This window comes from Callospermophilus lateralis, unplaced genomic scaffold (assembly GCF_048772815.1).
Source record: "Callospermophilus lateralis isolate mCalLat2 unplaced genomic scaffold, mCalLat2.hap1 Scaffold_51, whole genome shotgun sequence".
Classification (NCBI taxonomy): Eukaryota; Metazoa; Chordata; class Mammalia; order Rodentia; family Sciuridae; genus Callospermophilus; species Callospermophilus lateralis.
This window is the reverse complement of record NW_027514446.1, coordinates 1,737,493-1,809,581: the sequence shown is the minus strand read 5'-3', so window position 1 is coordinate 1,809,581 and position 72,089 is coordinate 1,737,493.

Here is a 72,089-nt window from a genome sequence, read left to right as displayed (position 1 = left end):
CTACTGGCTGCACCATGTCAGTCACAAGGCATTTGGAAGCCAATGGAAGATCCACATGGCCCACCACAGATGTTTTATCACACACTTTCATAACACTGCTCTAGTCCCACTACTCACCAGGCTCCAACTTACTGGCATCTCTGTTCTACACCATTTTCTTGAAACCCAGTCAATCAAGGCACTGTCTGGTATACTCATGATCATCAAGAGGACATCCCAAGGTTCTCCAGTTTTAGCTGGTCATGGGAATTTCAAAAATTTTATGATAATTTTCCAGCAATATTTCACGGATGAAGTTGGAGGCACTGTGGGTTTCAATTCATTCAGGAAAAATTAAATGCTGAGGAAGCTAATTTCAGTAAACTCTGGAGCACTCTCACAGGCAAGGCTTCCCAAAAAGTGCCCCAAAAGTAACATGAAACCAGGCCCATTGAGGTCTACAAAGCGAGGTCCATGTGTGTTTTCAATCTCAATTATGGCTGCCAAGTTTTTCAGAATTAAATCATGTGATATCTTGGCTGAGATTCCCAGTGTTCTTTGGAAAGCCAACCTGGGCCTAGACCTCGGGTTCCAAGGTTACCTCTCATGCCTGGCCTCCTAAAATCCCATCACAATTCATGGCAATACTTCTCTGAGTTCAGTTCCAGATCTCAGTCTGTAAGGGGAATCACACCAGAGTTCAAGCCCAGATGGACCCATTCAACTCTTCCGTGACACAAATGAATACAATTAAAACCAAAATACTCCCACACGTCCCTCATCTTCTTCCATATAAACACTCATCATAAACTCTGCCTGAAGGTTTCCATGAGGGGCACAGCCCAAGACAGTGTCCAAAATAAGCATCCTTGCACCTCATTTGCATACCTTCAGGGTGGCCTGGACACCATTACTGTGAACCAGGAGTAAACAAATAGGCTTGCCGTTAATAAAATTCCAATTCTCCAATTTGAGGCCTACTGACTTAGGGGTTAGATTCTTTATGTGAATTGGAGTCATGAGAAAACCCAAGCACCTATGGGCTAGCCTCCGCAGGTTGTGAAGAACTCATTTGACACAAAGGATCTCTATTCTCACTTGATGGAGGTCAGGAACCTTACAGAGAAAGGCGAGAGGCTTCATTCCAATGACTGCTCTTTTGGCCATTTTGGTTTTGGATTCACACATGGGATCTTTCTTTAGATACATCAGGTGCTGAAAATCTAAGCCACAGCCGCACACATGGCCAAGGGGCTGATTCAGACACATCCCTTTCCAAAGCAATTAAGAAAAGAGCCAAAGGTGATTCCCTTCATTTCCATTTGAAAACTGTTTTCTCCAGGCTTCACAAAGGTGTGGCCTGAGTCAAAGAGCTTCCTGACATTCAGTGCAACAGAACAATAAGTAAGCAAAAGGCAAAAAGCAGGGTTACTCCACTGAGACTTTCCTGGTCACCCTGATATCTGAGTTTTCTGAGATGCTCGCCATTCTCTTCAGCTCTCCAGTACATGGCCATGTCACAGAGCTTGGAGGTGGTACATATCTTGGACACAAAACCATGAGCCTATTCTGGAGAGTGGCCAGAATTCAGGAAGAAAACACCAACTTAGGAAGATAGCAGGTGTTGCCCATCGATAAGACAAGCTGCAGTCCATTCACAAATAGGGCAGGATAAATTTTGGGAAGATTTATACTAGACAGGACACATCCATTAATGCCTTCTCTTTTCTAATGTCAATAACAACAGACACAGACATAGAAAGACTTGGCTTGTCAAAAACTTAGTAGAAACAGTCCTATCCAACCAAACAAACCACCTTTCCTACCTATTCTCAGAACATGAGACAAAACCACAAACACACACCAACTCCCACAAAGGCACATCCTTTCCCCAAGTAGGTCTGTGACTATCCGGGGTGTCCTCTGAATGGTGGGCCATACTATGATTCCCGAAAATGGCCTGTCCTCTCTCAGATCTGGTTTTCTTGGCCAACTCTGTGAAGTTGTCAGGAAAAAGTGGTGAGGCACTACCTGCTTTCTCAAGAAAAGTTCCTCTCCAGAGCTCTCCTGGCATTTGCCTTCCTCACATCAGTAGGTACCAAGAAAGACTGACTCTGTCCTTGGAAAATCAAAACAATGAGCCCACTGGGACTGGGACTGGGACTACTTTTGGCTGCCTGGCTTCTTTGATACCAAGATCAGAGAGTTCCATCACCAAGGAAATGAGGTATGTCACTTTCTTGGAACTGAATGAGGTCACTGCCTTGGAAACCACTTTGTCCTAACCGTTGTTTCCAAGGCTACCATGAGATGGAGTATGCCCCTACTTTCTGTGACACTTTCACAAGTTAGAATGGTATATCAACTATAGGCACCCGGGAACAGCTCTCCACACAGGCCTGGTCAGGTCAGTCTTCTCTACAATAAGAAGAGAGAGGCTGATTCAGACACATCCCGTCATCCTGACCAGGTTGCTCGCCATGGAAGATGAATTTTGCTCTCTCAGGACCTTCATACCTGCCTACAACTTCTCCAGGTATCATTTCTGAATGGACCTTTGAGGTTCTCAGCAGGTGGAAGGTCCCCTGCTTTCCTGTATTGTAAGAACCACTCTGTCCCTGCTCTTCTGTAAAATGAGATTGAAGGAACAGTGTATGTTTAGGGTTAATAACTGGTTTGATTTTTGTTAGGAATAATTCTGTGTGATGAATAATGGTATTGGGAACCTACGATATTTACAAGAATATAGAGGTGAAATAGAAGTATGAAAACAGAAATCTAGGTATGATTTGAAGCCCAGAAGGTCATTGGGCCCTTGATTGGGATAGTTAGCTTTGAATTATGTTCTGCACAGTTGTCTAAGTTAAATCGATATACAATGGCATAGGACCTTGTACCTTGGATGACTGAATGTAGAAGAGAATATCTAGTCAAAAAGGGATAGTAGGTAGGATTAGGAAGATATTTGGTAGGTTTAGGAGAAGAGTGAGTATAGGATTTGGACCAAAAGTTCTTTAGTAATAGGGTATTAGTTAGAGAGTGAATGTAAATGTCAGCACATATGATGAGTCAGTCACTATGATGAGCTGTGGAAAATATGTAGAAAAGCAGATATCAATAGTGACATTACGAAATCAGGCAAAGTATATAGTGAGTGATAGGATTAGACATTTTCAACAGGGTTGAGTTTGAATACATAATCCTTGCAAGAAACAAATATGTAGTCACCAATAGGATTGACATTTGAGAGCATTAGGCAACCTGGACATGGATGTTTTTAGTAATTCATGTTCACATTACATTTAGGCTTTGGTACAATCATAGTGTGACCTTTACATTTTTGTCCAGATTATTACTATGATAAAATGTATATGTAGATCAGGTGACATGAGTATTTCTACCACCATTTCTGGGAGCAATATATTGAAGACATAAAATTCGTATTGGGGGTACAAAGAGGTGTACCCTGTGTCTATGAATATGGAGATAAAGCATGAATAGACCATACTTATATTGATATACAATCATTCATTACAACCAGTTATACATGTAATGATAATATTAGTTTTTTGGTTTATCATGAAGAGTTTGTGAGTTTTGCTACAAAAGTGATTATGGAAATTGAAAATAATGTGTTTGGAAAGAATTCTCATGAAAAGACCTGTCAAGAAACCCTGACAATACATGCGTTCTGAAGCAGGAAGTGATTAAATTTGAAACAAATGCCTATCAATTTGTGAATTGTGGATGAAATTCATATCCTATGATGTGCAAAAACTGAAGAAATAATATTGTACCAGTGTTGAATAAAAATGAACGTCCAATTACATATCATGTCCCATAGGAATCTACTTGCATTGATGTTAGACGGGGTCAGTTACTGTAGAATTATTAGGATTTGTATGCACCAGTCACTGAAGTTAGTTTTCCGTACTAGGAAACAAATATGTATTTCAGGTGGATGAATATTTCTGGGAATAATCTTGTATAAATTTCATTATAAATCCACATACATGAACATGAATGAATTTAGAGAGTGTATATAGGACACATATATTTTATATTTTGAAAAATCTGTGTGTCTATATATATGTATATAGACACACACGCACAAAGAGAGACATTAAAAAGTAGCAATATATATTCCAATCCAAATTCATCATTAAATATATATCATTCACAGATGCAAAAATATTTATTTTACTGAACATAAGTTTATGTATAATGTTGTTCAAAGAGGAAGCTACCCGATATGTTGAATTTTAGTTCCAACAGCGTTTAAGAGGAGTGATCTCTTCTCACAATTTTTAACTTCCAAGTCAGCCACCTCACAAAAATGTACGTGTGATACCTGTTAGGATTCTATATGTGCATATAAATATACATGTGTGAATTGGCTACAGAGAAAGGGAAAAATAAATCACATATTTCTTAACTTTAAAAACACATGGAAAATTATTTCAATTAAAAATTGAATAGATTTATAACTCCTACCTTATATAATGCAAAAGGCAAGTCCAACTATACAACATGCCTCCTCTGAACTGCTTGTATTTCTATTCTGTTTGGGTTTTTTTCTCCATTATATTAGGAAGAGTATTCTGAGTCTAGTAGGTGTGTGTTAGTGTCAGGGATTCAGTATTTCAAAAGGAAAATTGGAAAAGTAATCCAATGTGTATGCAAATATGTGCTGCAAAAATATCCTAGCACTCTAATCCAGAACAATGCCTTCACATTACCTTCTCCCCAAGTAAGCCACAATTAGAGGAGAAGAGTTAGAAAATCAGTGAATGCATATCTGGAATGGAAAATGCTCTGGAGTTCACAACCTTGGAAGTGGTAGAGGAGTTTCCAAAAGTAAGGGACAGGGTAAACACTCCACAAACATGGACCTATGCTGGCCTTCAAACTTTTTGAGAAACTGCCTCTGAGGTTGGGTACTTGAAATATATGTTGTTGTCAGGATATTTGGCTTCTTTTGTAGTGAGACCATCAAAGCTTGGTCTGCATCCCTGTGCCCTGGAGGACATGGTTTCTTATTTTCCAATGAACATGAGGCAGCTGTGCTGAATTCTCTCTTTATAGGTAAACTGTGTCCACTGGGGACTAAGTGTCTCCCCATGTGAACTGTGAAGCCATTTGGTCCTCCTCCACTTTTTGTGGTGTTTTTTGCAGCTGCACTGGGAGTTTGGTATTTGCCTTACAAAATACAAGGAGCTCAACTGGGACACAGTACTTGAGGGAGTTCTGTCACGTGTGGTGGGTCATGGTCTGCAGGAGAATGCACCAACCATGCTTCTATCCATCATAGCTTGCCCCATTGCCCCCTTGTCCATATCAACCTGATTCTGAACATTGGCCTGAATCCTCATCATATAACAAGATGTCTTCACATATAAGGGTCTGCTTGCTGCATCATGTAAGTCAAGAGCCATTTGGAATCCAATGGTAGATCCTCATGGCCCTACCACTGATGTTTTATCACACAACTGCCCACCACTGCTGTAGACCCACTAGTCAGCAGGCTCCAACTTACTGCCATCTCTGTTCTACACCGTTTTCTTGTAACTCAGTCAATAAAGGCACTGTTTGCTATACTCATGATCAGCAACAGGACATCCAAAGGTTCTCCAGTGCCACCTGGTCACGGGAATTTCAAAAATTTCATTGTATTTATCTAGCCATTTTTCAAGCATGAAGTTGGAGGCACTGTGGGTTTCAATTCATTCAGTAACCATTAAAAGTTGAGGAAGCTCATTTCAATGAAAGCTCTGGAGAAATCTCAGAGCCAAGGCTTCCCAAAGAGTGGCTAAAATGTCACAGGAAGCCAGGCCCATTGAGGTCTACAATGTGAGGACCATGTGTGTTTTGACTCTCAACTATGGCTGCCTTGTCTTTAAGAATAAAATCATGTGATATCCTGGCTGAGATTCCCAGTGCTCTGTGGAAATCCACCCTGGGCCTAGATCTCAGTTTTCAAGGGTGACTCTTATGCGTGGCCTCCTAAAATTCCAACATATTTCATGGCAATACTTCTCTGAGGTGAGTTCCACAACTCAGTCTCTAAAGGGAATCACACCAGAGTTCAAGCCCTGGTGGACCCAGTCATTTCTTCCAACCGCTACACAAATGACCAAAATTAAAACCAAAACACTCCCACATGGCCCTCATCTTCTTCCATATAGTCAATTATCTTCACCTCTGACTGGAGTTTTCCATTTGGGGCGCAGCCTAAGACAATGTCCAAATTAAGCTCGCTTGCCCCTTATTGGCCTGAAGTCAGGGTGGCCTGGACATCCTTCCTGTAAACCAGAAGTGATCAAATAAGCCTGCCATTAATACTGCTCTGTTTCTCCCATTTGAGGACTACTAATTTCAGGAATAGATTTTTTATGTGATTTGGAGTCATGCGAAAACCCAAGCACCTCTGCAGGGCTTTGAAGAACTCATTTGACCCAAAGAAAACCTATTCTCACTTGATGGAGGTCAGGAACCTCACAGAGGAAGGGGAGAGACTTCATCCACAATGACTGACTTTTTGCTATTATGGTTTTGGATGCACACATGAGATCATTCTATAGATCCATCAGGTGGTGAGAATCTATGCCACAGCCACACACAGGGCCAAGAGGCTAATTCAGACACATCCCTTTCCAAAGCAATTAAGCGAAGAGCCACAGTTGATGCCCATTCATTTCCATTTGAATATAGGATTTGGAAAGAAAACAGTTTTCTTCAGGCTTCACAAAGAGGTGGCCTGAGGCAAAGACCTTCCTGACATTCAGTGCAACACAACAATAAGTAAGCAAAAGGCCCCAAGCAGGGTTTCTCCACTGAGACTTTCCTGATCACCATGATATCCAAGTTTTCTGAGATGCTCGCCATTCTCTTCAGCTCTCCAGTACATGGCCATGTCACAGAGCTTGGAGGTGGTACATATCTTGGACACAAAACCATGAGCCTATTCTGGAGAGTGGCCAGAATTCAGGAAGAAAACTTCAACTTAGGAAGATAGCAGGTGTTGCCCATCGATAAGACAAGCTGCAGTCCATTCATAAATTGGCCAGAAATAATTAGGGGAAGATTTATACTAGACTGGACACATCCATTAATGCATTCTCTTTTCTAATGTCTATAACAACGGACATACTGGGATACACAGACAAAGAAACACTCACCTTGTCAAACAACATACTAGAAACTGTCCACTCCAAACCAAACAAACCGCCTTTCCAACCTATTCTCAGAACATGAGACAAAACCAAAAATCCACACCCACTCCCACAATGGCACCTCCTTCCCCCAAGTAGGTCTGTGACTATCTGGAGTGTCCTCTGAATGGTGGGCCATACTATGATCCCCTGAAATGGCCTGTCCTCTCTCACATCTGGTTTCCTTGGCCAACTCTGTGAAGTTGTCAGGAAAAAGTGGTGAGCCACTGCCTGCTTTCTCAGGAAAGGTCCCACTTCAGAGCTTTCCTGGCTTTTGGCCATCCTCAAATCAGTAGTTACCAAGAAAGACTCACACTGTCCTTGGTAAATCCTAACAAGTGAGCCCACTGGGACTGGGACTGGGACTGCCCCTCGGTGCCTGGCTTCTTGGATACCAAGTTCAGAGAGTTCCATCACCAAGAAAATGAGGTTTGCCACTTTCTTTGGAACTGAATGAGGTCACTGCCTTGGCAACAACTTTGTCCTAACAGTTGCTTCCAAGGGTCCAATGAGATGGAGTCTGCCCCTACTTCCCGTGACAATTTCACAAGTTAGAATGGTATATCAACCATTGGCACCCGGGAACAGCTCTCCACACAGGCCTGGTTCGGTCCATTTTCTCTAAAATAAGAATAGAGAGGCTGATTCAGACACATCCCTCATCCAGACCAGGTTGTTTGCCATGGAAGATGAATTTTGTTCTCTCAGGTCCTACATACATACCTACAACTTCTCCAGGTATCATTTCTGCATGGACATTTGAGGTTCTCAGCAGGTGGAAAGTCCACTACTTTCCTGTATTGTAAGAACCACTCTGTCCCTGCTCTTCTGTAAAATGAGATTGAGGGAACAGTGTATGTTTAGGGATAGTAACAGGTTCATTTTGGGTTAGTAATCATTTCCTGCGATATTTACAAGTATACAGAGGTGAAATATAAGTATGAAAACAGAAATCTCGGTATGATTTGAAGCCCAGAAGGGCATTGGGCCCTTGATTGGGATACTTAGATTTGAATTATGTTCTGCAAAGATGTCTCAGATAACACGATATACAATGGCATAGAACCTTTTACCTTGGATGATTGAATGTAGAAGAGAACATCCAATCAAAAAGGGATAGTCAGTAGGATTAGGAAGATATTCCATAGGTTTAAAAACAAGAGTGAATATAGGATTTGGAACAAAAGGTCTTTAGCAATAGGGTTTCGGTTAGAGAGTGAATGTAAATGTCAGGACATATGAAGAGTCACTCAGTATGATGAACTGGGGAAAATATGTAGCAACGCAGATATCAATAGAGGCATTACAAAATCAGGCAAAGTATAAAGTGAGTGACTGGATTAGACACTTTCAACAGGGTTGAGTTTGAATACGTAATCTTAGGAAGAAACAAATATGTAGTCACCAATTGAATTGACATTTGAGAGCAAAAGGCAACCTATACATGGATGTTTTTAGTAATCCATGTTCACTTTCCATTTAGGCTTTGATACAGTCATAAGTGTGACCTTTACATTTTTTTTCAGAATATTTCTGTGATAAAATGTATATGTAGATCAGGTGACATGAGTATTTCTTCCACCGTTTCTCGGAGCAATATATTAAAGATGTAAAATTAGTATTAGGGGTACAAAGAGGTGTACCCTGTGTCTATAAATATAGAGATAAAGCATGAATAGACCATACTGTGAATAAATAATAAAACTTGTTCCAACTTTAAGTAATGGATTGAGCTGATATCTGAATATGTACAGGAAATCGTATATTGATATACAATCATTCATTCCAACCAGTAATACATCTAATGGTAATATTAGCGTTATGATGTATCATGAAGAATGTGTGAGTTTTGCTTCAAAAGTGTTTTTGGAAATCGAAAATAATGTGTTTTGAAAGAAGTCTCATGAAAAAAACAGTCAAGAAACCTGGAGGAATACATGTGTTCTGACGCAGGAAGTGATTAAAATGAAGCAAATGCCTATAAATTTGTGAATTTGTGAATAAGATATATATCCTACGATGTGCAACATCTGTAGGCTAAAACACTGTACCTCAGATGATTGAATGTAAAAGAGAACATCCAGTCAAAAAGTGGTAGTCAGGAGGATTAGGAAGTTAGTAAGTTTAGGAAGAAGAGTGAGTCTAGGAGTTGGACCAAGACTTTTTTAGTAATAGGATTTTCGTTAGAGAGTGAATGTAAATGTCAGCAAATCTGAAGAATCAGTCACTATGATGAACTGGGCAAAATATGTAGAAAAATAGATATCAATAGTGACATTAGGAAATCAGGCAAAGTATAAAGTGAGTGATAGGTTTAGACATTTTCAACAGGGTTGAGATTGAATATATAATCTTAGGATGAAACAGATATGTACTCACCAATAGAATTGACATTTGAGAGCCTTAGGCATCCTGGACATGGATGTTTTTAGTAATTCATACTCACATTCAAATTAGGAGTTGGTACAGACATAAGTGTGATCTTTGCATTTTTTTCCAAAATATTACTGTGATAAAATATATATGTAGTTCTGGTGACATGAGTATTTCTTCTACCATTAAGGGGAGCTATATTTTGAAAACTCATTAAATAGTATTGGGGATAAAAATAGGTGTATGCTTTTTCTATGAATATAGAGATAATGCATGAATAGTCCATACTGGGAATAAATAATATAACTGGTATCAAATTTGGAAATTGGAATAAATTGATATCTGAAAATATACAGGAAATCTTACATTGATATACAATCATTCATTCCATCCAATTATACATCTAATGGTAATGTAAGTGTTATGGTTTATCATAAAGAGAGTGTGAGTTTTGCTTCAAAAAGATTATGGAAATCAAAAATAATGCGTTAGGAAGAACTATCATGAAAAAACCAGTCAAAAAAAAGGAGGAATCTTAAGTAGGAAGTGATAGAAAGTGTACCAAATGCATTTAAATTTGTGAAATGTGGAAGAAATCTATTTTCTAAGATGTCCATAAACTGAAGAAATAGTAATGTACCAGTGTTGAATAAAAATGAACATCAAAATGCACAACATTTCCCATAGGAATCTACTTGTATTGATGTTAACCTGGGTAAGTTACTGTAGAAATATAAGGATTTGTATACACCCTTCACTGAAGTGAGTTTTCAGTACTAGAAAACAAATATGTATTTGAGGTGGATGAATATATCTGAAAATAATCTTGTGAAAAGTTGATTATAAAACCACATACATGAACATGAATGAATTTAGGGAGTGTATAATAAGAGACATATATTTCATATTTTGAAAAATCTAGAGAGTGTAGATTTTTCACAAAACACATACAGAGATATAAAAAAGTAGCAATATATATGACAATCGAAATTCATCATGAAATACATATCATACACAGATCCAAAAATATTTATTTTACTGAATATGGATTTATGTATAATGTTGTTCAACTAGGAAGCTCACCCATAGGTTGAATTTTCAGTTCCAACAGCGTTTAGGAGGAGTGATCTCTTCTCACAATTTGTATCTGCCACGTCAGCCACCTCACAAGAATGTACGTGTGGTACCAGGTAGGATTCTATATGTGCATATAAAAATACATGTGCTGAATAGGCAACAGATAAGGGGAGACAGGAATTCACATAATTGATACCTTTCAAAACACATGAAGAACTATTTCAATTAATAATTGACCAGATTTATAACACCTACACTTTATCATGCAAAAGGCAAGTCCAACTATACACCATGCCTCCTCTGAACTGCTTGTATTTCTATTCTGTTTGGGTTATTTTTCTCCATCATATTAGGATTAGTAGTCAGAGTCTAGTAGGGTGTGGGTTAGTGTCAGGGTTTCAGTAATTCGAATGGAAAATAGGAAAATGAATCCATTGTGTATGAAATATGTGCTACAAAAAATCTTCCCACTCTCATTCAGAACAATGCCTTGACATTACCTTCACCCCAAGTAAGACACAATTAGAGGAGAAGAATTAGTAAATCTGTGAATACATATCTGGAATGGAAAATGCTCAGGAGACCACAACCTTGGGGGTTGTAAAGGAGTTTTCAAAAGTAAGCGACAGGATGAACACTCCACAATCATGCAACTCTGCTGGCCTAAATACTTCTTGAGAAACTGCCTCTGAGGTTGGGCACTTGAACTACATGTTGTTCTCAGGAGATTTACTGTCCTTTGTAGTGATACCATCAAAGATGGGTCTGCATTTATGTGACCTGGAGGACTTGGTTTCTTATTCTCCAAAGAACATGAGCCAGCAGTGCTGTATTCTCTCTTTGTAGGTAATCTGTGGCCACTGGGGGCTAAGTGTCTCTTCGTATTGACTGTGAAGCCAATTGGTCATCCTACAATTGTCGTGGTGTTTCTTGGTTCTGCACTGGGGTTTTTGTATTTGCTTCATGAAATACAAGGAGTTCAACTGGGACACAGAGCAGGAGGGAGTTCTGTCATGTGTGGAGGGTTAGGGTCTTCAGGAGAATTCACCAACCAGGCTTCTACCCCACATAGCTTGCCCCCTTGTCCATAACAAACTGATTCTGAATATTGCCCTGAAACCTCTCCATATAAAAAGATGCCTTTACATATAAGGGTCTGCTGGCTGCACCACGTCAGCCAAAAGCCACTCGGAAGTCAATGGCAGATCCACATGGCCCCACCTCAGATGTTTTATCATACACCTGCACACCACAACTCTGGGCCCACTTCTCCTCAGCAGGCTCCAACTTACTGGCATCTCTGTTCTACACAATTTTCATGAAACAGAGTCAGTCAAGGCACTGTCTGGTACATTCATGATCAGCAAGAAGACATCCAAAGTTTCTCCAGTGACACTTGGTCATGGGAATTTCAAAAATTTCATGGTATTTATTAAGCCATGTTTCAAGGATGAAGTTTGTGGCACTGTGGGTTTCAATTCATTCAGGAACCATTAAATGTTGAAGAAGCTCATTTCAATGAAAGCTCTACAGAACTCTCACAGGTAAGGCTTCCCAAAGAGTGGCCAAAGACACATATATTTCATATGTTTAAAAATCTGGACAGTATATATATTATATATATATATATATATATATATATATATATATATATATATATATATATAAATATATACATACACACACACACACACATACACAGAGACATTAAAAACTAGCAATATATATACCAATCAAAATTCATCGTGAAATATATATCATCCACGTATCCAAAAATATTCATTTTACTGAACATGGATTTATGTATAAAGTTGTTCAACTAGGAAGCCCACCCATAAGTTGAATTTTCAGTTTCAACAGCGTTTAGGAGGAGTGATCTCTTCTCACAATTTGTATCTGACATGTCAGCCACCTCACAAGAAAGTACGTATGATACAAGATACGATTTTATATGTGCATATAAAAATACATATACTGAATAGGATACAGAGAAATGGGGGAGAAAGGAATTCACATATTTGATAAATTTAAAAACACATGGAGAACTCTTTAAACAAAAAATTGACTAGATTTATAACTCCTACGCTATATAATGGAAAAGGCAAGTCCAAATGTACACCATGCCTCCTCTGATTTTCTTGTATTTCTATTCTGTTTGGGTTATTATTCTCCATCATGTCAGGAATAGTAGTCAGAGCCTAGTAGGGTATGGTATAGTGTCAGGGATTGAGTATTTTGAATGAAAAATTGGAAAATGAATCCAATGTGTATACAAATATGTGCTACACAAAAATCTTCCCACTCTCATCCAGAACAATGCCTTGACATTACCTTCGCACCAAATACGACATTTAGAGGAGATGAGTTAGAAAATCTGTGAATACATATCAGGAATTGAATATGCTCAGGAGTTCACAAACTTGGAGGTGGAAGAGGAGTTTCCAAAAGTAAGTGACATGGTAAACACTCCACAAACATGAAGCTCTGCTGGCCTAAAGACTTCTGGAGAAAATGCCTCTGAGATTGGGCACTTGAAATATAAGTGGTTGTCAGGAGCTTTAGCTTCCTTTGTAGTAAGACCATCAAAGATGTGTCTTCATCTATGTGACCTGGAGGACATGGTATCTTATTTTCCAATGAACACGAGGCTGCAGTGCTGAAATCTCTCTTTGTAGGTCAACTGTGGCCACTGGGTTCTAAGTGTCTCCTCGTGTGGACTGTGAACCCATTTGCTCATCCTCCAATTTTTGTGGTTTTTCTTGATGCTGCACTGGGAGTTCGGTATTTGCTTCACAAAATACAAGGAGTTCAACTGAGACACAGTGCTGGAGGGCGTTTTGTCACGTGTGGTGGGACAGGGCCTGTAGGATTATGCACCAACCAGGCTTCTGTCGAACATAGCTTGCCCCCTTGACCAAAGCAACCTGATTCTGAACATTGCCCTGAAACCTATCCATACAACATGATGCCTTTACATATAAGGGTCTGCTGACTGCACAATGTCAGTCAGAAGCCATTTGGATGCCAATGGTAGATCCACATGAAACCACCACATCTGTTTTATCTCACACCTGCCCACCTTTGCTCTAGGCCCACTATTCAGCAGGCTCCAACTAACTGGCATCTCTGATCTACACCATTTTTGTGAAACCCAGTAAATCAAGGCAGTATCTGGCACACTCATGATCAGCAACAGGATATCCAGTGGTTCTCCAGTGCCACCTGGTCATGGGAATTTCAAAAATTTTATGGTATATATGGAGCCATTTTTCAAGAATGAAGTTGGAGGCACTGAGTGTTTCAATTATTTCAATAACCATTAAATGGTGAGGAAGCTAATTTCAATGAAATCTCTGGAGGACTCTCACAGTCAAGGCTTCCAAAAGAGTGGCCAAAATGTCACATGAAGCCAGACCCATTGAGGTCTACAATGTGAAGTCCATGTGTGTTTTGACTCTCAACTATGGCTGCCAAATCTTTCACAATAAAATCATGTGATATCCTGGCTGAGATTCCCAGTGCTCTGTGGAAAGCCACCCAGGGCCTATATCTCAGTTTCCAAGGGGGAATCTTATGCGTGGCCTCCTAATATGCCAACACAATTCATGGCAATACTTCTTTGAGGTCAATTCCAGAACTCAGTCTTTATGGGGAATCACACCAGAGTTCAAGCCCAGGTGGACCCAGTCATCTTTTCCTACCACCACACAAATGACCACAATTAAAACCAAAAAACTCCCACATTGCCCTCATCTTCTTATATATAGACACTCATCATAAAACCTGGCTGGAGGTTTCCATGAGGGGTGCAGCCCAAGGCAGTGTACAAAATAAGCTCCCGTGCGCCTCATTTGCCTAATGTCATGGTGGCCTGGACATGCTTCCTGTGAACCAGGAGTGATCAAATAGGCCTGCCATTAATACTGCTCCGCTTCTCCAATTTGAGGCCTACTGACTGTGCATTTTAGATTATTTATGTGAATTAATGTCATGAGAAAACCCAAGCAACTATGAGCTAGCCTCTGTAGGATTTAAAGAATTCACTTGACCCAAAGGATCTCTATTCTCACTTAATTGAGATCAGGAACCTTACAGAGGAAGTCAAGAGACTCTATCCACAATGACTGTTCTTTTAGCCATTTTGGTTTTGGATGCACACATAGCAGGAGTTGGCCATCCATAAGGCAAGCGGCAGTCCATTCATAAATTTGGTAGGATGAATGCTGGGGAGCTTTCTCATAGACAGGACACATCCACTGATGCATTATCTTTTCTAATGTCTACAACCACGGACAGTGAGTTACAGACATAGAAACACTCACCTTGTCAAAAGACTTACTAGAAATAGTTCACTCCAAACCAAACAAACCACCTTTCCTACCTATTCTCAGAACATGAGACAAAACCAGAAACTCATACCCAAACCCACAAAGGCACCTCCTTCCCACAAGTAGGTCTGTGACTATCTGGAGTGTCTTCTGACTGGAGGGCCATACAATGTTCCTCCAAAATAGCCTGTCCTGTCTCAGATCTTGTGTCTTTGGCCAACTCTCTGAAGTTGTCAGGAGTCAGCAGTGAGGCACTACCTTCTTTCTCAGGAAAGGCACCTCTTCAGAGCTTTTCTGCCATTTCGACATCCTAACATCAGTAGTTAGCAAGAAAGAATGACCCTGTCCTCGGGAAATCCAAAAAGTGAGAACACTGGGACTGGGACTAAATCTGGCACTGTTTAACTGGCTTCCTGGATCCCAAGATCAGAGAGTTCCATCACAAAGGAAGTGAGGTGAGGTCACTTCCTTCAGGAACAGAATGAGTTCACTGCCTTGGCAACCATTTTGTCTTAACAGTTGCTTCCAAGGGTCCCATGAGATGGAAGCTGCCCCTGGTTCCTGTGACACATTCACAAGTTAGAATGATATATCAACCATAGGCACCTGGGAACAACTCTCCACACAGGTCTCATTTGGTCCATCTTCTCTACATTAAGAATAGAGAGGCTGATTCAGACACAACCCTTCATCATGACCAGGTTGTTCGCCATGGAAGATGACTTTTGCTCAATCAGGTCCTTCAAAGCTGCCTACATCTTCTTCAGGGATCATTTTTGCATGGATCTTTGAGGTTCTCAGCAGGTGGAAGATCCCCTACATTCCTGGATTGTAAGACCACCTCTGTCCGTGCTCTTCTGTAAATTTAGATTGAGGTAACAATGTATGGTTAGGGTTGATAACATGTTCGATTTGGGTTAGGAATCAGTCTGCTGCATGAATAATGGTATTGGGGGATGCCACCGAGGACTCGAGAAATCGAGGAACAATTGTCTCCTCGACTCAGTGATTTTTTGTTTCAGATTCTGTATTGCCAGCCCATAGGATTTTGCCTGCTACGCAGTCCTGGTCTCAGTTTTGGATGTCCATTGCCTGTCTTTATTGTCTTGTCTTGTCTGTGTTGTGTGTTGTTGCATTCACTGTTTGTGTATCTTTCAATATGGGACAGAGCACTTCAATGTCTCTGTCCCTGACCCTTGATCACTGGACCAAAGTTCGCTTAAGGGCTCAGAATCTTTCTTTTTCTGTAAAACTGCAGACATGCCAGACTGTCTGTGCCTCAGAATGTTTCACCTTTCAAGTCGGATTGCCCCTAGAAGCATCTTTATACTTCCCACTAATTTAAAAAGTCAGAGATATTGTCTTTCAGCTGCGCACACATAGCCATCCTGATCAACAGCCATGTATCTTAACTTTGCAGGACCTCTGCAAGTCTCTTCTTCCATCGGTGAAGCCTTTCCTTGTCCCTTTCCCTGCTGGTACTGCTTCCCCCATGATCTCTCAAACCCTCTGCTCCTCCTCCTCCACCACCCTCTGTTCTCCCTGAGTCACAAGATTTGACTCTACTGGACTCTCATCCCCCTCCTCATACCCTGCCCTCATCCCCCAACCACCAACCCCCTCTAAGTGATTCCCCTGCAGCTGACTCAGCCTCTCCGCCATTGGAGGAAGCTAAGCTGGCCCTGCGCCATCCAGATAACTCCCCCACAGCACACACAGCCCCACCTCCCCAGGAGGAAGCTGGCCCGGCTGAGGGAACTCGCTGGCTTCGAATGATTGAAAACCCTGGAACTCCCGTGATGCTCCCCCTATGTCCCTATGGACCATTGATTGACGAAGGCCATGGGGGGAAAATGCAAGCTGACAAATATTGGTCTTTCTCCTCTTCAGACCTATATAACTGGAAAAATCACAATCCCTTTTTTTCCGAGGACCCCACCCGGCTCACAGGTCTGGTTGAGTCATTGATGTTTTCACACCTGAATACTTGGGATGACTGTCAACAATTACTAGACACTCTCCTTATGACAGAGGAACAAAAGAGAATTCTCCTGGAAGCTAGAAAAAAAATCCTCGGGCCAGATTGGAGACCAACACATCTTCCCAACTTAATCAAAGCTGGTTTTCCCTTGAAACAACCCAAATGGGACACCAACACCTTTGAAGTTAGAATGCATCTGTCCACTTATGGCCAGGTTCTAATAGTGGGCATCTGAGTGTCCGCTAGGCAACCAACTAATTTGGCCAAGGTAAGAGAGATTATTCAAAGGCCTGATGAATCTCCCTCTATGTTTCTAGAGAGAATTAGGGAGGCATATAGGAGATATACTCCTTTCGATGCTCAGGCAGAGGATCAAAAGACATCTGTCAGGATGGCCTCTATTGGGCAAGCTGCCCTGGATATTAAAAGAAAGTTACAATGCTTAGATGGATTACAAGATATGACTTTGAGAGACTTAGTCACAGAAGACAAGAAAGTATACCTTAAGAGAGAAACTGAGGAAGACAAGGGAGCAAAGGGAGGATAAAAGAAACAAAAGACAGACTAAGGTGTTGACTAAGGTCCTGGTCACAACAACAGAAGGGCCAGAAATTAAGAAACAGGGAGACATGAAGGGATACCTGGTCCCATGCCAGAGGCCACCCCTGGCCTCAGAACAATGTGCCTACTGTAAAAAAAAAGGACACTGGGCCAAAGAGTGCCGTAGAAAGAGAAAGCCACGCCAGTCAGCCATTCTGACTCTGGAGGATGACTAAGAAAGTCGCGGCTCAGATCCCCTCCCTGAGTTCAGGGCAACTTTTGAATTGGAGGGGACCCCAGTAAACTTTGAAGTGGATACAGGGGCAATATACTCACCCCTACGACCACTTTGGGCCCTCTATCAAATAAAAGGTCTCTAGTTCAAGGGGCTAATGGCAGTAAATATCTGGCTTGGACAACTAAGAGGATCATGGACCTGGGGAAAGGAAAAATCCATCACTCCTTCCTAGTAATCCCAGAATGCCGGGCGCCATTGATGGGCAGAGATCTGCTCACCAAGCTCCGGGCCAAAATAACTTTTCACCCTGAAGGCCCCCAAGTGGAATTTCTAAATCTTTCAGTAAAAACTCCTATAATCACAGCTCTAACTATATCAGTAGAAAATGCACATCAACTCACTCACCTTGGTTAAAAGAAACTGCAGGTATTTCTGAAGTATCAAGAACAGAGTTTTCCACTAACTGACTCACAGCAAAAAGAAATAGCTGAATGGGTAAAAAAAGCCTGTCGAGTCCATCAAATGGTTAATGCTTACCCTTCCAAGCTTCCTGCAGGAAAGCACCTATGAGGATCCAGACCAGGACAATTCTGGGAAGTTGACTTTACTAAAATTAAGCCAGCAAGGTATGGACATAAATATCTCCTAGTCTTTGTAGATACATTTTTAGGATGGATTGAATCTTTCCCCCCTAAAAAAGAAAAGAAAAAATAAAAGAAACAGCACAAAAGGTGGTCCAGAAGATCCTGGAAGATATTTTTCAAAGACACGGCCTGCCTAAGGTAATACGGTCTGATAATGCACCGGCGTTCCTGGCTCAGGTAAGTCAGGGGTTAGCCAGGAACCTGGGGATTAATTGGAAGTTATATTGTGCTAACAGACCCCAGAGTTCAGGACAGGTAGAAAGAATGAATAGAAGCATTAAAGAGGCCTTAATGAAATTAAGCTTAGAGACCAGCATAAAAGATTGGACTATGCTCCTGCCATATACAATGTTTCATGCAAGAAATACTCCCTCTGTTTTTTTGAGTAACCTCATCCCCTGTGAAATTCTCTAGGGTGCCTCTCCTCCAGTAAGTGACCTAAGCCCAACTGTAAGACCTAACGATCCCTTCCACACCCCCTTGCTTGACAGACTTAAACTCTTGAAAGAACTCAGTGATACCTGTGGAAACAGCTGGCCACTGCCTACCAAACTGGGGACGAGGGGACTCCACATCGATATCAAGTAAGAGACTTCATCTACGTAAGACGATATCAGGTGTCATCCCTGGAACCCTGCTGGAAAGGACAATACCAGGTGCTACTTATAACATCTACAGTGGTAAAGGTAGACAGAATCACTTCCTGGATCCATGCCTCTCATCTCAAGCCTGCGCCCTGTCCACACTCTGGCTAGAAACTGGAAAAGACTGGTAACACTTTCAAATTGCATATTCACCATGTGGATAAGGCTATAGAATCTCCCCTTGGCAACAAGTAGTCCTAACCCTCATCAGCCCGTGCAGCAGCGATGGCTGATCACAAATTCTACTGCAAAAGATGTATAATCTATCTTGCATACAGCCCCCTTAGGTACCTGGTGACCATCACTTTACCCAGACATTTGTCAGCTGGCTATAGGTCTTTCCTATTGGGATATTCCTGATGAAGAGGATTCCACTAAAATTCCATTAAATCTCTTCCGTACCATAGATAATGGAAACAAACATTATGGATGTAGGGACACACGAGCCAGATGCAGGTTGGCTAGCCTAGATTACTATGTTTGCCCGACCGACCATCAAAGCCACAAACAGCCATGAGTGTGTGGGGGGAAAGCCGACTTCTTCTGTAAGTAATGGGGATGTGAGCATACAGGGGCTGCCTGATGGAACCCAAACTCCTCATCAAATTCAGTGCACAGCACTGGCCATATTACGAATTAGATAACAAAAACCAATGGCTCCCAGAGGGGTCTCTAGATCCTCAAATTCTGCATGACCTTTTTAACATCTGCAAGTGCTCAAAAGGGTGAAAGGAGATTCCCCTATGTGGAGGCCTTTTCCCTCCTTCACTCACATCCTGAACTCTGCTTATCCAATAGATCCTCACCTTCAGCCTTCTGCTCCAGAGTCTCTGCTGTCACTCCCACTTCAGAAACCTGATTTCTTCCCTCCAATTAATAGATCAAAAACCCAAACCTTCGCTGGTTCTCAGACCATTGCCCCCTTGCTGAGTTAGCAGTTACTGAAGTACCCCTCCACCCACTCACTCCTCTCTTCTCCTGTCAGTGCCCACACCGGGTGCCACCAGGTCCTCTTTTCAGCTAACCCAAAGCTCAAACCAGCTGAGGAGAGTCCTCAGACCCCTATTCAAGATGTAATAAAAATGGCCTTTAAAGTTGCTTTGTCATCACTGAAAACAGTTTACTAAGAATTTAAAGTCCCTCACATGCGTTTTGGGATACTCACTCCCGTCTTCCCCTCTGCTCTACCTGTTCTACTGCTCAAGTTTTTGTTGCTAGGAAAATCCCAAACCATTTCTCAAATTATTCTTTTACATCCCTCCTTCCTCATTCTCAGATCCTCGGAGCTGCTCTCAGCCCCACCTTCCCTGTCTTCCCCTTCTGTACCAGGCCCACTGAAAAGTCTTAACTGACCTTCTCCAGAAGTCTTCACCATGGCTGAGTTTTGGACTTTCATGAAAAGAGTCCCTGTAAAAGAGTTCAATGTAGTTAAACTTCCTCTTTTCATATTGCCCTGTTCTACTTGGCCACTGGCTAAAAAACTCAGCAATCCTTAGCTAGACACCCTCTTTCTAGTTTTTCACAAAAATATGTGAAAAAAGCCTTGGGCCTTGACCTGGAGCTTCAGAGAGATGGCTACATTTCTAAGTTAAAGAAGTAAGCAACTGGGCTCCGTGGTAACAGCTGGCAGGGGGAAAATAAGAAAGGGAAGAAAAAGCTCTTACCTTCCCAGGTGTACTTGAAAAGTTAACTTGCCCAGAACTGAGGAAAAAAACAGAAACAAAAACTGCTTTTTTCAACTTCTGCAGACTGTGAACTTCTGAGCCCCTTCCCTTAAATGTTGGGTACAAAATTCTGAAACTACCTCAACTTGGGTTTCAGAGGATTACTTGATTACAACAGAATCAATGCCCTCTGAATCCGGTTGCAACCAAATAGGACAGTTTCCCTGTCTTCACTGTTATCTTAGGTGCCTTGCCTTGTCTGTCCCTACTACAGCATAATTCTATATACTTAAACATTGCTTATGTTTTCATGAAATGGTCAACAGATGTGATTAATTGTGTAATGGTGCAGATGTTTCCCAGAGTGCTCTATCACGACACAGGTTCATTTGAAGATCAAATAGGGGGGCATACAACCCTGTTCCACTGAAAATATATATCCCTCCCTTTAGCCATCCTATTAGGAATAGGAATTGCTGCACTGGTGCGCACGGGAACTACTGCCTTTGTCCATGGGACTCAACAAATGACAAAAAATATGACAGCAATAGACCAAAACGAAGATATTAGAAACCTCCATCAGAGCTTTGCATGAATCTTTAACCTCTCTCTCTCTTTACATAGTTATCGAAGGCTCTGTGAATTTATATGGTGAAGATTGTGTAACTCCGTGGCCTTTTGAATGGAGCCATCAAAAATTGGAAAGATGAAACGAGTTGCTGCATCAGCTTGGGAATTACCTTGTATTAGAGGGCTCGGAAGATCAGAGTGTTCCCTGATGTGTCCTAAGAAAAATGGGTGTTGTCTGGCCTGAATTAGCTGCTGAAGCTGGTGAAACAGAAAGCCCACATTGGAAGAAGGCTTAATGGTGGGTGAAATCTCCAGCAGGGGCACAGAATGAGCAATGCAGGCACTGTACGTATAAATATTAACAGGATTATCAAAAAAATGTTTTAAAAACTTGTGTTATGGCAAACAATTCCACAAACTGTGCTGAATGATAGACAGCATCAAAGGTGGTAGGCTGGTTATTGACAACAAAGACTGCTCGGCCATTACTGGAACCGTCTGTAAAGACAGTAAGGAATTGAGGAATGGGAGCCTTTTGAGTAATTTTGGGAAAAATAAATGGATGTAACTGGACAAAATGTAAAAGGGGGTCTTTGGGGAGGTGATTATCAATTGTTCCCAAAAAGCCTGATAGGACAATACCCCATTCATCCTCTGTCTGTAGTAAATATTGGTTTTGGTCCTTAGTAAATGGAATTAAAATATTATCAGGGTCTTTGACAAAATGTTGTCGAGTTAGCAAACGACCTTTAAAAATAATAGAAGCTACCTGAGCAAGATAAACAGTAATAACCTTGGAGGATGTGGTGGGTAAATGGACACAAAGCAAGGAGTAGCCTTTATTTTTAAAATGTGTATTTCACTGCCAAAATATTCCTGTGGTTGTATGAGGAGTGTGTAAAATAACCAGAACCAGAGGAAGGTTATAAGAATTTTGTGTAACAAACTTTTGGGCAATGGCTTCTGTGACTTGATTTAATGCCTGCCATGCCTCAGGAGTAAGCTTTTGAGGGGAGGAGGGGTGGGAATCACCTCTCAAAATATCATTAAGGGGCAAATGTACACAAGTGGGTAATTTTAAATATATTCATAGCCATTGAATATCCCCCAGTAATTTTTGAAAATCATTAAGGATGTGAAGATGGTCCAACCGTAGTTGTATCTTAGGAATTTGGATCTGATTATCTTGAAGTTTAAGGCCCAAATAGCTATAACGGTTCTGTGTTTGTACCTTATCAGGAGCTATCTCTAGTCCCAAGCTAGTGAGGATTTTGTAAAGGTCCAAGTAACAATTATTATGGTCATGTGTATTAGGTGCAGCAATTAACAAATCATCCATATAATGTAAAATATAAATTTGTGGCCATCACTCTCTCACAAGGTGTACTGCTTGAGCAACGTATTTTTGGCAAAGACTAGGGCTGTTGGCCATACCTTGGGGAAGAACCTTCCACTGAAATCTCTGCATAGGGCCCTGAAAATTAATGCAAGGGAGACTAAAGGCAAAATAGGGTCTATCCTCAGGATGTAAAGGAATGGTAAAAAAACTATCTTTTAAGTCAATAACCATTTTACAATAGTTTTTGGAAATAGCCACTGGTGTGTGAATGCCTGGCTGTAGTGCTCCCATCGGGTGCATAACTTTATTAATGGCACACAAATATTGTAAAAGGCACCACTTGCCTAATTTTTACTTGATAAAAAAAATAGGAGTATTCGATGGTGAGGTTGAGGGCTCTACATGGCCGGCTGCCAGCTCTTTCTGCACTAACATGGAGGCAGCCTCCAAATTTTCTTGGGTAAGGGGCCACTGATCCACCCACACAAGAGTCTGAGTCTCCCAAATAAGTTTATCTCCATGGGGTACAGGAGAGTCAGGGACCGACACTAAAAATCCGAATACCCAAGTCCCTATGTATTTGTTTTTTGAATGGGTTGTATAGGCTCAACCAGTCCTTGTCTCAGTCTCCCAAGGCCTGTACCATGGACAAAATTGATATGAAGCATTTGATGAGTCACTATGGAATTGGGACTGGCCAGAATAACTTCCATTTGACTCAAAATATCTCGGCACCATAGGTTAACAGGGAGGTCAGGAACAACGAAAGTAGTCACCATTCCTTTATTACCCTCTTTATCAGTCCAGCGAAGAGCCCTAGAGCTGACCAGAGGATTTTTTGACTGTCCTATCCCTTTAAGGTCAGTCAAGGATGGGGTGAGGGGCCAAGGTGATGGCCAGTATTTTGGAGAAATAATTGTGGCAACAGCTCCAGTACCTAGAATTCCTTGGAATTCTTTTCCTTCAATAAGTAAGGATATGGTGGGTCTATTGTGAGAAATGGGTTGAACCCAATATACATCAGAGGAGCCCAAGGATTCAGTCCCCCTCAGTAGGTTTGGGCGGTGGAAGTGCCTGCTGGATAAAAGGGAAGGAGTATTAATTTGCAAGTCTTGTTCCTGCTGCGATGGCCACAACTCCATTAATAGCTGTGGCCAGTATTTTTATTTCTCCAGTGAAATCATAATCATTAATGCTAGGGAAGAAATGAACACCTTGTAAGTTAGTAGAGGCTCTTCCAAGAATAAAGGCACACATATGAGATGGAGGGGGACCCATAATTCCAGTGGGTATTATCTGGGGCCCTTGCATTGAGTCTAATATAGTATCGGTGGTGGCACAGAAGTCCAATCCTGCACTGCCAGGGGTGGCTAGTTTGAGGGAGGCAATTTTGGAGAAGGATTTTGAGGTAGGTTGGGAGTTTGGGAGGGAACAAATTTTATTGCCCCTGGGTTTGTCCTGGGAGATGTCATGGCCAGGGGCTGGCCCCGCAGGGAGTTTCCCAAGAAGAGGAAAGAAATAGGCTGTCTGAGGGCATTTGTCTTAGATCTACACTCACTGCCCCAGTGATGACCTTTACCACATCTAGGGCAAAGGGTAGCTTGGGGCGGTTTAGCCCCAGTTTGAGGAGACACTATTCCTAGGCTTTGTTTGCCTGTCAGACACTTGCGTGCAAAATGGCCAGGTTGTTTACAAGTAAAGCAAGTATTTGAGCCAGGATTGTGAAAGTTCTTGGTAAAAGCGGCACCTAGGACAAGATCCATGGCATGGGCTGCACCCACCCCTGCACAGAGTCTAATAAAGTCAGAAAGTTTCCCTTTATCCTTATGTGGTCAAAAAACATCCTGACATGCCGGGTTGAAGTTTTCAAAGGCAAGATGTTTTACAAAGGTGCTTTCGCTTTGGCTTGGTCCAAGCAAGCATTCTGCAGCTAGGTTAAGCCAGGGAACAAAGTAGCTATAAGGCTCTCCGGGCCCTTGTCAAATTTTTGCCAGGGAAGTGGTAGCCAAGGCCTTTTGAGGGAGGTGTCTCCAAGCATATAAGAAAGCCATCTGAATCTGCGTCAAAAGTCCAGCAGGGAAATGTGCCTGTTTAGTTTTAGTGTCAAAAGGCTCATTGCCCACTAGCTTAACATAAGTCCCGGATTTAGAGGAGGCCTTAGTTAATATTTTTTGAGCAGTTTCCCGACAGTGCTCTTTGAAATCTGCATTCCATAACAGGAAGTCTCTGGCACTGAGGGTAGCTTGGTCTAAAAATTTCCAATAATTGGGAGTAAGCCATTGTGTGCTGTGGATTTCTAATAAAGGCAACATGTAGCACGCAGTGGGGCCATAGTGAGCACAAGCCTTTTTAAGTTTTTCAAGAAAATGCAGGCTTAATTTTTTGTAGACTCTGGGTTCCTTCCTGCCTAGGGGTGAACTTCTCATCCTCTGAGTCTTGATCTCCTTGATTCACTTCCTCGCTTCCTCCTCTTGATACTCATCTAAGTCTTTGACCTCAGCCTGGGCAGGCTTATCTGACTGGTGGTGACTGGGAATGCGAGCACAGGCCGATGGAGTGGCTTCACCTTTGTATTAGACCGCTGTGGGACAGTTGCACTGACTCCGTACCTAAGGCTAATGAACATAGCTCAGATTGAAGCGATCTTAATTCTTTTAAAGGTTGGATCTGTTCCCTTCTATATTGTAAGGATGCTTTCAAGGGAGGCAGGTTAGGCAAGGGAAGTGGGAAAAAATATCTGGGGGGGGGGCATTTTTACCCTGAAGGGTCAGAGCACAAAAGGCAGTAGGGAAATAGGAGGGAGGTGGATGTGTAAGTCCTATAGGCTGTGGCAGGGTCCTGAGAGGTGGAGGGTCTTCTGAATTGTAGCGAGCTGCTTCCTTCTCCCAGGTAGCCTCCTCCACAGGGGTCAATGTGTCTCCGGGATTTAAAACTGGATAAAGGCAGTTGGTAATTATTGGAGCCTTATTCATTAGGGTGGTATTTTTAGGGGGATCAGGAAGGGTCCCACGGTCCTGGGGAGCCTGAGAAGGGTCTATGTCTATACTAACTGAGGGGCATGCTGAGGGGGAATGAGAGGTAGTTGCATAGTCTCTTCCCCAATCCTGACAAGTTTTAAGGTACCATTGTCAAAGGGTGAACTTTTAAGAATTTCATTAATTAAGTTCCAGTAAGAAAAGGTGGGAACAGGCACATTTTCTGGGCAAAGGATTCATAATAATCTTTTATACAGTCTCCTACTCTAAGCCATCTTTTATCATCAATGATCCTTTCAAGGGGAAACCATGGACACAGTTCTCCTTTGTGTGAAAAGAAAAAATTTAAGTCTTTTTTCTTAACACGCGCCCCCAGGTCTTGAAGGACTCCTTGAGGGCTGACAAAAACAAATCATGTGACGAAACTGCTTGTCCCATGGTGGGTCACTCACCGTGCGTCATCCCCACCCTCCTCCTGGATCTGTTTCTCGGTGGTGTCTTCTGCTGTGATCGCGAGCTCCGCATGACAAAGTCTTCCAGGAGGTCGGGGTCCCCCTCAGTCAAAGGCTCGAGACCCAGTCGTTAGGCGCCAGATGTCCCGGCCGGCAGGACACATCAACGTGGGCAGCGAACCTAGATAGGGAGGAATGAAGGGACAAGAGACACGAGAGATGACAGCAAGACAGGAGTTCTGATCAAGCTGCAAATTTTTATTGTTAACACAGGGGTATTTATATGCTGGATGTGGGAAATCTCTCTTATTTCTAGATGTCTTCACAAGGTGAGATAACCTCAGAAAGTTTCAGGAAGACAGATGGCCGCAGGATGTCTCAGGGAGACAGATGGCTACAGGATGTCTCACAGACAGGATGTCTCCTGGTGGCTGTTTCTTGTAAGTGTCTGGCTATTCTTTGAAGGAGAATTCCTTCTACCTCTGACAGTCAGGGATTCAGTATTTCGAATGGAAAATTGGAAAATGAATCCAATGTGTATGCAAATATGTGCTACCCAAAAGTCTTCCCACTCTCATTCAGAACAATGCCTTGACATTACCTTCACCCCAAGTAAGACACAATAACAGGAGAAGAGTTAGAAAATCTCTGAATACACATCTGGAATGGAAAATGCTCAGGAGTTAACAACCTTGGAGATGGTAGAGGTGTTTCCAAAAGTAAGGTACATGGTGAAAACTCCACAAACATGGAGCTTTGTTGGCCTAAACACTTCTTGAGAAACTGCCTCTGAGGTTGGGCACTTGAAAAATATGTTGTTGTTAGGAGCTTTTGCTTCCTTTGTAGTGAGACCATCAAAGCTGTGTTTGCATCTATGTGACCTAGAGCACATGGTTTCTTTTTTTCCAATGAACATGAGGCAGCAGGGCTGAATTCTCTCTTTGTAGGTAAACTGTTGCCATTTGGGGGCTAATTGTCTCCCAGTGTGGACTGTGAAGCCATTTGGTCTTTCTCTAATTTTTGTGGTGTTTCTTGCAGCTGCACTGGGAGTTTGGTATTTGCTTCACGAAATACAAGGAGGTCAACTGGAACAGAGTGCTGGAGGGAGTTCTGTCACGTGTGGTGGTTAAGGATCTGCAGGAGAGTGCACCAACCAGGCTTCTATTTCACATAGATTGCCCCCTTGACTATAGCAGTCTGATTCTAAACATTGCCCTGAAACCTCTCCATATAACAAGATGCCTTTACATCCAAGGGTATGGGGGCTGCACCATGTCAGTCACAAACCATTTGGAAGCCAATGGCAGATCCACATCACCATACCACAGATGTTTTAACAAACACCTGCACACCACTGTTCTAGGCTGACTACTCAGCAGGCTCCAAATTACTGGCATCTCTGTTCTACACCATTTTCATGAAACCCAGTCAATCAAGGCACTGTCTGGTTCACTCATGATTATCTATAGGACATCCAAAGGTTCTCCAGTGACACCTGGTCATGGGAATTTCAAAAATTCAATGGTATTTATCTATCCATTTTTCAAGGATGAAGTTTGAGGCACTGTGGGATTCAATTCATTCAGGAACCATTAAATGGAGAGGAAGCTCATTTCAATGAAAGCTCAGGAGAATTCTAACAGGCAAGGCTTCCCAAAGACAGGCTAAAAGGTCACATTAAGCCAGGCATTTGAGGTCTACAATGTGTGGTCCATGTGTGTTTTGACTTGCAACTATGGCTGCCAATTCTTTTAGAATAAAATCGTTTGCTATCCTTCCTGAGATTCCCAGTGCTCTGTGAAAAGCTACCCTGGGCCTAGATCTCAGTTTCCAAGGGCGACTCTCATGCCTGGCCTCCTAAAATCCCAACACAATACATGGCAATACTTCTTTGAGGTTAGTTCCAGAACTCAGTCTCTAAGGGGAATCACAGCAGTGTTCAAGCCCAGGTGGACCCAGTCATCTCTTCCAACGGCCACAAAAATGACCACAATAAAAACCAAAACACTTCCACATGGCCCTCATCTTCTTCCATATAGACACTCATCATAACCTCAGGCTGTAGGTTTCCATGAGGGCCACAGACAAAGACAGTATCCAAAATAAGGTCCTTTGCCCCCATTTGCCTAAAGTCAGTGTGGCAGGTACACTCTACATGTGAACCAGGTGTGATCAAAGAGGCCTGGCGTTAATATGGCTCTGATTCTCCATTTTGTGGCCTAATGACTGAGGGGTTTAGATTCTTTTTGTTAATTGGAGTCATGAGAAAACCCAAGAACCTATTGCCTAACCTCTGCAGTGATTTGAAGAACTCATTTGACCCAAAAGATCCCTATCCTCAAAGATGGAGGTCAGGAACCTTACAGAGCAAGGCAAGAGACTTCATCCACAATGACTGCTCTTTTGGCTATTTTGGTTTTAGATGCACATATGGGATTTTTTTAGATCCATCAGGTGCTGAGAATCTAAGCCACAACCTCACACAGGGCCAAGAAGCTGATTCAGACACATCCCTTTCTAAAGCAATTAAGCAAAGAGCCACAGCTGATGCCCATACATTTCCATTTGAAAACTCTTCAGTCTTTTCAAAGGGGTGCCTGAAGCAAAGACCTTCCTGACATTCAGGGCAACAGTACAATAGGTAAGCAAAAGGCCCAAAGCAGAGTTTCTCTACTGAGACTTTCCTGGTCACACTGATATCTGAGTTTTCTGAGATGCTCACCATTCCCTTCAGCTATCCAGTACATAGCCGTGTCACAGAGCTTGGAGGTGGTACATATCTTGGACACAAAACCATGAGCCTATTCTGGAGATTGTCCAGAATTCAGAAAGAAAACAGCAACTTATGTAGATATTAGGAGTGGCCCATCCATAAGGTAAGCCGCAGATCATTCATAAATACGGCAGGATAAATCCTGGAAAGATTTCTACTAGACAGGACATATGTATTGATGCGCTCTCTTGTCTAATGTCTACAACCTTGGACACAGTGGGATACACAGACATAGAAACACTCGCCTTGTCAAAAGACTTACTAGAAACAATTCACACCAAACCAAACCAAACAACTTTCCTACCTATACTCAGAACATGAGACAAACCAAAAACCCACACCCACACCCACACAGACCCCCAAGTAGGTCTGTGAAAATACGGAGTGTCCTTTGACTGGTGGGCCTTAATATATTCCCCCATAATGGGCTGTCCTGTCTCAGATCTGGTCTCTGTGTCCAACTCTATGAAGCTGTCAGGAGCCAGTGGTGAGCCACTACCTTCTTTCTCAGAAAAAGCCCCTCTTCAGACCTTCTTGGCATTTGGCCATCCTCACATCAGTAGGTACCAAGAAAGACTGTCTCTGTCCTTGGAAATTCCAAACAAGTTTGACCACTGGGAGTTGGACTTGGACTGGCTCTGGGTGCCTGGCTTCCTGTATCCCAAGTTCAGAGAGTTCCATCACCAAGGAAGTTAGTTGAGGTCACTTCCTTCAGGAACTGAATGAGGTCACTGCCTTGGAAACCACTTTGTCCTCACAGTTGCTTCCAAGGGTCCCATGAGATGGATGCTGCCCCTATTTCCCGTGACGCTTTCACAAGTTAGAATTGTATATCACCCATAGGCACCCGGGAACAGCTCTCCACAAAGGCCTGGTTTGGTTCATCTTCTCTAAATTAAGAAGAGAGAGGCTGATTCTGACACAACCCTTCATCCTGACCAGGTTGTTTGCCATGGAAGATTACTTTTAATCTTTCAGGTCCTTCATTGCTGCCTACATCTTCTCCAGGGATCATTTCTGCATGGACCTTTAAGATTCTCAGCAAGTGGAAGATCCCCTACATTCCTGTATTGTAAGACCAACTCTGTCCCTGCTCTTCTGTAAAGTTAGATTGAGAGAAGAGTGTATGGTTAGGGTTAATACATGTTCGATTTGTGTTATGACTCATTCTGCTGGATGAATAATGGTATTGGGAACCTGCGATATTTATAAGATTATATAGGTGAAATATATGTATGAAAACAGAAATCTAGAATTTGAAGCCCAGAAGCGCATTGGGCCCTTGATTGGGATACATAGTGTTGAATTACGTTCTGCACAGATGTCTCAGATTAATCCATATACAATGGCATAGGACCTTGTAAATTGGATGATTGAATGAGGAAGAGAACATCCAGTCAAAAAGGGATAGTTGGTAGGATTACAAAGATAGTCGGTAGGTTAGGAAGTAGAGTGAGTTTAGAATTTGGACCGAAACTTCTTTAAAAATAGGGTTTCAGTTAGAGAGTGAATGTAAATGTCAGCACATATGAAGATTCAGTCACAATGATGAACTTTGAAAAATATGTGGGAAAGCAGTTAATAATAGAGATATTACAAAATCAGGCAAAGTATAAAGTGAGTGATAGGATTAGACATTTTGAACAGGGTTGAGTTTGAATATATAATCTTAAGAAGAAACAAATATTCAGTCACCAGTAGGATTGACATTTGAGAGCATTAGACAACCTGGCCTTGGATGCTTTTAGTAATCCATGTTCACTTTCCCTTTAGGCTTTGGTAAAATCACAAGTGTGACCTTTGCATTTTTTGTCCAGAATATTACAGTCATAGAATGTATATGTAGATCAGGTGACATGAATATTTCTTCCAGCAATTCTGGGAGCAATGTTTTGAAGTCCTATAAATTAGTATTGGGTGTACAAAGAGGTGTACCCTGTGTGTATGAATATAGAGATAATGCATGAATAGACCACATTTTGAATAAATAATATAACTGGTCCCACTTTAAATAACAGATTGAATTGATATCTGAAATCTTATAAGAAATCTTATATTGATATAACATCATTCATTCCAACCAGCAATACATCTAAAGGTAATATTAGGATTATAGTTTATCATGAAAAATATGTGAGTTTTGCTTCAAAAGTGATCATGGAAATTGAAAATAATGTGTTTAAAAAGAAGTCTCATCAAAAGACCAGTCAAGAAACATGGAGGAATACATGTGTTCTGACGAAGAAAGTGATTGAAAGTGAAACTAATGCCTATAAATTTGCGAACTTGTGGATGAAAATATATCCTATGATGTGCATAAACTGAAGAAACAGTAATGTAGCAGTCTTGAATAAAAATGAACATCAAAATACACATCATGTCCCATAGGAATCTACTTGCATTGATGTTAAACTGGGTCAGTTACTGTAGAAATATTAGGATTTTTATGCACCATTCACTAAAGTTAATTTTCAGTACTAGGAAACAAATATGTATTTAAGGAGAATGAATATTTTGAGAAAAGTCTTGAGAAAATTTGATTATAAATCCACATACTTGAATATGAATGAGTTAAGGAAGTGTATAATAAGACACATATTTCATATTTTAAAATATCTGGAGAGTATATATATATATATATATATATATATATATATATATATATACACACACACACACAAACAAACATACACAGACATTAAAAATAACATAATATATACCAATTGAAATTCACCGTGAAATGTATATCATCCAGAGATCCAAAAATACATATTTTCTTGAACCTGGATTTATGTATAATGTTATTCAACAAGGAAGCTCACTCATAGGTTGAATTTTCAGTTCCAATAGCATTTAGGAAGAGTGATCTCTTAAAATTTGTATCTGCCAAGTCAGCCACGTCACAAGAATGTACGTGTGGTATAAGGTAAGATTCTATAATTGCATGTAAAAATACATGTGCTGAATAGGCTACAGAGAAAGGGAGACAGGAATTCACATATTTGTTAACTTTAAAACACATGGAGAACTATTTCAACAAATAATTGACTACATTTATATCTCCTATCCTATATAATGCAAAAGACAATTCCAACTATACACCATGCCTCCAGTTCTGAACTGCTTGTATTTTTTTCTTTTTGGGTTATTTTTCTCCATCTTGTTAGGATTAGTTGTCAGAGTGTACCAAGGTAGGTGTTAGTGTCAGGTATTCAGTATTTCGAATGGAAAATTGGAAAATGAATACAATGTGTATGTAAATATGTGGTACACAAAAATCTTTCCACTCTCATCCAGAACAATGCCTTGACATTACCATCACCCAGAGAAAGACACAATTAGAGGAGTAGAGTTAGAAAATCTGTGAATAAATAACTGGGATGGAATATGCTCAGGAGTTCACAAACTTGGAGGTGGTAGAGGAGATTCCAAAAGTAAGGGACAGAGTAAACACTCCACAAACATGGAGCTCTGCTGGCCTAAAGACTTCTTGAGAAACTGCCTCGTAGGTTGGGCACTTGAAATATATATTATTGTCTGGAGCTTTAGCTTCCGTTGTAATGAGACCATCAAAGCTGGGTCTGAATCTATCTGACCTGGAGGACATGGTTTCTTATTTTCCACTGAATATGAGGCAGCAGTGCTGAATTCTCTCTTGGTAGGTAAACTGTGGAAACGGGGGGCTAAGTGTATCCACATGTGGACTGTGAAGCCATTTGGTCATCCTCCACTTTTCGTGGTGTTTCTTGCTGCTGCACTGGGATTTTGGTATTGCTTCATGAAATACATAGAATTCAACTGTTACCCGGTGCTTGAGGGAGTTCTGCCATGTGTGGTAGGTCAGGGTCTGCAGGAGAATGCACCAACGAGGCTTCTATCCCACATAGCTTGCCCCCTTGACCATAGCACCTTGATTCTAAACATTGCCCTGAAACGTCTCCATATAACAAGATGCCTTTATATATAAGGGTCTGCTGGCTGCACCACGTCAGTCACAAGCAATTTGGACGCCAATGGGAGATCCATATGGCCCCACCACAGATGTTTTATCACACACCTTCCCACCACAGCTCTGGGCCCACTCCTCAGCAGTCTTCAACTTTCTGACATCTTTGTTCTGAACCATTTTCATGAAAACCAGTCAATCAAGGCACTGTATTATATACTCATGATCAGAAACAGGACATCCAAAGTTTCTCCAGTGCCACCTGGTGATGGGAATTTAAAAAATTTCATGGTATTTATCTAGCCATTTTTCAAGGATGAAGTTGGAGGCACTGTGTGTTTCAATTCATTCTGGAACCATTAAATGGTGAGGAAGCTCATTTCAATGAAATCTCTGGAGAACTCTCACAGGCAAGTCTTCCCAAATAGTGGCCAAAAGATCACATGAATTCAGGCCCATTGATGTCTACAATTTGCCGTCCATGTGTGATTTGACTCTCATCTATGGCTGCCAAGTCTTTCACAATAAAATCATGTGATATCCTGGCTCAGATTCCCAGTGCTGTGTGAAAAGCCACCCTGTGTCTATATCTCAGTGTCCAAGGGCCACTCTCTTGCGAAGCCTCCTAAAATCCCAAGACAATTCTTGGCAATACTTCTCTGAGGTCAGTTGAAGAACTCATTCTCTAAGGGAAATGACCCCAGAGTTCAAGCCCAGGTGGACCAAGTCATCTCTTCCAACCGCCACACAAATGACCACAATTAAAACCAAAACACTCCCACATGGCCCTCATCTTCTTCCATATAGACACTCATTATTACCTCTGGCTGGAGGTTTCCATGAGGGGCGCAGCCCAAGACAGTGTCCAAAATACACTCCCTTGCCCCTCATTTGCCTAAAGTCTGGGTGGCCTGGAAACTCGTCCGGGGAAGCAGGAGTGATAAAATAGGCCTGCTGTAAATACTGCTCTGCTTCTCCAGTTTGAGTCCTACTGAAAGTCAGTTATAAATTCTTTATGTGATTTGGATTTTGCAGAAAACCCAAGCACCTATGGGCTAGCCTCTGCAAGGCTTTGAAGAACTCATTTGAACCAAAGGTTCCTATTCACCCTTGATTGAGGTCAGGAACCTTACAGAGGTAGGCGAGAGACTTCTTCCACAATGACTGCTCTTTTGGCTAATTTAGTTTTGGATTCACACATGGGATCTTTTTTTACATCCATCATGTGCTGAGAATCTAAGCCACAGCCTCACACAGGACCTAGAGCCTGATTCAGATACATCCCATTCCAAAGCAATTAAGCACAGAGCCACAGGTGATTCCCATTAGTTTCCATTTGAAAACTGTTTTCTTCAGGCTTCCCAAATTGGGGCCTGAGGCAAAGGCCTTCCTGACAATCAGGGCAACAGAACAATAGGTAAGAAAACAGCCCAAAGCAGTGTTTCTCTACTGAGACTTTCCTGATCACACTGATATCTCAGTTTTCTGAGATGCTCCAATTCCCTTCAGCTATCCAGTACATGGCCATGTCACAGAGCTTGGAGGTGGTACATATCTTGGACACAAAAACATGAGCCTATTCGGGAGAGTGGCCAGAATTCAGAAAGAAAACAGGAACTTAGGAAGATATCAGGATTGCCCATGGATAAGGAAAGCCACAGTTCATTCATAAATTGGGAAGTATGAATGCTGGGAAGCTTTCTACTAGACAGGACACATCCATTGAAGCATTCTCTTTTCTAATGTCTACAACCACGGACACAGTGGAATACACAGACCCAGAAACACTTGCCTTGTCAGACGACTTACTAGAATCAGTTCACTCCAAACCAAACAAATCACCTTTCTTACATATTCTCAGAGCATGAGACAAAAAAACACAAACCCACACACACACACCCACAAAGGCAAATCCTTCCCCCAAGAAGGTCTGTGACTATCCGGAGGTCCTCTGACTGATGGGCCATACTATGTTCCTCCGAAATGGCCTGTCCTGTCTCAGATCTGTTCTCCTTGTGCAACTCTATGAAGTTGACAGGAGCCAGTGACGAGCCACTACCTGGTTTCTCAGGAATGGCCGCTCTTCAGAGCTTTCCTGGAATTTGGCCATCCTCACATCAGTAGGTACCAAGAAAGACTAACTCTGTTCTTGATGAATCCAAACAAGTGAGACCATTGGGATTGAAACTGGGACTGGCTCTGGGTGCCTGGCTTCCTGGATCCCATGTTCAGAGAGTTCCATCATCAAGGAAGTGAGGTGAGGTCACTTCCATCAGAAACTGAATGAGGTCACTGCCTTGGCAACCACATTGTCCTAACACTTGCTTCCAAGGGTCCCATGAGATTGAGGCTGCCCCTACTTCCTGTGACACTTTCACAAGTTAGAATGCTATATCAACCATAGGCACTCGGGAACAGCTCTCCACACAGGCCTTCTTTGGTCCATCTTCTCTACATTAAGAAGAGAGAGACTGATTCAGACACAACCCTTCATCCTGACCAGACTCTTACTCTCTCTGGTCCTTCATAGCTGCCAACATCTTGTACAGAGATCATTTCTGCATGGACGTTATAGGTTCTCAGCAGGTGGAAGATCCCCTACATTCCTGTATTGTAAGACCAACTCTTTCCCTGCTCTTATGTAAAGTTAGATTGAGGGAACAGTGTATGGTTAGGGTTAATAACATGTTCGATATGGGTTAGGAATCATTCTGCTGGATGAATAATGGTATTCGGAACCTGTGATATTTATAAGACTATCGAGGTGAAACATAAATATGAAAACAGAAATCTAGGAACGATTGGAAGCCCAGAAGGTCATTGGGCACTCAATTGGTATACTTAGCTTTGAATTTCGTTCTGCACAGATGTTTCAGATAAATAGATAATCAATGGCCTAGGACCTTGTACCTTTGATCATTGAATGTAAAAGAGAACATCCACTCAAACAGGGATAGTCGGTAGGATTAGGAAGATAGTTCGTAGGTTTCAAAAGAATAGGGAGTAAAGCATTTGGACCAAAAGTTTTTTAGCTATGGGGATTCAGTTAGAGAGTGAATGTCAATGTCAGCACATGTGAAGAGTCATTCGCAATTATTAACTGGAGAAAAGGTGTAGGAAAGCAGATATCAATAGAGACATTAGGAAATCAGGTACATTACAACGTGTGTGATAAGAAAATACATTTTTAACAGGGTTGAGGTTGAATATATAATCTTAGGAAGAAACAAATATGTAGTCTTATTATACCATTAAGAATGATATTTGAGAGCATTAGGGAACCAGGTCATGGATGTTGTTAGTAATACATGGTCACATTCAATTTGGGCTTTGGTACAATCATAAGTGTGACCCTTGCATTTTGTGTCAGGAATATTACTGAGATGAAATGTATATGTATATTAGGTGAGTAGAAAATTCATCATGAAATATATATCATCCACAGGACCAAAAATATTCATTTTACTTAACGTGGATATATAGGTGAAATATAAGTATGCAAACAGAAGCCTAGGTAAGATTTGAAGCCCAGAAGAACACTGGGCCTTTGATTGTGATACTTAGATTTGAATTATGTTCTTCAGAGTTGTCTCAGATAAATCGATATACAATGGTACAGGACCTTGTACCTTGGATGATTGAATGTCAAAGAGAACATCCAGTCAAACAGGTATAGTCAGTAGGATTAGGAATATAGACTGTAGGATTAGAAAGAAGAATGAGTAAAGGATTTGGACAAAAAGCTATGCTTCTCCAATTTGAGGCCTACTTTCATGCGTGGGTGACGCTCATGTGTGGCCTCCTAATATCCCAACACAATTAATGGAAATACTTCTCTGAGGTCATTTCCAAAACTCAGTATCTTAGGGGAATCACACCAGAGTTCAACCCCAGGTGGACCCAGTCATCTCTTCCAACCACAACACAAATGACCACAATTAAAACCAAAACACTCCCACATGGCCCTCATCTGCTTCCATATAGACACTCATTATAACCTCTAGCTGGAGCTTTCCATGATGGGCACAGCCCAAACAGTGTCCAGAACAAGCTCCCTTGCCCCTCATTTGCCCAAAGTCAAGGTGGCCTGGACACCCTTCCTGTTAACCAGGAGTGATCAATAGGCCTGCCATTAATACTGCTCCGCTTCTCCAATTTGAGGCCTACTGACTGTGGGGTTTAGATTCTTTATGTGAATTGGAGTCATGAGAAAACACAAGCACCTATGGGCTACCTTTTGCAGGGCTTTGAGCAACCCATTTTATTGAGTCTAGGAGTTGGACAAAAAGTTCTTTAGCAAAGGGGTTTTATTAGAGATTGAATGTAAATGTCAGCAAATCTGAAGAGTCATTCACAATGATGAACTGGAAAAAAGGTGTAGGAAAGCAGGTATCAATAGAGACATTTGGAAATCAGGCAAAGTACAAAGTGTGTGACAGGAAAAGACATTTTTAACAGGGTTGAGGTTGAATATATAATCTTAGGAAGAAACAAATATGTAGTCACCAATAGGAATGATATTTGAGAGCATTAGAGAACCAGGACATGAATGTTTTTAGTAATACATGGTCACATTCAATTTAGGCTTTGGAACAATCATAATTGTGACCCTTGAATTTTGTGTCAGGAATATCACTGAGATGAAATGTATATGTATATCAGGTGAGTAGAGTATTTCTTCCAACGTTTCTGAAGCAATAATTTAAAGACTTATACTTTAGTATTGGGGATACAAAAGGTGTTCCCTGTGTCTATGAATATGGATAAGATGCCATAATGGAAAATACTGTAAATAAATAACATAGCTGGTTCCAACATTAAATAATGGATTCAATTGATATCTGAAAATATATAGAAAATCTTATATTGATATATGTACATTCCTTCCAACCAGTTATACATCTAATTTTGATATTAGCATTATGGTTTATCACGAAGAGTGTGTGAGTCTTGCTTCAAAAATGATTATGGAAATTGAAAATAATGTGTTTGGAACGAAGTCTCATTAAAAGACCAGTCAAGAAACATGGAGGAATACATGTGTTCTGACGCAGGAAGTGATTGAAAGTGAACCAAATGCCTACAAATTTTTGAACTTGTGGATGAAATGATATATCCTTTGATGTCCATAAACTGAAGAAATAGTAATGTACAAGTGTTGAATATAAATGACCTTCAAATATACATCATGTCCCATAGGGTTCTACTTGCATTCATGTTAAACTGGGTCAGTTACTGTAGAAATATTAGGATTTGTAAGCACCATTCACCGAAGTTAGTTTTCAGTACTAGGAAATAAATATGTATTTCAGGTGGATGAATATTTCTGAGAAAAATCTTGTGAAATGTTGATTATAAATCCACATATAGAAACATGAGTGAATTTAGGAAGTGCATAATAAGACACATATATTTCATATTTTGAAAAATCTGGAGAGTATATATATATATATATATATATATATATATAGAGAGAGAGAGAGAGAGAGAGAGAGAGAGAAATAGATATATAGATAGATACATAGATAGAAACACACATTCAAAGACATTAAAATGTAGCAATATATATGACAATCGAAATTCATCATGAAATATATATCATCCACATATCCAAATATATTCATTTTAATGAACATGGATTTATGTATTATGTTGTTCATCTAGGAAATTCACCCTCAGGTTGAATTCTAGTTCCATCAGTATTTAGGGGGAGTGATCTCTTCTCACAATTTGTATCTTCCAAAATCAGTGAGCTCACAAGAATGTACATGTGATACCAGGTAGGATTCTAAATATGCCTAAAATAATACATGTGCTGAATAGGCTACAGAGAAAGGGAGACAGAAATTTACAAATGGGTTAACTTTAAAAACTCATGGAGAAATATTACAATGAAAAATTGACTAGATTTATAACACATACCATTGATAAAGCATAAGGCAAATTAAAGTATACACCATGCTTCCTATGAATGGCCTGTATTCGTATTCTGTTAGGTTTCTTTTTCTCATATTAGGATTAGTAGTCAGAGTCTAGTAGGGTATGGGTTAGTGTCAGGGATTCAGTATTTCAAATGGAAAATAGCAAAATGAATCTAATGTGTATGCAATTATGTTCTACACAAAAATCTTCCCACTCTCATCCAGAACAATGCCTTCACATTACCTTCGCAGCAACTAAGACAATTAGTGGAGAAGAGTTAGAAAATCTGTGATTACATATGTGGAAAGGAAAATGATCAGGAGTTCACAAACTTGGAGGTGGTAGAACAGTTTCCAAAAGTAAGGGAGAGGGTAAACACTACACAAACTTGGAGCTCTGCTGGCCTAATTACTTTTTGATAAACTGCCTCTGAGGTTGGGCCCTTGAAATATACGTTGTTGTCAGGAGCTTTAGCGTCCTTGGTAGTGAGACTACCAATTCTGGGTCTGCATCTATGTGACATGGAGGACATGCTTCCTTATTTTCTAGTGAACATGAGGCAGCAGTTCTTAATTTTCTCTTTTTAGGAAACTGTGGCCACTGGTGTCTAAGTGTCTACCTGTGTGGACTGTGAAGCCATTTGGTCATCCTCCACTTTTCATGGTGTTTCTTACTGCTGCACTGGGAGTTTGGTGTTGGCTTCACGAAATACAAGGAGTACAACTGGGACACAGTTCTGGAGGGAGGACTCTCACGTGTGGTGGGTCAGGGTCTGCAGGAGAATGCACCAACCACGCTTCTATCCACATAGCTTTCCACCTTGACCAAAGCAACCTGATTCTGAACATTGCCCTGAACCCTCTCCATATAACAAGATGCCTTTACATATAAGGGTCTGCTGGGTTCACCATGTCAGTCACAAGTCATTTGAAAGCCAATGGCAGATCCACGTGGCCCCACCACAGATGTTTTTTCACACACCTACACTCCACTGCTCTAGGCCCCCTACTCGACAGGGTCCAAATTTCTGGCATCTATGTTCTACACCATTTTCATGAAACCCAGTGAATTAAGGCAGGGTCTGGTACACTCATGATCAGCAACAGGACATCCAAAGGTTCTCCAGTGCCACCTGATCATGGGAATTTTAAAAATTTCATGATATTTATCTAGCCATTTTTCAAGGATGACGTTGGAGGCACTGGGGGTTTCAATTTATACAGGAACCTGTAAATAGTGAGGAATCTCATTGCAATAAAATCTCTGGAGAACTCTCACAGGCAAGGCTTTCCAAAGAGTTGCCAAAAGGTCACATGAAGCCAGGGCCATTGAGGTCTACAATGTGAGGTACATATGTGTTAAGACTCTCAACTATACATGCCAAGACTTTCAGAATAAAATCATGTGATATCCTTGCTGAGATTCCCAGTGATCTGTGGAAAGCCAAAATGGGCGTAGATCTCAGTTTCCAAGGGCAAATCTCATGCGTGGCCTCCTAAAATACCAACATAATTTATGGCAATACTTCTCTGAGGTCAGTTCCAGAACTCAGTCTCTAATTGGAATCACTCCAGAGTTCAAGCACAGGTTGACCCAGGCATCTCTTCCAACTGCCACACAAATGACCACAATTAAAACCAAAACACTCCCACATGGCACTCATCTTCTTCTATATATACACTCATCATAACCTGTGCCTGGAAGTTTCCATGAGGGGTGCAGTCCAAGACAGTGTCCAAAAAAAGCTCCCTTGCCCCTAATTTGCCTAAAGTCAGGGTGGTCTGGACACCCTTCCTGTGAACCAGGAGTGATCAAATAGACTTGTGTTTAATACTGCTCCACTTCTCCAATCTGAGGCCTAATGACTGTGGCGTTTGGATTCTTTATTTGAATTGGAGTCATGAGAAAACCCAAGCATCTATGGGCTAGAATCTGCAGGGCTTTGAAGAACTCATTTGACCCAAAGGATCCCTATTCTCACTGATGTAACTCAGGAACCTTACAGAGGAAGGTGAGAGACTTAATCCACAATGATTGCTCTTTTGGCCATTTTGGTTTTGGATGCACACATGGGATCTTTCTTTAGATCGATTAGGTGCAGAGAATCTAAGCCACAGCCTCACACAGGGCCAGGAGGCTGATTCAATCACATACCTTTCCAAAGCAATTAAGCAAAGAGCCACAGGTGATGCTCATTCATTTCCATTTGAAAACTGTTTTCATCAGGCTTCACAAAGGGTTGGCCTTAGGCAAAGACCTTCCTGACATTCAGGACAACAGAAGAATAGGTAAGCAAAAGGCCCAAGCAGGGTTTTTCCACTGAGACTCCCTGGTCACACTGATATCTGAGTTTTCTGAGATGCTCGCCATTCCCTTCAGCTATCCAGTACATGGCCATGTCACAGAGCTTTGAGGTGATACATATCTTGGACACAAAACCATGAGACTATTATGGAGAATGGCCAGAATTCAGGACGAATACAGGAATTTAGGATCATAGTAGGTCTTGCAAATGGATAAGGCAAGCTGCAGTCCATTCATAAATTGGGCAAGATGAATGCTGGGAAGCTTTGTCCTAGACAGGACACACCCATTGTGGCATTCTTTTTTCTAATGTCTACAACCATGAAGACAGGGGGATACACAGACATAGAAACACTCGCCTTGTCAAAGACTTATTGGAAACATTCCACTCCAAAACAAACAAACCGACATTTTTTTTTTACCTATTCTCAGAGCATGAGACAAAACCACAAACTGTCGTCCACACACACCAAGGCACCTTTTCCCCCAAGTAGGTCTGTGACTATCCGGAGTGTCCTCTGACTGGTAGGCCATATTTCTCAACAATGGCATTTCCTGTCATAGATCTGGTCTCCTTTGACAACTCTGTGAAGTTGTCAGGAGCCAGCGGTGAGCCACTATCTGTCCTCTTAGGAAAGGCCCCTCTTAAGAGCTATCCTGGCATTTGGCCACGCTCACATTAGTAGGTCCCAAGAAAGACTGACTCTCTCTTTGGTAAATCCAAACAAGTGAGCTCACTGGGACTGGGACTGGTACTGGTAATGGGGGCCTGGCTTCCTGGATCCTAAATTCAGAGAGTCTCATCACCAAGGAAGTAGGTGAGGTCACTTTCTTCAGGAACTGAATGAGGTCACTGCCTTGGCCACCACTTTGTCCTAACAGTTGCTTCGTATGCTCTCTGAGATCGAGGCTTTGCCTACTGCCTGTGACACTTTCACAAGTTAGAATGGTATAGAAACCATAAGTACCTGGGAACAGCTCTCCACCCAGGCTTGGTTTTGTCCTTCTTCACTACATTAAGAAGAGAGAGGCTGATTCAGACACATCCTTTCATCCTGACCGGGTTGTGTGCCATGCAAGATGACTTTTGCTCTCTCAGGTCCTTCATAGCTGACTACATCTTCTCAAGGGATTATTTCTGCATGGACTTCTGAGGTTCTCAGCTGGTGGAAGATCCTCTAGCTTCCTGTATTGTAAGACCAACTCTGTCCCTGCTCTTCTGTAAAGTGAGATAGAGTGAACAGTGTATGGTTAGGGTTAAAAGCATGTTTGATTTGAGTTAGGAATCATTCTGCTGGATGAATAATGGTATTGGGAATCTGTGATATTTAGAAGAATATAGACGTGAAATATATGTATGAAAACAGAGATCTAGGAACGATTTGAAGCCTAGGAAGGCATTGGGCCCTTGATTGAGATAATTAGCTTGAATTATGTTCTGCACCGAGGTCTCAGATAAATCGATACACAATGGCATAGGACCGGGTACCTCGGATGATTGAATGTAGAAGAGAACATCGAGTCAAAAAGGGATAGTCTGTAGGATTAGGAAGATAGTCAGTATGTTCAAGAAAAAGAGTGAGTCTAGGAATTGGAAAAAAAGTTCTTTAACAATAGGGTTTCAGTTAGAGAGTGAATGTGAATGTCAGCACATGTGAAGAGACCATCAAAATGATGAACTGGGGAAAATATGTAGGAAAGCAGATATCAATAGGGACATTTGGAAATCATGCAAAGTATAAAGTCAGTGATAGTATTAGATATTTTCAAGAGGGTTGAGGTTGAATATATTATCTTAGAAACAAATATGTACTCACCAATAGGATTGATATTTGAGAGCATTAGGCAAAATGGACATGCATGTTTTTAGTAATCCATGTTCACTTTCCATTTAGGCTTTGGCACAATCATAAGTGTGACCTTTGCATTTTGTGTCCAGAATACTACTGTGATAAAATGTATATGTAGATCAGGTGACATGAGTATTTCTTCCACCATTACGTGGAGCAAAATTCTGAAAACTTATAAATTAGTACTGAGGATACAAATAGGTGTACCCCCGTGTTGATGATTATAGAGATGATGCATGAATAGACCATATTGTGAATAAAGTATATAACTGGTTCCAAGTTTAAATAATGGATTGAATTTACCTCTGAAAATATATAGGAAATCTTATATATATACATTCATTCAAACGAGTTATATATCAAATGGTAATATTCTGGTTACAGTTTATCATGAAGAGTGTGTGAGTTTTGTTTCAAAAATGATCATGCAATCGAAAATAATGTGTTTTGAAAAAAGTCTAGTGAAAAGACCAGTAAAGCAACATGGAGAAATACATGTGTTCTGAAGTAGGAAGTGATTGAAAGTAAACCAAGTGCCTATAAATACCTATACATTTGTGAACTTGTGGATAAGAAAGTATATCTTATGATGTCCATGAACTGAAGAAATTGTAATGTACAAATGTTGAATAAAAATGAACATCAAAATACACATCATGTTCCATTGGAATCTACTTGCATTGATGTTAAACTGGGTCAGTTACTGTAGAAATATTAGGATTTCTAAGCACCTATCACTGAAATTAGTTTTCAGTACTAGAAAACCAATATGTATTTCAGGTGGTTGAGTATTTCTGAGATTAATCTTGTGAAATGTTGTTAATAAATACACATACAGGAACATGAATTAATTTAAGGAGTGTATAATAAGACACACATATTTCATATTTTGGAAAATCTGGAGAATATATATATATATATATATATATATATATATATACACACACACACACACACACACACACACACACACGCACACACATTGATATGCAGCAATATATATGCCAATCGAAATTCATCATGAATTATAATTCATCCACATATCCAAAAATATTCATTTTGTTGATCATGGATTTATGTTAATTATGTCTAATGTTTTTCACTAGAAAGCTCACCCACAGGTTGAATTTTGAGTTCCATCAGTATTTAGGGGGAGTCATCTCTTCTCACAATTTTTATATACCAAAGTCAGTGAGCTCACAGGAATGTACGTGTGATATCAGGTAGGATACTATATATGCATAAAAAGATACATGTGCTGAATAGGCTTCAGAGAAAGGGAGACAGGAATTTTCATATGTGTTAACTTTAAGAACTCATGAAGACATATTACAAAGAAAAGTTGACTAGATTTATAATACATCCTCTTGATAAAGCAGAAGGCAAATCCAAGTATACACCATGCTTCATATGAAAGGCTTGCATTTCTATTCAGTTACGTTTCTTTTTCTCCATAATATTAGGATTAGTAGTCAGAGTCTAGTAGGGTATTGGTTAGTGTCAGGGATTCAGTATTTCAAATGGAAAATAGGAAAATGAATCTAATGTGCATGCAAACATGTGCTACACAAAATTCTTCCCACTCCCATTCAGAACAAAGCCTTGACACAACCATCGATCCAAGTAAGACACAATTGGAGGAGAGGAGTTAGAAAATCTGTAAATACATATGTGGAATAAAAATTGTTCAGGAATTCACAACACTGGAGGTGGTAGAACAATTTCCAAAAGTAAGGGAGAGGGTAAACCCTCCAGAAACCTAGAGCTCTGCTGGCCTAAAGACTTCTTGAGAAACTTCCTCTAAGGTTGGGCACGTGAAATATATGTAATTTTCACACGATTTAGCTTGGTTTTGGAGTGACACCATCAAACCTGTGTCTGCATCTATGTGACCTGAAGGACATGGTTCCTTATTTTCTAATGAACATGAGGCAGAAGTTCTGAATTCTCTTTTTGTAGATAAACTGTGGCCACTGGGAGCTAAGTGTCTTCCCATGTAGTCTGTGAAGCCATTTGGTCATCCTCCATTTTTCCTGGTGTTTCTTGCAGTTGCACTGGCAGTTTGGTATTGGTTTCATGAAATACAAGGAGTACAACTGGGACACAATGCTGGAGGGAGTTCTGTAACGTGTGGTTGGTCAGGGTCTCCAAGAGAATGTACGAACCAGGCTTCTATCCAACAATACTTTCCCCCTTGACTATAGCAACCTGACTCTGAACATTACCCTGAAAGCTCTGCATATAAGAACATGCCTTTACATATAAGGGTCTGCTGCCTGCACCTTGTCAGTCACAAGGCTTTATGAAGCCAATGGCAGATCCAGGTGGTCCTACCAAAAATATTTATTCACACACCTACAGTCCACTGCTCTATGTCCACTACTCAGCAGGCTCCAACTTACTGGCATCTCTGTTCTACACCAGTTTCACGAAACCCAGTGAATCAAGGCACTGTCTGGTACACTCATGATCAGCAAAAGGATATCCAAATGTTCTCCAGTGCCACCTGGTCATGGGAATTTCAAAAATTTCAAGGTATTTATGTAGCCATTTTTCAAGGATGAAGTTGGAGTCACTGTGGGTAAATTCAGGAACCATTGAATGGTGAGGAAGCTCATTTCAAAGAAAGCTCTGGAGAACACTCACAGGCAAGCCTTCCCAAAAGGTGGCCAAGTGGTCACATGAAGCCAGGCCCATTGAGGTGTACAATGTGAGTTCCATGTGTCTTTAGACTCTCAAGTATGGCTACGAAGTCTTTAAGAATAAAATCATGTGATATCCTGGCTTAGATTCCCTGAGCTCTGTTGGAAGCCATCCTGGGCCTAGATCTCAGTTTCCAAGGGCGATTCTCATGTGTGGCCTCCTAAAATCCCAAGACTATTTATTGCAATACTTCTCTGAGGTCAGTTCCAGAACTCAGTCTCTAAGGGGAATTACACCAGAGTTCAAACCCAGGTGGACCCAGTCATCTCGTCCAACAGCCACACAAATGACCTCAATTAAAACCAAAACACTCCCACATGGCGCTCATGTTCTACCACATAGACACTCATCATAAACTCTGGCTGGAGGTTTCCATGAGGGCGCAGACCAAGACAGTGTACAAAATAATCTCCCTTGCCCCTCATTTGCCTAAAGTCAGGGTGGCCTGGACACACTTCCTGCGAACTAAGAGTGAACAAATAGGCCTTACCTTAATACTGCTCCACTTTACCAATTTGAGGCCACTGCCTGTGGGGTTTAGATTCTTTATGTGAATTGGAGTCATGAGAAAACCCAGGCACCTATGGCCTAGCCTCTGTAGGTTTTGAAGTACTCATTTGATGCAAAGCATCCCTATTCTTACTTGATGGAGGTCAAGAACCTTACAGAGGAAGGCGAGATACTTCGTCACAATTACTGCTCTTTTGGCCATTTTGGTTTTCGATGCACACATGGGAACTTTCTTTAGATCCATCAGGTGCTGAAAATCTAAGCCACAGCCTCACACAGGGCGAAAGGGCTGATTCAGACACATCCCTTTCAAAGAAATTAAGCAAAGAGCCATAGGTATGCCCATTCTTTTTTATTTGAAAACTCTTTTCTTCAGGCTTCACAAAGGGGTAGCCTGAGTCAAAGACCTTCCTGACATTCAGGTCAAAAGAAAAATAGGTAAGCAAAAAGCCCAAAGCAGAGTTTCTCCACTGAGACTTTCCTGGTCACATTGATATCTGAGTTTTCTGAGATGCTCGTCATTCCCTTCAGCTATCCAGTTCATGGCCATGTCACAGAGCTTGGAGGTGGTATATATCTTGGACACAAAACCATGGGCCTATTCTGGAGAGTGGCCAGAATTCAGGAAGAAAACAGGAAAACTTAGGAAGTTATCACTGGTTGCCAACCAATAAGGTCAGCTACAGTCCATTTTAAATGGGGAAGGACGAATGCTGGGAAGCTTTCTAATAGACAGGAGACATCCATTGATGCTTTCTCTATTCTAATGTCTACAACCACAGACACACTGGGATACACAGACATAGAAATACTCGCCTTGTCAAACAACTTTCTAGTAACAGTCCACTCCAAACCAAACAAACCGACTTTAGTACCTATTCTCAGAACATGAGACAAAACCACAAACCCACAACCACACCCACAAAGGCACCTTCTTACCCCTAGTAGGTCTGTGACTATCTGGAGTGTCCTCTGATTGGTGGGGCATACAATGTTCCCCCGAAATGGCCTGTCCTAAGATCTGGTCTCCTTGGCCAACACTGTGAAGTTGTTAGGAGCCACTGGTGAGCCACTACCTGCTTTCTCAGGTAAAGCCCCACTTTAGAGCTTTCTTGCATTTGGCCTTCCTCACATCTGTAAGTACCAAGAAAGACTGACTCTGTCCTTGGTAAATCCAAAGAAGTGAGACAACTGGGACTGGTACTGGGACTGGCTCTGGGTGCCTGGCTTCCTGGATCCCAAGTTCAGAGAGTTCCATCACCCAGCAAGTGAGGTGAGGTCACTTCCTTCAGGAACTGAATGAGGTCACTTTGTTGGCAACAAATTTATCCAAACTGTTGATTTCAAGGGTCCCATTATATGGAGGCTGCCCCTACTTCCTGTGACACATTCACAATTTAGAATGATATATCAACCATAGTCACCCATGAACAGATCTCCACACAGTCCTGGTTTGGTCCATCTTCTCTACATTAAGAAGAGAAGCTGATTCAGACATAACCCTTTATCCTGACCATGTTGTTTGCCATGGAAGATGACTTTTGCTCACTCAGGTCCTTCATAGCTGCCTATATCTTCTCCAGGGATCATTTTTGCAGGGACCTTTGAGGTTCTCATTAGGTCTAATATCCCCTACATTCCAGTATTGCATGAACAACTCTTTCCCTGCTCTTTTGTAAAATTAGATTGAGGGAACAGTGTATGGTTATGATTAATAACATGTTCGGTGTGGGTTAGAAATCATTCTGCTATATGAATAATGGTATAAGGAACCTGCGATATGTATAAGAATATATAGGTGAAATGAATGTATGAAAATAGAAATCTAAGTAAGATTTGAAGCCCAGAAAGGCATTGGGGCCTTGATTGGGATAGGCATTGTTGAATTATGTTTTGCACAGATGTCTCAGATACATCGATATACAATGGCATAGGACCTTGTACCTTGGATGATTGAAAGTAGAAGAGAACATCCAGTCAAAAAGAAATAGTCGGTAGTGAAAGGTTAATAAAATAGGTACTTATCACTTCCTGTTTTTCTGTATGCTTAACAAAACTCTGTTGCAATCTTGTGAAAAATTTGCTAATCTTTTCCTAGAGTGTGCTGTTCCCAAACGCCAAACTGCAGAATGTACTCCCTCACTCGGTGTCACGCAAACCACCCACTCGCCCTTACCCATCAGTAAACTTTCCTCCCTTCCCTCTCCAAGGAAAGTATATAAGCTCTGCTGAAGCTGTGCTTGGGGCTCTCTTCTCTATTCAAGTGAGCTCTGAGGCCCAGCATGCTGGACCCCAAATAAACCCTTTGCTGTTTCATGAGACAGTCTCTTGGTGGTCTCTTCCTCCGACACTCACACGACATTTACATATTGAGGTTCCACAGAGTTCCAGCAGCAGGGGACGAGAGACCCCAACAGGCACCTCTCGGGGCAAGTAAGGGGCCTCTTTCTGGTTTCATGTTTCAGCTTAGGGCTTGGCAAAATCACTGGCGATGAAGAGCCTGAGCTCTCTCCCACAGTGACTGAGAGATGTGTCACAGAGACACAGGCCGCGTCCCTGGGGTACGCCCCAGAGGACTCGGGAAATCAAGGAACAATTGTCTCCTCAACTCAGTGATATTTTCAGTTTTGGTATTGCCAGCCCATCGGATTTTGCCAGCTACTCATTCCTGGTCTCAGTGTTGGAGGTCCATTGCATGTCTTTATTGTCTTGTCTTGTCTGTGTCATGTGTCGTTGCTTTTACTGTTAGTGTACCTTTCATTATGGGACAGAGCACTTCAATGCCTCTGTCCCTGACCCTTGATCACTGGACCAAAATCCGCTTAAGGGCTCAGAATCTTTCTTATTTAGTAAAACGCTGGACCTGGCAGACTCTCTGTTCCTCAGAATGACCCACGTTTGGAGTTGGATGGCCCGTAAAAGGATCTTTCTACTTCCTACTAATTTAAAAAGTCAGAGATATTGTCTTTCAGCCGGGGCCACATAGCCATCCTGATCAACAGCCATATATTTTAACTTGGCATGACCTCTGCAAATCTCCTTCTTCATGGGTGAAGCTTTTCCTTGCCCCTGCCCCCCGCTCCTACTCTTTCCCCCATGATCTCTCAAACCCTCTGCTCCTCCCCCTCCTCCACCCTCTGTTCTCCCTGAGTCACAAGATTTGACTCTACTGGAATCTCTTCCCCCTCCTTATCCCCTGCCATCGTCCACTAATCCACAACACCCTCTAAGTGATTCTACTTCTGCTGACTCAGCCTCTCTGCCATTGGAGGAAGCAAAGCCGGCCCAGCACCCTCCAGATAACTCCCTCGTGGCACACACATCCCCTCCTTCCCTGGAGGAAGCTGGCCCGGCTAAAGGAACTCACAGGCGGCAAATGATTGAAACCCTGGAACTCCCATGATGCACCCCTTCCGTCCCCATGGGCCAATGATTGATGATGGCCATGGGAGAAAAATGCAAGCTTACTAGTACTGGCCTTTCTCCTCTTCAGACCTATACAACTTAAAAAATTACAATCCCCCATTTTCTGAGGAACCCACCCGGCTCATAGGTCTGGTTGAGTCATTGATGTTTTCCCACCAGCCTACTTGGGATGACTGCCAACAACACCTAAGGACTATCTTCATGACAGAGGAACAAAAGAGAATCCTCCTGCAAGCTAGAAAAAAGTATCCTCAGACCAGATGGGCGACCAACACAACTTCCCAACTTAATCAAAGCCAGCATTCTCTTTAACCGACCCAACAGGGACCCCAACATCTTTGAAGGTAGGGAGAAACTGTCCAATATTACCGGGCTCTAATAGTGGGTTTCCAAGTGGCTGCTAGGCGACCAACTAATTTTGCCAAGGTAACAGAGATTACTAAGGGCCTGATGAATCTCCCTCTCTATGTTTCTAGAGAGAATTATGGAGACATATAGGAGATATACTCCTTTCGATTCTCAGGGGGAGGATCAAAAGGCATCTGTCATGATGGCCTTTATTGGGCAAGGTGCCCTGGATACTAAAAGAAAGTTACAACGCTTAGATGGATTACAAGATATGACTTTGAGAGATTTAGTCAGAGAAGCCGAGAAGGCATACTATAAGAGAGAAACTGAGGAAGAGAAGGGAGAAAAGGGAGGATAAAAGAAACAAAGACAGACTAAGGCATTGACTAAGGTCCTGGTCACAACAAAAAATAGGCCAGAAATTAAGAAACAGGGAGACAGGAAGGGATACCTGGGCCCACGCCAGAGACCACCCCTGGCCTCAGATCAATGTGATTACTGTAAAGAAAAAGGACACTGGGCCAAAGAGTGCCCCAGAAATAGACAGCCACACCAGCCAGGCATTCTGACTCTGGAGGATGACTACGAAAGTAGGGGCTACAATCCCCTCGCTGAGTTAAGCGTAACTTGAAGTGCAGGGGACCCCAGTAAACTTTGAAGTGAAAACAGGGGCAATATACTCAGCCCTCAAGGCCACATTTGGCCCTCTATTAAATAAAAGGTCTCTAGTTCAAGGGGCTAACGGCAGTAAATATTGGGCATAGACAACTAAGAGTACAATGGACCTGGGGAAAAGAAAAAATCCATCACTCCTTCCTAGTAATCCCAGAATGCCCAGCCCCATTGATGGGCAGAGATCTGCTCACCATGGTCCACGCCAAAATAACCTTTAACCCTGAAAGCCCCCAAGTGGAATTTCTAAATCCTTCAGTAAAAATTCCTATAGTCATGGCTCCAACTATGTCAGTAGAAACTGTACATCAACTCACTCACTTTGGTTCAAAGAAACTGCAGGAATTCCTGAAGGATCAAGAACAGAGTTTTAAACTAACTGACTCACAGGAAAAGGAAATAACAGAATGGTTAACAAAAGTCTGTCAGTTCCATCAATTGGTTAATGCTTACCCTTACAAGCTTCCTTCAGGAAAGCGCCTATGAGGAACCAGACCAGGACAATTTTGGGAAGTGGATTTTACTGAAATTAAGCCAGCAAGGTATAGACTTAAATATCTCCTAGTCTTTGTAGATACATTTTCAGGATGGATTGAAGCAGTCCCCACAAAAAAAAAAAAAAGAAAGAAAGAAAGAAACAGCAAAAACGATGGCCAAGAATATCCTAGAAGATATTTTTCCAAGATACGGCCTGCGTAAGGTAATAGGGTCTGATAATGGACTGGTGTTCATGGCCCCGGTAAGTCAAGGGTTAGCCAGGACCCTGAGGATTAATTGGAAGTTACATTGTGCTTATCGACCCCAGAGTTCAGGACAGGTAGAAAGAGTGAATAGAACCATTAAACAGACCTTACCAAAATTAAGCTTAGAGACCAGCATAAAAGATTGGACTATGCTCCTGCCTTCTGCAATGTTGCATGCAAGAAATACTCCCTCTGTTTCTTTGTGTAATCACACCCCCTTTGAAATTCTCTATTGTGCACCTCCTCCCGTAAGGGACCTAACCCCACTCTAAGACCTAACGATCCCTTCCACACCCCCTTGCTTGAGAGACTTAAAGCTCTTGAAAGAACTAAGAAATACCTGTGAAAACAGCTGGACACTGCCTACCAACCTGGGGAGGAGGGGATTCCACATCGATATCAAGTAACAGACTTCATCGACGTAAGACGACATCAGGTGTCATCCCTGGAACCCCGCTGGAAAGGACCATAGCAGGTGCTACTTATAACACCTAAAGTAGTAATGGTAGACGGAATCACTTCCTGGATCCATGCCTGTCATCTCAAGCCTGTGCCCTGTCCAGACTCTGGCTAGAAACTGAAAAAGACTGGTAACCCTTTAAAATTGCGTATTCGCCATGTGGATAAGGCTCTATACTCTCCCATTTACCACCAGTAGTCCTAACCCTCATCAGTCCGTTCAGCAGAGATGGGTGATCACAAATCCTACTGGAAAATAAGTATAATATATCTCGCATACAGCCCCCTTAGGATCTGGTGGCCATCTCTCCATACAGACATTTGTCAGCTGGCTATAGCTCTTTCCTATTGGTATATCCCTGATGAAGAGGATCCCACTAAAATTCCATTAAATGCCTTCTGTACCATAGATAATGGAAACAAACCTTATGGATGTAGGGACACGTGAGCCAGATGCAGGTTGGCTAGCCTAGATTGCTATGTTTGCCCAGCAGACTATCAAAGCCACAAACAGTCACGGCTGTGTGGGGGAAAAGCTGACTTCTTCTATATGTCATGGGAATGTGAGCATACAGGGGCTGCCTGATGGAACCCAAACTCCTCATCAAATTCAGTACAGAGCATTGGCCATACTACCAATTAGATAACCAAAACCGATGGCCCCCAGAGGGGTCTCCAGATCCTCAAATTCTGCGTGAACTTTTTAACTTCTGCAAGTGCTCAAAAGGGTGAAAGGCGATTCCCCTATGTGGAAGCCTTTTCCCTCCTTCACTCACATCCTGAACTATGCTTCTCCAAAAGATCCTCACCATCAGCCTTCTGCTCCAGACTCTCTGCTGTCATTCCCACCTCAGCAAACTGATTTCTCCCCTCCAATTACTAGATGAAAAGCCCAAACCTCCGCCAGTTCTCAGACCACTGCCCCCTTGCTGAGGTAGCAGGTACTGAGGTACCCCTTCACCCACTCATTCCTCTCTTCTCCTGTCAGTGCCACACCGGGTCCCACCAGGTCCTCTTACCAGCTAACCAAAGGCTCAAACCAGCTGAGGAGAGCTCTCAGACCCTTATCCAAGATGTAATAAAAATGGCCTTTAATGTTGCTTTGTCAATACTGAAAACAGGTTTCTAAGTTTTTGAAAGTCCCTCACAGGATTTTGGGATACTCACTCCCGTCTTCCCCTCTACTCTACCTGTTCTACTGCTCACATTTTTGTTGCCTGGAAAATCCCAAACCCGTTTCCCATTATTCTTTTACATCTCTCCTTCCTCATTCTCAGATCCTCGGAGGTGCTCTCAGCCCCACCTTCCCCGTCTTCCCCCGCTGTACCAGGCCCACCGAAAAGTCTTAAATGACCTTCTCCAGAAGTCTTCACCATGGCTGACTTTAAAACATTCAGCAAAAGAGTCCCTATAAAAGAGTTCAATGTAGATAAATTTTCTTTATTCGTGTTGCCCTGTTCTACTTGGCCACTGCCTAAAAAACTCAGCACTTCTCAGCTAGACACCCCCTTACTAGTTTTTCACAAAATATGAGAAAAAGGCCTCTGGCCTTGAGGTGGGGCTTCACAGAAATGGCTACATTTCTACAATAAAGAAGTTAAAATTGGGCTCCATTGTAACAGCTGGCAGGTGGAAAAAAGAAAGGGAAGAAAAATCTCTCCCTCTCCCAGGTGTCCTTGATAAGTTAACTTGCCCAGAACAGAGGAAAAAAAAAAAAACTGCTTTTTTTATCTTCTGCAGACTGTGAACTTCTGAGCCCCTTACCTTATATGTTGGGTACAAAATTCTGAAACTATCAAAACTTGGGGTTCAGGGGATTAATTGATTACAACAGAAGCAGTGCCCTCTGAATCCATTTGCAACCAAATAGGACTGTTTCCCTGTCTTCCATGCTATCTTAGGTGCCTTGCCTTGTCCTTTCCTACAACAGTATAATTCTATATACTTAAACATTGTTTATGTTTTCATGAAATGGTTAACCGATGTGATTAATTGAAGTTGTTTCACAGAGTGCACTGTCATGACGCAGGTTCATTTAAAGATCATATAGGGGGGCATACAACCCGGTTAAGCTGAAAACATATATCCTCACTTTAGCCATATATTAGGAATAGGGGTTTCTGCAGTGGTGGGTACAGGAACAACTTCCCTGGTCCATGGGACACAACAAGTGACCCAATTAGAAGCAGCAATAGACCAATAAATAAAGATATTAGAAACCTCCATCACAGCTTTGCAGGAATCTTTTACCTCTCTACCTGAAGTTGTTTTAGAGAACAGTCGAGGCTTGGATCTCCTCTTCATGAGAGAAGAGGGCCTTTGTGCTGCATTGAGGGAAGAATGTTGCTTTTATGCCGACCATACGGGAGTTGTAAAAAAAAAAATCTATGAGTAAATTAAAAAGACGCCTTGAAGAGCATCAAAGAGAGAGAGAGAGGCCCAAAAGGGTGGTTTGAGTCTTTGTTCACACAGTCTCCCTGGTCAACTATGCTTTTATCAACCCTGGCCAATCCAAGAATCCTTATATTATTGCTCACTATAAAACCCTGTTTGCTCAACCGTGTAATTTCTTTTCTCCAAGCTCAAATTGGTCAAGTTAAACATATGGCAATACCCCACTCGCAGACATAGAATTTAAACCTCCCTATGATCACTTTTATGATTAAAAGGATCCAGAAGAAGAAGTGGGGAATGAAAGGTTAATAAAATAGGTACTTGTCACTTCCTGTTTTTCTGTATGCTGAGAAAAACACTGTTGAAATATTGACAACTGTTTTCTAATCTTGTTCCCAGAATGTGCTGTCCCCAATTGCCAAATTGCAGAATGTACTCCCTCACCCGGTTGCTCGCAGACCGACCACTCGCCCTGACCCATCAATAAACTTCTCTCCCTGCAGCCTCCAAGGAAAGTATAAAAGATCAGCTTAAGCTGTTCTCAGGGCTCTCTGATCTATTCAAGGGAGCTTTGAGCCCCAGTATGCTGGACTGCCAATAAACCCTTAGCTGTTGCATAGTACAGTCTTTTGGTGGTCTCTTCCTCTTACGCTTGCCGGAATATTATTGGATGATTGAATGTAGAAGAGAACACCCTGTCAAAAAGGGATAATCGGTAGGATTAGGAAGATAGTGGGTAGGCTTAGGAAGACGAGTGAGTATAGGATTTGGAACAAAAGTTCTTTAGCAATAGGGTTTCAGTTAGAGAGTGAAGTTAAATGTTAGCACAAGTGAAGAGTCAGTCACAATGATGAACTGGGGAAAATATGTAGGAAAGCAGATATCAATAGAGACATTACGAAATCAAGCAAAGTATAAAGTGAGTCATAGGATTAGACATTTTCAAGAGGGTTGAGGTTGAACACATAATCTTAGGAAGAAACAAATATGTAGTCACCAATAGGATTGACATTTGAGAGCATTAGGAAACCTGGACATGGATGTTTTAAGTAATCCATGTTCACTTTCCATTTAGGCTTTGGTACAATCATAAGCCTGACATTTGCATTTTGTGTCCAAATATTACTGTGATTAAATGTATATATAGATCAGGTGACATGAGTATTTCTTCCATCATTTCTGGGAGCAATACTTTGAAGACGTATAATTCATATTGGGGAATCAAAGAGGTTTACCTTGAGTCTATGAATATAGAGATAATGCATGAATAGACATTACTGTGAATAAATAATATAACTGGTTCCACTTTAAATAATGGCTTAAATTGATATCTGAAAACTTATGTGAAATTTTATATTGATATACAATCATTTATTTCAACCAGTTATACAACTAATTGTAATATTAGGGTTATGGTTTATCATGAAGCTGTGTGAGTTTTGCTAAAAAAGTGATTATGGAAATCAAAAATAATGTGTGTGGAAAGAAGTCTCATGAAAAGTCAAGCCAAGAAATATGGAGGAATACATGTGTTCTGAAGCAGGAAGTGATTGAAAGTCAAACAAATGCTTAAAAATTTGCTAACTAGTGGATGAAATGTATATATATCCTATGATGTGCATAAACTGAAGAAATACTAATGTACCAGTGTTGAATAAAAATGAACGTCAAACTACACATCATGTCCCATAGGAATCTACTTGAATTGATGTTAAACTGGGTCAGTTACTGTAGAAATACTAGGATTTGTATGCACCATTCACTGAAGTTAGTTTTCAGTACTAGGAAACAAATATATATGTCAGGTGGATGAATATTTCTGAGAATAATCTGGTGAAAAGTTGATTATAAATCCAAATATATGAATATGAATGAATTTAGAGAGTGTATAATAAGAAACATTTTTCATATTTTGAAAAATCTTGAGAATATATATATATATATATATATATATATATATATATATATATATATACACATATACACAAACACACACAGAGAGACATTAAAAATAGCAATATATATTGCAATGGAAATTCACCATGAAATATATATCATCCACAGATTCAAAAATATTCATTTCTCTAAACATGGACTTATGCATAATGTTGTTCAACTACGAAGCTGACCAATAGGTTGAATTTTCAGTTCCAACAGCGTTTAGGAGGAGTAGTCTCTTCTCACAATTTGTATCTGCTACCTAACAAAAATGTACGTGTTATAACAGGTAGGATTCTATATGTGCATATAAAAAAACATGTGCTGAATAGGCTACAGAGAATGGAGACAGGAATTTGTTGAGAGCCACAGCTGAAGGTGCCCTAGCAAGCTTCCAAATGCCAGAAAAATTCCAGCTGCCTGCTGATTATTGGCTCACAGAGGCCCCAGCAACATCTAGCTGATTGGCTACTCTGTGGTGATGCTCATTGGGCTGTTTCCCTGCCCTTTCAGACCATGGAGCTGCTCATTGGGGGACTTTTTTGGCTCCACCCACGATGACCCAGCAAATCGACCTCAAGCGCAGGAGGTTTGTGGGAGGTGGAGAGGTTTGTGGGTGTGAGAGAGACTTTACAAGGAAGCCAGTTGTGGCAGTTAGCCTCTGGGAGTTTTTCCTGAGGAGCTGTTTTGTTTGGCGTGTGTGGTTCTAAAAATAAAGTTTGTTTCTTTTGACAAATGGCTGCTGAATCGTGCCTAGCCAGACTGCAGCATTTGGTGGCTCGAACGGGGATTGACTGAGGGTAAGTGATAAGGTAAACTGCTCGACCCTGAGAGCAGGGCGAGAGGATGGGTAGCCATTTTAGGATTCCTCTTTTGTTTTGCTTCACGTTTATTTTAAGTTGCCTGTCCCTGGAGATGAGTTAAACGAAAGAAAAACCACTCAAATCTGAGGAAAAACTATTTATGTCTGAGGAACAGATTGGGATAAAGGTCGGATGCACATGTCAGGAGGATAGAAAGGCCATAATGACTTTTTGTTGTTCACTTTTTATTTCATTCTGTCTCGTTTTTGTTTTTTTTTTTTTTTGCGTTATCTTGTTGGGTTTCATTAAAGTAGAAATACGGGATCAGAAATTAGTAAAAAACAAACTGAAATAGTGTTAAGGAAATTGTTACAGGAAGGAGGCATCTCACTAAAATCAGGGACAGTCAGGGCATACGTTGATACAATATAAAAATGTAGCCCATGGCTTTTAAAGTAAGAGTTATTAAATTTACCACAATGGAACCATCATGGTGAAGATTTAAAAAGAATAGAAAAGAACAGTCCAGGGACTCTGCCAGTTGGCACATTGCCATTGTGGTCTTTCATATCTGTTTTGCTTAGTCCAAAGCCTTCAGTTCAGACAAAGATAAAGGAACAAAGCTTGGAGCAGAAAAAGCCATCAGGGGAAAAGTTACAAAAGGACGCTGCTACTAACAACCTTCTATCATCAGAGGGTGTAAGTGTCCAACCAACAGTGCCACCTCTAAAGGAGACTGTTACTAACACCTTTCTATTCTGTAATTAATTTATTTTCCAATAGTCAGTATATATTTAATGCTATAGTATCCCTTGAAGGTGCTGGTAGGATTTCCCCTTCAGTACTGTTTTCTCTTTGCTTTCCAATATACAAAGTCTAATCTGGGACAGAAAAGATCCATTCTTTATAAGACGTATCTGGGCACATACAGGATTGCCTGGAGCCCTTAGTTTGTGCAATGATTTAGCAGATAAAACTACACATGACATATATTCATATTTTCTATACACTAGAAGAAGCTACAAATTTTCAAAAAAGTTCCGTGTCAATGCTAATACTTTACAAAAGCGTTTTGAAATAACTAAGGAACAAGCTAGACAAATAATAAAACAATGTCAAAATTGTGTGACCATTTTACCACAAGTTAATCCTGAAGTCAATCCGAGAGGATTGATACCTAACCATATTTGGCAGATGGACGTCACACACTTGCCAGAATTTGGAAAATTAAAATATTTGCATGTTACAGTTGACACTTCTTCTGGATTTTTGATGGGCTCCCTTCATGCCGGAAAAAAACTAAAGATGTTATAGCTCATTGCTTAAAAAATTTTGCCACTGTGGGCGTTCCAAAACAGTTAAAAACAGATAATGCCCCTGGTTATTCTTCTACCTCTTTTAAACAATTTTGCTCATCATTTGGCATAACTCATATAACAGGAATCCCATACAATCCACAGGGAAAAGGCATAGTTGAAAGAGCACATCAAACTATTAAAATGTACTTATTAAAGCAAAAAGACGGAATTGGGAAGGGGTATATATTTCCCAAAGATAAACTTAAAATAACCATTTTCACTCTAAACTTTTTACATTTGGATTCATGAGGACTTAGTGCTGCAGAAAGGCATATGTGTCCAAAAAATGTGCATAAGCTCAAGGTACTTTGGAAGGCTATTCTAACAGGACAATGGAAAGGTCCTGACCCAGTAATTGTGTGGAGTCCAGGGTCTGTTTGTGTGTTTCCACAGGAAGAACAGCAGCCGATTTGGATTCCGGAGAGATTAACTAAAGTCCTGACCAAGTGATAGTCTGGAGTCGAGGGTCTGTTTGTGTGTTTCCACAGGAAGAACAGCACCGATTTGGATTCCAGAGAGATTAATAAACTGATTTGTATAGACCAAAAAGAAGATGATTTGGCTCAAATCCATAACAGCTGGTATCCAAAACTCCAGTCTGGCTATCCTTACATCTGCGACAGAACCAGGATGCTTTTTTCAATATCAATTTTATTATTGCCCTTTCCCACAACATGAAGTTCTATTTTGTGTTTTTGAGCTAATGCAGACCTAGGTTACTGTTTTGCTGATCATTTCTATTTTTTGACTATAATTTTTTAAACATTCCATGGTGATTTCACCTGTAAAAAGTTATAAGGCCTTTACTATTATGTAATGTGTTGTATGTATTATATTATGTTTGCACACTTGTGTTTTGTGTCATATGTTTGAATGTACATATGTCCATACATCATATATGATGTGCGCTCATGAAAAAATGGATTAAAATATTTTTTTTTTTATTCACGTGTTTTAAATGTTTTAATTTAAATTGGGTAAATATCTGTTGAGGACTGTTTTAATATGTGAACAAAAAAGGACGTTAACAGAACTGTATGTTTACTTTCACCTTTCCTTTTCATTATATTGAATAATTCTCTTCAAGATAATGTAAATTGTTAAGAAAATGGTTTTTTTAGTACCTTTTAGAATGATACATAATTTTTTTAGCCATTATTGCCAGAATTCCTATCTTCATCCCAGTGTCGGTGAAGACAAAGATAAAACCAATCTACAGATTGTGCAATAGCCATCACTGAACTGTTTGCAGAACTTGCCTGGACTATGTATCACTTGTGTGCATTTTGAACTATCTGTTGGTGCAGCGACTTGTGGTAGTGTTGGGGTATTTATGCTTATGCTGTCATTGGTGGTACAATTTTTCCAAAAGGAGCCATCAACTGGCTTGGTGTATCTTCCCTTTTCTCACTTTATAGAGGTCAGGAACCTTACAGAGGAAGGCGAAAGCCTTCATCCGCAATGACTGCTCTTTTGGCCATTTTGGTTTTGGATGCACACATGGGATCTTTCCTTAGATCCATCAGGTGCTGAGAATATTATCAACAGCCTCACACAGGGCTAAGACACTGATTCAGACACATCCCTTTCCAAAGCAATTAAGCAAAGAGCCACAGGTGATGCCCATTCATTTCCATTTGAAAACAGTTTTCTTCAGGTTTCACAAAGGGGTGTCCTGAGGCAAAGAACATCCTGACATTCAGGGAAACAGAACAACAGTTAAGGAAAAGGCCCAAAGTAGGATTTCTCCACTGAGACTTTACATTTCAAACTGATATCTGAGTTTTCTGTGATGTTTGCCATTCCCTTCAGCTATCCATTACATTGCCATGTCACAGAGCTTGGAGGTGGTACATATCTTGGACACAAAACCATGAGCCTCTTCTGGAGAGTGGCCAGAATTCAGGAAGAAAACGGCAACTTAGGAAATTAGCAGGTGTTGCCCATTGATAAGGCAAGCCACAGTCCATTCATAAATTGTGCAGGATGAATGCTGGGAAGCTTTCTACTAGACAGGATACATCCATTGAATCATTCTCTTTTCTAAAGTCTACAACCACGGACACATTGGGATACACAGACATAGAAACACTCACCTTGTGAAATGACTTATTAAAAACAGTTCACTCCAAACCAAACAAACCACCTTTCCTACATATTCTCAGAACATGAGACAAACCAAAAACCCACACCCACACCCACAAAGGCACCTCCTTCGCCAAAATGGGTCTGTGACTATCCGAAGTGTTCTCTGACTGGTGGACCACACTGTGTTCCACTGAAATGGCCTGTCCTTTATCAGATTAGGTCTCCTTGGCCAACTCTGTGAAGTTGTCAGTAGCCAGAGGTGAGCTCCTACCTACTTGCTCAGGAAAGGCCCCTCTTCAGAGCTCTCCTGGTATTTGGCCTTTCTCACATCAGTAGGAATCAAGAAAGAATGACTCTGTCTTTGGAAAATCCAAACAATTGAGAACACTGGGACTGGGACTGGGACTGGCTCTGGGTTCCTGGCTTCCTAGATACCAAGTTCAGAGAGTTCCATCACCAAGGAATTGACTTTAGTCACTTCCTTTAGGAACTGAATGAGTTCATCGCCTTGGCAACCACTTTGACCTAATATTTTATTCCAAAAGTCCCATGAGATGGAGGCTGGCTCTGCTTCCTCTGAAACTTTCACAAGTTTGAATGGTATGTCAACCATAGGCACCCAGGGACAGCTATCCACACAGGCCTGGTTTGGTCCATCTTCTCTACATTAAGAAAAGAGAGGCTGATTCAGACATATCCCTTCATCCTGACCAGGTTGTTTTCCATGTAAGATGACCTTTGCTCTCTCAGGTCTTTCACAGCTGCCTACAACTTATCCAGGGATCATTTCTGTATGGACATTCGAGGTTCTCAACTGGTGGAAGATCACCTACATTCCTGTATTGAAATACCAACTCCATCCCTGCTCTTCTAAAAAGTTAGATTGAGGGAACAGTGTATGATTAGGGTTAATAACAGGTTCAATTTTAGTTAGGAATCATTCTGAGGGTTGAATAATGGTATTGGGAACCTGCGATATTTACAAGAATATATAGGGTGTATATAAGTATGAAAACAGAAATCTTGGTAAGATTTGAAGCCCAGAAGGGCATTGGGCACTTGATTTACGTTCTGAACAGATGTCTCAGATAAATCGATATACAATGGCATAGAACCATGTACCATGGATGATTGAATGTAGAAGAGAACATGCAGTCAAAAAGGAATAGTCGGTAGGATCAGGAGATAGTCATTAGTTTTAGGAAGAAGAGTGAGTATAGGATTTGGAACAAAATTCTTTAGCAATAGGGTTTCGGTTAGAGAGTAAATGTAAGTGTCAGCATATGTGAAGTGTCAGTCACGATGATGAACTGGGCAAAATATGTAGGAAAGCTGATATCAATAAAGACTTTAGGAAATCAGGCAAAGTATAAAGTGAGTCACAAGATTAGACATTTTTAACAGGGTTGAGTTTGAATATATAATCTTAGGAAGAAAAAAATATGTAGTCACCAGTAGAATTGAAATTTGAGAGCATTAGGAAACCTGGACATCGATGTTTTCAGTAATCCATGTTCACTTTCCATTTAGACTTTGGTACATCATAAGTGTCATCTTTGTGTTTAGTCTCCAGAATATTACTGTGATAAAATGTATATGTAGATTAGGTGACACGAGTATTTCTTCCACCATTTCTGGGAGCAACATTTTGAAGACGTATGAATTAGAATTGGGGGGAAAAAAAGAGGTGTATTCTGTTTCTATGAATATAGAGATAATGCATGAAGAGACCATATGGTGAATAAATAATATAACTGGTGCCACATTAAATAATGGATTGAATTGATATCTGAAAATATATAAGAATTCTTATATTGATATAAAATCATTCATTACAACCAGTTATACATCTAATGGTAATAATAGGGTTATGTTTTTTATGAAGAGTGTGTGAGTTTTGCTTCAAAAGTGATTATGGAAACCGAAAATAATGTGTTTGGAAAGAAGTCTCATAAAAAGTCCAGTCAAGAAACATGGAGAAATACATGTGTTCTGAAACAGGAAGTGATTGAAAGTGAAACAAATGCCTATTAATTTGCTAACAAGTGTGTGAAATATATATCCCATGATGTGAATAAACTGAAGAAATAGTAATGTACCAGTGATGAATATAAATGAACGTCAAAATACACATCATGTCCCATAGGAATCTACTTGCATTGATTTTAAGATGGGTAAGTTACTGTAGAAATATTAGGATTTGTGTTCACCATTCACTGAATTTAGTTTTCAGTACTAGGAAACAAATATGTATTTCAGGTGGATGAATATTTCTGAGAATAATCTTGTGGAAAGTTGATTAGAACTCCACATAGATGAACATGAATGAATTTAGGCAGTGCATAATAAGATGCAAATATTTCATATTTTGAAAATTTTGGAGAATATATATATATATATATATATATATATATATATATATATATATATACACACACAAAACCCACATAGAGAAATTAAATAGTAGAAATATATATGACAATCAAAATTCATTGTGAAATATATATGCTCCACAGATCCAAAAATATTCATTTTACTGAACATAGATTTATATATAATGTTGTTCAACCAGGAAGCTCACCCATAAGTTGAATTTTCAGTTCCAACAGTGTTTATGAGGAGTGATCTATTCTCACAATTTGTATCTTCCAAGTCAGATACCTCACAAAAATGTACATGTGATACCAGTTAGGATTCTATATGTGCTTATAAAAATACATGTGCTGAATAGGCTACAGAGAAAGGGAGACAGGAATTCACATATTTGTTAACTTTAAAATCACATGGAGAACTATTTCAACAAAAAGTTGACTACATTTATAACTCCTGACCTATATAATGCAAAAAGCAGGTCCAAAAATACACCAGGCCTCCTCTGAACTGCTTGTATTTCTATTCTGTTTGGGTTATTTTTCTCCATCATATTAGGATTAGTAGTGAGAGTCTAGTAGGGTATAGGTTAGTGTCAGGGATTCAGTATTTCGAATGGAAATTTGGAAAATGAATCCAAAGTGTATGCAAATATGTGCTACACAAAAATCTTCCCACTTTCATCCAGAACAATGACTTGACAATACCTTCGCCCCAAGTAAGACACAATTAGAGGAAAAGAGTTAGAAAATCTGTGAATACATAAGTGGAATGGAAAATTCTCATGAGTTTACAACCTTGGAGGTGGTAGAGGAGTTTCCAAAAGTAAGGGATAGTGTAAACACTCCACAAACGTGGAGCTCTGCTGGCCTAAAGACTTCTTGAGAAACTGCTTCTGTGGTTGGGCACTTGAAATATATTTTGTTGTATGGAGCTTTAGCTTCCTTTCTAGTGAGTCCATCAAAGATGGGTCTGCATCTATGTGTCACCTAGAGGACATGGTTTCTGATTTTCCAATGAATATGAGGCAAGAGTGCTGAATTCTCTCTTTGGAGTTCAATTTTGGCAACAGGGGGCTAAGTGGTCTCCACTCTGTGGACTGTGAAGCCATTTGGAATTCCTCCAATGTTTGTGGTGTTTATTGCTGCTGCACTGGATGTTTGGTATGTGCTTCACGAAATACAAGGAATCAACAAGGACACAGTGCTGTAGGGAGGTCTGTCATGTGTGGTGGGACAGAGTCTGCAGAAGAAAGCACCCACCAGGCTTCAATCTCACATAGCTTGCCCCCTTGAGCATAGCAACCGGATTCTGAATATTGCCCTGAAACCTCTGCATATAACAAGATGCCTTTACATATAAGGGTGTGCTGGCTGCACCATGTCAGTCACAAGCCATTTGGAATCCAATGGCAGATCCCCATGGCCCCACCAGAGATATTTTATCACACACCTGCACACCACTGCTCTAGGCCCACTAGTCAGCAGGCTCCAACTTTCTGGCATCTCTGTTCTACACCATATCATGAAACCCAGTCTATCAAGGCACTGTCTGGTACACTCATGATCAGCAACAGGACATCCAAATGTTCTCCAGTGCCACCTGTTCATGGGAATTTCAAAAATTTCATGGTATTTATCTAGCCATTTTTCAAGGATATAGTTGGAGGCACTGTGGGTTTCAATTCATTCTGGAACCATTAAATGTGAGAAAGTTCATTTCAAAGAAAGCTCTGGAGAGGTATCACAGGCAAGGCTTCCCAATGAGTGGCCAAAATGTCACATGAAGGCAGGGGCTTTGAGGTCTACAAGGTGAGGTCCATGTGTGTTTTTCCTCTCAAGTACAGATGCCAAGTTTTTCAGAATTAAATCATGTGATATCCTGGCTGATATTCCCAGTGCTCTGTGGAAAGCCACTCTGGCCCTAGAAAAGTTTGCAAGGGCAACTCTTATGTGTGGCCTCCTAAGATCAAACACAATTCATGGCAATACTTCTCTGAGTTCAGTTCCAGAGTTCAGTCTCTAAGAGGAATCACACCAGAGTTCAAGACCAGATGGACCAAATCATCACTTCTAACTGCCACACAAATGACCACAATTAAAACCAAAACACTCCCACGTAGCCCTCATCTTCGTCCATATAGGCACTCATCATAAACTCTGGCTGGTGTTTTCCATGAGTTGTGCATCTCAGGAAAGTGTCGAAAATAAGCTCCCTTGCCACTCATTTGCCTAAAGTCAGGGTGGCCTTGACACCCTTCGTGTGAACCAGGAGTGATCAAATTGGCCTGCCATTAATACTGATCTGCTTCTCCAATTTGAGGCCTACTGACGGTCAGGTATAGATTCTTCATGTAATTTGGAGTCATGAGAAAACCCAAGCACTTCTGCTGGGCTTTTAAGAACTCATTTGACCCAAAGGATCCCTATTCTCATTTGATGGAATTCAGGAACCTAACAGAGGAAGGCAAGAGACTTCACCCACAATGACTGCACTTTTTGCCATTTTGGTTTTGGATGCATACATGGGATCTTTATTTAGATCAATCAGGTGCTGAGAATCTAAGCCACAGCCTCTCAAAGGGCCAAGAGGCTGATTCAGACACATCTCTTTCCAAAGCAATTAAGCAAAGAGCCACAGGTGATGCTCATTCATTTCCATTTAAAAACATTTTTATTCAGACTTCAGAAAGGGGTGGCCTGAGGCAAAGACCTTCCTAACATTCAGGGCAACAGAACAATAGGTTAGCAAATGGCCCAAAGCAGGGTTTCTCCACTGAGACTTTCCTGGTCACACTGATATCTAAGTTTTCTGAGATGCTCGCTATTCTCTTCAGCTATCCAGTACATGGCCATGTGACAGATTATTTAGGTGGTACATATCTTGAACAAAATACCATGAGCCTATTCTTTAGTGGGGCCAGAATTCAGGAAGAAAACAGAAACTTAGGAGGATAGCAGGTGTTGCACATCAATAAGCCTGCCACACTCTTTTCATAAATTAGGCAGGATGAATGCTGGAAAGCTGCCTACTAGACAGGAAACATCCATTGATGCATTCTCTATTTTAATGTCTACATCCACAGACACAGTGTGATACACAGACATAGAAACACTCACCTTGTCAAACGACATTCTAGAAACAGTCCAGTCCAAACCAAACAAACCGCTTTTTCTACCTGTTCTCAGAACATGAGACAAAACCACAAACTCACACACACACCCACAAAGGCACTTCATTCCCCCAAGTAGGTCTGTGACTATATGGAATGTCCTCTGACGGCGGGCCATACTATCTTTCTCTGAAATTGCCTGTCCTGTCTCAGATCTGGTCCTTTGGCCAACTCTCTGAGGTTGTCAGTAGCCAGCGGTGAGCGACTACCTGCTTTTTAAGCACAGGACCATCTTCAGAGCTTTCCGGGCATTTGCCCATCCTCAAATCAGTAGATACCAAGAATGACTGACCCTGTCCTTGGTAAATCCAAACAAGTGAGCCCACTGGGAGTGGGACTGGGAATGGCTCAGGGTGCCTGCTTCCTGGATCCCAAGTTCAGAGAGTTCCATCACCAAGAAAGTTAGGTAGGTCAATTCCTTCAGGAACTGAATGAGGTCACTGCATTGACAAACACTTTGTCCTAACAGTTGCTTCCAAGAGTCCCATGAGATAGAGGCTGCCCCTAGTTCCTGTGACACTTTCACAAGTTAGAATTGCATATCAACCATAGGCACCCGGAAATAGCTCTCCACACATGTCTCATTTGGTCCATCTTCTCTACATTAAGAATAGAGAGGCAGATTCAGACACATCCCTTCATCCTGACCAGGGTTATTGCCATGGAAGATGATTTTGCTCTCTTAGGTCCTTCATAGCTGCCTACATCTTATCCAGGGATAATTTTTGCATGAACCTTTGAGGTTCTCAGCAGGTGGAAGATCCCCTATATTCCTGTATTGTAAGACCAACTCTGTCCCTGCTCTTTTATAAAGTTATATTGAGGGAACAGTGTATGATTAGGGTTAATAACAGGTTTGATTTGGGTTAGGTATCATTCTGCGAGATGAATAATGGTATTGGGAACCTGCGATATTTACAACAATATACAGGTGAAATAAGTTTGAAAACAGAAATCTAGGTAAGATTTGAAGCCCATTAAGGCATTACACCCTTGAGTTGGTTACATAGATTTGAATTATATTCTGCACAGACATCTCAGATAAATCGAGATACAATGGCATAGAACCTTGTACTTTGGATGATTGAATGTCGAAGAGAACATCCAGTCAAAAAGGGATAGTCAGTAGGATTTGGAAGATAGTTGGTATGTTTAGAAAGAAGAGTGAGTATAGAAGTGGGACCGAAAGTTCTTTAGAATTAGAGTTTTGGGTAGAGGGTGAATGTAAATGTCAGCATATGTGAAGAGTCAGTCAAAATAATGAACTGGAATAAAACGTAGATAAGAAGATATCAATAGAGACATATGTAAATCAGGAAAAGTATAAAGTGAGTGATAGGATTAGAAATTTTGAACAGGATTGAGGTTGAATATATAGTCTTAGGAAGAAACAAATATGTAGTCACCAATAGTATTGACATTTGAGAGCATTAGGCAACCTGGACATGGATGTTTTTAGTAATCCATGCTCACTCTCCATTTAGGCGTTGGTAAAATCATAAGTGTGACCCCTGCTTTTTGTGTCCAGAATATTACTGTGAAAAAATGCATATGTAGATCAGGTGACATGAGTATTTCTACCACCAATTCTGGGAGCAACATTTTGAAGATGAATAAATTAGTATTGCGGTTACAAATAGATGTACCCTGTGTCTATGAAAATAGAGATAATGCATGGATAGACCATACTGTGAATTAATAATATAACTGGTTAAAACTTTAAATAATGGATTGATTTGATATCTGAAAATATACAGGAAATCTTATATTGATATACAATCATTCATTCCAACCAATTATTCATCTAATGGTAATATTAGGGTTATGGTTTATCATAAAGAGTGTGTGAGTTTTGTTTCAAAATGATTATGGAATTCGAAAATAATGTGTTTGAAAAGAAGTCTCATGAAAAGACCAGTCAAGAAACCTGGAGAAATACATGTGTTGTGAAGCAGGAAATGATTTGAAGTGAATCAAATCCCTACAAATTTGTGAACCTGTGTATGAAATATGTATTTTATGATGTTCATAAACTGAAGAAGTAGCAATTTACTAGTGTTGAATAAAATGAACTTCAAAATACACATCATGTCCCATAGGAATCTACTTGCATTGAATTAAACTGCGTCAGTTACTGTAGAAATATTAGGATTGTATGCACCATTCATTGAAGTTAGTTTTCAGTACTAGGAAACAAATATCTATTTCAGGTGGATGAATATTTCTCATAATGATCTTGTGAAAAGTTGATTATAAATCCACATACATGAACATGAATGAATTTAGGTAGTGTATATAAGACACACATATTTCATATTTTGAAAAATTTAGAGAGTGTGTGTATATAGATAGATAGATAGATAGATAGATAGATAGATAGATAGATAGATATACACACACACAAAACACACAGAGAGGCAATTAAAAGTAGCTATATATATGCCAATTGAAATTCATCATGAAACATATGTCAACCAGATTAAAAAATATTTATTTTACTGAACATGGATTTATGTATAATGTTGTTCTACTAGGAGGCTCACCCATCATTTGAATTTTCAGTTCCAACAGTGTTTAGGCGGAGTGATCTCTTCTCACAATTTGTATCTGCCATATCAGCACACCTCAAAAGAAAATATGTGTGATACCAGGTAGGATTCTATATGTGCATATAAAAATACATGTGCTTAATAGGCTACAGAGAAAGAGAGACAGGTATTCACATATTTGTTAACTTTAAAAACACATGGAGATCTATTTCAATTAAAAATTAACTAGATTTATTACATCTACCCTATATCATGCAAAAGGCAAGTCTAACTATACACCATACCTCCTCTGAACTGCTTGTATTTCTATTCTGTTTGGGTTATTTTTCTCCATCATATTAGGATTAGTAGTCATTGTCTAGTAGGGTATGGTTTAGTGTCAGGTGTCTCGGCCGGCAGGACACATCAAAGTGTGCATCAAACCTCGTTGGGGAGGAATGAAGGGACAAGAGAAATGAGAGATGACAGCAAGACAGTAGTTCTGATCATGCTGCAAACTTTTACAGTTTTCACAGGGTATTTATATGCTGCAGATAGGAAAACTCTCTTATGATCAGTTGCTGGATGTCTTCACAGGGTGAGATAACCTCAGGATATTTCAGAAAGACACATGGCCGCAGGATGTCTCAGGGAGATAGATGGCTGTCGGATGTCTCCTAGGCAGGATGTCTCCCAGAGGGCTGTTTCTTTTAAGTGTCAGGCTATTCTTTGAGGAGAACTTCCTTCTAGCCCCTCACCTTCCCCCCTTTCTTATATAAAATATTTGACCATACCTTACCGGCCAATGTTTTAGGGGGTGATAGAGGCTTTGTTTCTCAAGGAGGCCTTAGAATATCTCCTGATCTGAGAGAGCATGTTTACTAGAAGATTTCTTGGTGGCCATGGCATGTTTTCGAGGAGACGGCTTTGAGGGGGATGCATGCCAACCGCCATGCACCAGAGCGTGTCACTCAGAGGTCTTGTGTTTGGGTATCCGTGGATCCATCCTCCCACAGTCTTTTCTGCACCCTCCATTATTATGGCCTAAGGTCCTCACTTCATGGGTGCATCCTCCCCCAAGTGAAGGGGCACTTTGAGGACGAACCCTTATGGCAATGGCAGAAGATTGTTAGTCAGAGCTATTTCTTATAGTTTTATTTAAGAAAGAGAGATCTGTGGGGATGTAAACTTAAGAAATAAGCCTGTGAGAAGGGTAGAACATCCTTTTAAATGTTAGCAGCAAGGTCTTCCATCTCCAGACGATGATAGTGCACCTGTATGGGCTTAGAGGCCAAAATATTAATCTGTTCTTTAATAAATTGTACCAGCCTGTTTATAATGCAGGGTCCTATAGACACTATTTAAAGTAAACCCAACAAAGGGCCTATTAGGGGAAGAACGTAGGGTAGAAATCCACTAAGCCCAGTCCAGAGTGGATTTTCAAATTGTTCCCTTCGTCTCTCTTTTACATCTTCTTGAACCTGCTTAATTTTAGTGCATACTATGCCTGATTAATTGGCATAAATGCAGCATCGTTCCCCTAAGGCCAAGCGAATACTTCCCTGGTTAGCTGTCAGCAAATCTAAGCCTCGTGTGTTTTGAAGGAACACTTCTGCTAGGGAGTCTATTTGGTCCTTCAAATCTTTAATGGTTCCTGATAGAGTTTGTACATCATTTATAAAGTTGTTGAGACAGGCGACGGTAAGAGTCGATAGCCGTGCCTAAACCAGTGTACCTGTGCCCACAGCAGCTGTTATTCCAAGGCTCGCAATGAGTGGTAAGGCATGTATTGCCCACCTGTGTCTTATGACTAAGATGTCTAGGCTAGGAATGGGTAGACGTTCGTCTCATGGGACAATAGTTATATCAGGGAGGAATAAGGTAAGAACACAGCCACTGATCCAATTCACTGGAAGCCTGGGGAAGGCCGAGTTTTCTCCACACATGAAAACTGTGCCATTGGGTAACAAAGAGATTGGTTGGGTGAGGAATAATTTTGTACTTTTGAGCAATTTCCAAAGGAAGTAACTCCAACATCAATATCATAGGTATTATTCTGCATCGTGCCTAAAAGACATAATGTAAATGTGCCTATAGGCTGTAATTATAAAAAAATCCGGGTTGGCATGTATTATCATTGTCTATGATAGAATTAATAGGAACTGCCATAGGCATGATTGTCCCTGTTGTCATGCAGAGCCAGCAATCACCAGCAATGGTGGGGTTTGAATTATTAAGCAAGGAGAAGGTAGTTTCCAAAATTTCTAATGTATTGGTATCTAAACCTCGGAGCTGGGATTTAGGCTACATTAAGGGATGATATGTGAGCTCAGGAATTTGGGGTTTCAAAAGTTTGATTATCTGAGGATGCTTGACAGCATCAGTGGGTCCTCCACGATAAGAGACCCCTGTAGGGGCCTTAATGGGCCAGCAGGAGGGTTTACCAACACTGCCTTGCCACCCAGGTGACTGTAGCTTGGTGTATTTGCCATCTCCTCCCCAGTCAAAGAGAAAGGGGGTATAATGAATAGTGGTCCCCCCTTCTGCATGAGGTTTAGTTAGGGAGGCTTCAAAAAATTTTTCTCCTTGCTTGTTAACACAAATTAAGAGCGACACATAACAAGAACCATACATCGCCTGTGTATTCGTACAGGTTGCAGAACAATTTTGGAGAGCTTTACTTGTACTAGGGGGAATAATCTTTGGCTTGTTAACACATACACATTTAGGCTGATGAACTACTCTGAGTTTATGGTCAACCTCGGCCAGGAGGTAAACCACTTTAGTCATGCAGTCAGCAATCTGGGTCCAACTAGTGCGAGCCTGAGTTCAAGATCCTCACTTGCACTCGCAGGGGGGCCCAAAGAGGTACTCCATGATGTTGGAAGGTGGAGGGCCAAGGCCTCCGTGTACAACCCTGTTCAGCAGAAGTGCCTTAAGCAGAATCCAAACACAGATTGTTGGCTGCATCTGAAAAAGAGGAAAATTTGTCCTCAGGGGGAGCACCTCCGTCCCTAGGTTGAGGTAAGTCATTAACCTGTTTAACCAGGTGTTCTGGTAACCATCTTGGGGCTGCTTGCTCTTGGTCCAAAACACAAGCTGAGCCTCGTCCCCAGATGAAAAGAGGATCTGGGCCTTTCCATTTATTTGTAAGGGGATTGCGCCACATAACAGGTGGGTGAACAGAATTGGACGAGGGATGCCAATGTCTGTCTGTGGCTGAATGGCCTTCACTGTCGAGAGTAAGAAAAATAAGGGCAAATAATTCATGGTTAAGGCGATGCCTGGGAGTAGTAAATATAAAGGCGGAAGCCTTAAAGAGGGTTAGCCAAGTCTTTAAGGTAAGGTGGGCACGTTCCACAATGCCTCGGCCCTGAGGTTTGTATGGAATTCCAGTAGTACGACAAATTTGCAAGGTAGCACAAAATTGTTTAAACTTGGCACTGGTATATGCAGAACAATTATCTGTTTTAATATGTATTGGTTTACCCATTACGGAAAAGGCTGAAACAAGATGAGAAAGGACATCTTTGGTACCCTCTCCAAAATGTGGTCATGCAAAAATAAAGCCACTGAAGGTATCTATAGAAACGTGTATATATTTGGTTTTTCCAAATTCAGGAAAATGAGTAACATCCATTTGCCAAAACTGATTGAGCAGTAATCCTCTGGGGTTAACTCCCAACTGTTGAATGGGGAGGGAGACAGCGCAACCAGGGCATGTTTTTACTATCTCTCGTGCCTGTTGCCTGGTAATTTTACAAAGT